General features: G+C 39.8%; 5 protein-coding genes across 6 annotated transcripts in view; 1 reads left to right on the top strand and 4 right to left on the bottom strand.

Moving 5' to 3' along the window:
• The window catches only part of LOC135478178 (PMS1 protein homolog 1-like), a 21,927-nt gene extending 2,552 nt beyond the window's left edge, over nt 1–19,375 (bottom strand). The window contains exons 1-13 of the mRNA XM_064758449.1: nt 19,132–19,375; nt 17,310–17,469; nt 16,315–16,440; nt 13,097–13,377; nt 12,372–12,494; nt 10,689–10,838; nt 9,328–10,017; nt 8,538–8,687; nt 7,496–7,589; nt 4,646–4,769; nt 2,555–2,618; nt 1,425–1,603; nt 301–495 (exon numbers count right to left, since the gene is read on the bottom strand). Of these exons, the coding sequence (XP_064614519.1) occupies nt 301–495; nt 1,425–1,603; nt 2,555–2,618; nt 4,646–4,769; nt 7,496–7,589; nt 8,538–8,687; nt 9,328–10,017; nt 10,689–10,838; nt 12,372–12,494; nt 13,097–13,377; nt 16,315–16,440; nt 17,310–17,469; nt 19,132–19,338 (2,543 nt within the window). The 5' untranslated portion in view covers nt 19,339–19,375. The remainder of the gene's footprint in view (nt 1–300; nt 496–1,424; nt 1,604–2,554; nt 2,619–4,645; nt 4,770–7,495; nt 7,590–8,537; nt 8,688–9,327; nt 10,018–10,688; nt 10,839–12,371; nt 12,495–13,096; nt 13,378–16,314; nt 16,441–17,309; nt 17,470–19,131) is intronic.
• Nucleotides 19,376–19,454: 79 nt separating this feature from the next.
• Nucleotides 19,455–30,644, top strand: LOC135477425 (ORM1-like protein 3). Of its 2 annotated transcripts, none has more exons than XM_064757521.1 (4): nt 19,455–19,494; nt 25,882–26,090; nt 26,781–26,932; nt 29,009–30,644. In XM_064757521.1, exons 2-4 carry the CDS (start codon nt 25,917–25,919, stop codon nt 29,142–29,144), a joined length of 462 nt encoding a protein of 153 aa, XP_064613591.1. In that variant the 5' UTR covers nt 19,455–19,494; nt 25,882–25,916; the 3' UTR covers nt 29,145–30,644. The 2 variants fall into 2 exon arrangements, with proteins under 2 accessions (XP_064613591.1, XP_064613592.1); XM_064757522.1 differs by lacking the exon at nt 19,455–19,494 and adding an exon at nt 19,513–19,539.
• Nucleotides 30,645–35,202: 4,558 nt separating this feature from the next.
• Nucleotides 35,203–43,205, bottom strand: LOC135477664 (neurotrypsin-like). Its single transcript, XM_064757846.1, has 3 exons — nt 42,553–43,205; nt 37,919–38,218; nt 35,203–37,374 (listed from the first exon to the last, which is right to left on the bottom strand). Exons 2-3 carry the CDS (start codon nt 38,169–38,171, stop codon nt 37,049–37,051), a joined length of 579 nt encoding a protein of 192 aa, XP_064613916.1. The 5' UTR covers nt 38,172–38,218; nt 42,553–43,205; the 3' UTR covers nt 35,203–37,048.
• A 5,531-nt stretch (nt 43,206–48,736) lies between these two features.
• On the bottom strand, nt 48,737–62,902 carry LOC135477919 (wolframin-like). Its single transcript, XM_064758139.1, has 5 exons — nt 62,820–62,902; nt 54,387–54,593; nt 53,622–53,822; nt 52,262–52,401; nt 48,737–51,056 (listed from the first exon to the last, which is right to left on the bottom strand). Exons 1-5 carry the CDS (start codon nt 62,893–62,895, stop codon nt 49,290–49,292), a joined length of 2,391 nt encoding a protein of 796 aa, XP_064614209.1. The 5' UTR covers nt 62,896–62,902; the 3' UTR covers nt 48,737–49,289.
• Nucleotides 62,903–63,853: 951 nt separating this feature from the next.
• Nucleotides 63,854–66,269, bottom strand: LOC135477491 (tubulin alpha-1A chain). Its single transcript, XM_064757611.1, has 3 exons — nt 66,132–66,269; nt 65,314–65,536; nt 63,854–65,140 (listed from the first exon to the last, which is right to left on the bottom strand). The coding sequence occupies exons 1-3, from the start codon at nt 66,132–66,134 to the stop codon at nt 64,011–64,013; spliced, it is 1,356 nt and encodes a 451-aa protein (XP_064613681.1). The 5' UTR covers nt 66,135–66,269; the 3' UTR covers nt 63,854–64,010.
• Between the last annotated feature and the right edge of the window lie 5,820 nt (nt 66,270–72,089).

Raw genomic sequence — 72,089 nt, 5'->3', positions numbered from 1 at the left:
TAACACGAGCCAATCAGAAACGATTATATTACAAACATTAAATAAATTAGAATATGTTCAACAGAACTTTAATCTTGTCTTACAGCGAAGTCAACTGGCAGCCAGAATCTCTGAAGGAACTGGTTAAAGACACAATTATTATAAATCATAATTTATCAAAATGCAGCCATTAAAATCTAATAAACACAAATCTTAAAATCTTGTATATTTGTTGTAATAAGATTCATTCTATTGGTGAATGTACGTAGTATGTTTACTGTGAGTGACCTAAGAAAATTAATAATCAGGGATGACACATACCTTTTTGTTAACAGAGTAGGTGTATCCAATTTCTCAGTCCTTAAGACGTAACTCTTCATCAGTCTATGATACACCACTGACTCTTCAATGCGGGAGGTGTTTATGGTCTGAATCTTGTTTCCATGGCAACAGACCCATGAACCGTTGGACTTCAAACATCCAACCAGCTTAAAGTTTGGATCAGTCTGATTTTGGCTAAAAACCAAGGAGGTAGTATGTTGATGAAAAATGAAAGCAAATATTAGGCACTTATGCACACAGTTACTGTTGGCTGATTCTTTATGTGACTGGCAATGCAGCATTTTGAGTCATTCTAGACCAGTGACATCTAATAAATTGCATCTAACCTTGGATTAAGAGACGTCTCTTAATCCCAGCAACTTTTTTACTGAGGTAAATACAGATTTCACCGGTAATAGGTGTGACAGTCTGCTATCACCTGGGACTAATACAACAGTCTTTTTTATAATACCAATACCAAGTTAATACCAATGTTACAAATGCTCAAATCTTAAACACTGGATCAGGCTTTGGGTGAGTGGTTAAGGCACCAGCCGTTCAATTGCCAGAGTGACACACAAAGTGACAGTCCAACCCGATTTAACCTGCTGGTGGTCGTGGATTTCCCCAGGCTCTGCCAGGTCTCCTCCCACCATGGCTGTCGACTTAAAAGTGAAATATTCTTGAGAATGGCATAAACCACCAATCAAATAAATAAATAAATAAATTATTATTATTATTAACATATATTGTAGGAGCAGATGGAAAGGCATGACATTCACACGCTAACCATATTGTGTGGCCGTTTGTGCGTTGTAGCATTCATTGAAGACCACTTGTCTCCGCAAACATGGCGATTATATCTGTACATACCATGTGGGAAAGTTCTTCAGTAACCTGTGATAGTTTACCAAAGGCACTCTATGTCCTCAATCAAATTCTTAGCATGGCATTCAGCAAAAATCGCATAAATAAATATTTATCATATGACCCAGGTTTTGAATTTCATTCATTTAAATGTATGGATGCGCAGATGAAGAAATCAGCCATATGGTACACATTAATTGGAATTTTAAAATTTCTGACCCAAGTCAATATATAATCTCATGAGATCAACACCTGACCTTTGTCTCAATCCTGAGGAGTAGCTGTCCTCCAAGTCGGCCATTTTGAAGGGCACGGTGACAGAATTCACCGACGACCTACGAGGGGTCAATGTCCTCCTTCGTCCTGGCTTTGTCGCTTTTGGTGACATCATATTCATCAAACAGTCCTTGATGGACAGACTGGCACGTTTTGATGGCTGTAATGTGAAAAAAAAACAAACAATATTCTGTATTTCACTTGAAATACGATTAGTTTCTCTTTGTCTTAAGGTACTCAGTTGATAAGATCGCAGACCAAGCTGAGATTCTCATTTGGCTAATATGGATTCTCAATTTGCTTACAATTCTGGATTCTCACTTGGCTCATATGGATTCTCATTTGGCTTACATGAATTCTCAACTGGCTTACATGGATTCTCATTTGGCTTACATGGATTCCCATTTGGCTTACATGAATTCTCTACTGGCTTACATGAATTCTCAACTGGCTTACATGGATTCTCACTTGGCTCATATGGATTCTCATTTGGCTTACATGAATTCTGATTTGGCTTAAATTAATTCTCAACTGGCTTACATGGATTCTCATTTGGCTTATATGGATTCTCATTTGGCTTAAGTGGATTTTCCACTGGCTTACATGAATTCTCACTTGGCTTATATGGATTCTCATTTGGCTTACATGGATTCTCATTTGGCTTATATGGATTCTCATTTGGCTTACAAGGATAATGAAATCATTTTAGCTTCTCTTCACCAGGTGTCGTTAATGGCACTATTCTGCACGCAGGCAACGTGAATGCTCTCAAAAGTTGTACATCACAATTAATGTAATGGTTCTACTTTTTGGGACATCTTATCTGCTGCTTTTAGTCAATATACATGTAATTGTAACAGCAACACACAGTTTTTCTTTTCTCACATGGTTACCACATCTCACCAACAACATATACATATTTGTACTTTCCGTAAAAACTGAGAGAGAAGTGTAATTTTTTACTTTTAGCAACACTGGTATCTGTCCTAAGAATGAGGAAAATTACTTCAGTAGTAACACACAACTATGATGTTGACTAATGATATGAATACTTAGACACTTCATTTTTTGCCTGCTTCAAAAATAAAGACGGATATTAAAATGTCTTCACCTTTTCTGCTTTCTTCTTCCCGTTGTTCAGAAACTCTTTGGATGCTGACATTTGTTGTCGATATCTGCCAACAAGTTTTCACAAAATCAAAAAATTTTCAAAAGAATTTTTGCAAATAGTAAATATGGGTAAGACACTCATAAGTTGTTAAACTCTGTTGTCAAAAATGTAACTTTGTCTCATCTTAATTGTAAAACATTTATCAGTATTCTCTATAAAGCTCCGATTTCTATTGAAAACGTAGAGAAAATTATTTTTGTGGGGACAAAAATCATCTTACTCCACAAAGAGCATCTTAAAGGTTTAGTGTCCAGATTAGCTAATTATTCATAATTAGCTAATTATTCATAATTCATTCATAATTATTCATTATTAGTTACCCTTGTATATTTTGTAGCTCGACTGAGGTTGAAATACTGGTTGTTCATTAATATTACTCATCAAAGGTGTGAAAACAAGTGACATCTCTTTGAATACTGCTAAGGGTAGTGCGGAAGCAATGTTACATTGTGATAATCCATCGTTCATCGTTTTAATCTCTGATTCAGATTATGAGGATTAGTGACACCACAGGAAACAAAAGAGGATTAAAGCCACCCTTCATAAATACCTATTTGACATGTTTAAGTAATTCTGGTCATAATTTAACCAGCAAAATTAAACAGTTGTAAGAATGCTTTTTTCAGTACTGCCTTGATTAAATGCATGTATATTGATTCCCGTAAACCCATTTTTGAAATAAATCCACTCAGGGAATAGAATGATATTTATTGTGAAGTGGACAGAAGGAAAGAATAATAAATATTAAATCTGACAGACACACAAAATGTAGATCTAAAGTGTAACACTGCATAAAGCTATAGTTTACCAGTCTGTATTGCCAGAGCAGTTGGAAATGCCTGGACACAGATCAAATTCAATGTCTGAAAACTCGGAATCTGAAGTCGGACCAGAGATGTGTCATAAATCGGAACTTCAACGTCGTCCACAATGGGTTCAAGTTGATACGGCAATATATTTGCTTCTGTGTAGTTAGAATTCATCTCGAAAATGACATCATTTTGATAAGAATTACCAGATTATACAGGCCAGTTAGACTAAGGTATGCCATCTTTGATGTCACCTGCTGAGCTTTACCCGGTGGCTGGCTGGAGATCGGCTAGGGTAGTAAATCTATTGTTTTTGGTGGATTTAAAGTGATAATTATGCTTCTCAGAGGCCTTCCTGGTAACACCCTGTTAAACAGGCTATAATCTTTATGCTTAGGACAAGTAGGAAAATCTGGACACTAATCCTTTAAAAATTTCCTCTTTTGTGTGAGCTGAACAGGTTAGGAAAGCAATGTATTCAACCTGAAATTTCTAACATGACTATTATTTAAAGTTATGCATCTGGCCAGATTTTCTGCAAGATCTAGTGATCTTAGAAAGGTGATATCTTACTGGAAAAACATAAAATCCAGTGATCTTAAAAAGGTGATATCCTACTGGAAAACCATATAATCCAGTGATCTTAAAAAGGTGATATCCTACTAGAAAAACATAAGATCTAGTGATCTTAAAAAGGTGATATCCTACTAGAAAAACATAAGATCTAGTGATCTTAAAAAGGTGATGTCCTACTGGAAAAACATAAGATCTAGTGATCTTAAAAAGGTGATGTCCTACTGGAAAAACATAAGATCTAGTGATCTTAAAAAGGTGATGTCCTACTGGAAAAACATAAGATCTAGCGATCTTAAAAAGGTGATATCCTACTGGAAAAACGTAAGATCTAGTGATCTTAAAAAGGTCTTACCTCCTGGAAAAACATAAGTTTCAGCACCCACAGCAATATCTTATGACCCTTATTTGCCACTAAATACCCCGTTATAAGGCAAATACATTAGTGCTATACAGATGGTTGCAGTTTAAGCTGGTGCTTTCTCAAGTCTATTTTTAGTAGCTATACTTTTGTCTATGATAACGTCTACTGTTATAAGAAAAAAGATTGACTTAGGTGCCACGGGAAACTGAATATACAAATATTAAAGACACTTGAAGAAAATCAACAATCAGGTGAATGAAACAACAGAATGACATGGCCAAATACCTTTCCACATCCTTTGAAGTCATTTCTTCATATTTCTGTTTGTCCGTCTCTGTCAGGTTCTTCCACTTCTGACCAATCAGACGAGCGATGTCCTCAAACGAAGCACCTGGGTTCTCCTGTACCACTGAAACATGTGACCAATCAGATTAAATCTACTTTTATATTATAACGTAATTAAATTACGAAAAAATTCAGCATTATAAACATAAAATGCTTCTTAAGCATGTTAACAGAGGTCTTTTGAGTTCTTTTCATATAGGTGAAGAACTCTCAAGTATGGCATTCAGCAAAAATGAAATAATTAAATATTTAACATACGAGCCAGGTTTTGAAATTCATTTGTATATATTTGTGGATGGACTGGTAAAGAAATTGGCCATATTGTATGCATTATTTTGAATTTTGAAGTTTTTCAGCATTAAAAACATAAAATGCTTCTTAAAGGATTAGTGTCCAGATTTGTTATTTATTCATAATTAGCTACCATTGTAGACTTTGTTAAATTGAGTGTAAAAAAATATTGGAAAAATGTACAGTAATCTGAGTAATATGGCATTAAAATCACAAGATAATGAGGCTGGGTTTATGGTTTCTTCTGCCAACACTCGGTAGTCTCTGCCGAATGACGTCTTACAAGTCCAACCTTTATGAGCTGTCACCGTTTAGTTCAGCGATAAAAAGCCACGCAAATGACAACACGCATATCAAATTTCTTCACGCATACCGTCGTAAAAATAGGTTGTCACAGAATTCGCGAGTCAGCGTTTTCAGAGATGGTACAAGATGGAAGGGTTTTATACCCACCACAGCCAAATATTTGCCCGGCTAGCGGCAAAATTTTAACAGCAGGAAGGAAATGTTAGGCTTTAAATATATGTATATAAACTCTGTTGATGGGGCTTGGTGGGTGTGAAACAAAGCGGGCGTTCATTCGTCATTAGTTTGATCAATCTGGAGTATGCCGATCAAGTGAAAGAAAAGTAGATACAATCACGTGATGGCTTCCAATGAATGTCACTTTGAAACACGCTATCCCATTGGCTGTGTCTCTCGTGTGGACAAACGAATGAGCTTCTAACAAACTGCGAACTACAACACCACGATGGATGTTTGACAGCTACGACAATTCTAGCAGTTTCCGACTGGCTACAGTGAACGACTAAAACCGAAAAACAAACCAAAACTAATTGTGATGCTTGACATTGTTAATCAAGAAATAAATGACTGAGGTTGAAATACATTAAAATTAAGTTCAAGTACGTGCTCAAGTAATTCCGGCCATAATACAACGAGGAAAATTAAACAGTTGTAAGAATGTTTTTTCGGTATTTGCCTTGATTAAATGCATGAAAATTAATTCCTGCGAACCTATTTTTGAAATAAATCCACTCAGGGAATAGAATGATATTTATCGTGAAGTGGACAGAAGGAAAGAATAATAAATATTAAATCTGACAGACACACAAAATGTAGATCTAAAGTGTAACACTGCATAGAGCTATAGTTTACCAGTTTGTATTGCCAGAGCAGTTGGAAATGCCCGGACACAGATCAAATTCAATGTCTGAAAACTCTGAATCTGAAGTCGGACCAGAGACATCTGTGTCATAAACTGGAACTTCAACGTCGTCCACTAAGGGTTCAAATTGATATGGCAGTATATTTGCTCCTGTGTAGCTAGAGTCCATCCTGAAAATGACATCATTCTGATATGAATTCTCAGGTTATACAGGCCAGCTATAGACTTGGGTTGGCCATGTATGACGTTACCCGCTGAGATTTACCAGGTGGTTGGTTGGACATCAGCTAGGGTGGTAATTGTTTTTGATTGTTTTTGGTGGATTTAAAGTTTGTCAGAGGTCCTCTTGGTAACACGCTGTTAAACAGGTTATTATCTTGATACTTAGGACAAGTAGCTAAATCTGGACACTAATCCTGTAACCACGTTGACTGAGGTGTTTTGAGTTCCTGTGTGACTTTCATCATTTTTTTGTTTACTGTACACTTTTATCCTATTCAGTTACATCTATACAGAATGAACAAATGAATACTTGGGGTTGAACTTAATAATTATATGATGATGAGGAGTCACAAAGTGTGAGTATGTATATTGTGTCTTCTTGGGGCACCATGAGCAGATGAGTCCATGGACAGGTGAGCCCATGGACAAATGAACCTATAGACATATGAACCCATGGACAGATGAGTTTATGGACAAATGAACCCACAGACATATGAACCCATGGACAGGTGAAACCCATGGACAGATGAGCCCATGGACAATTGAACCCATAGACATATGAACCCATGGACAGGTGAAACCCATGGACAGATGAGCCCATGGACAAATGAACCCATAGACATATGAACCCATGGACAGGTGAACATATAGGCAAATGAACCCACAGGCAGATGAAGCCCCCATGGAGAGATGAGCCCTCGAACAAATGAACCCATGGGCAGAAAAACCCATGGACAGATGAACCTGTGGACCTCTGAACTATGGGGAATTTGGAAACAAAAAGCCATCCACGAAGCTCGAGTGGCTGTCTGTGGTGTCTAACATTCCCTGAAGATCACTTGTCTTCCACTAATATTATGTTGTGCATGTCTGGTTATCATGCGTCGAAAAAATGTTCACAAACCTGCCAAAGGTTGGAGGTTTACCCTGGGGCACTGTTTCCGCCACCCAAAAAAAACAGACTGCCATCGTATAAGTGAATAATTTTCCAGGGTGGCTTTAAATAGGACTCAAATAAATCAAAATATTGAAGTGACCATAAAGTAATGTTTACACGTATGCGTCGCTCAGTTGTCAAAGTTATGACAAGAAGTAAGGCATACATGTACCTGTGGGGCGAATTTCCTTGGAAAAATGGATGAAGGCAGTTTGGGGACGTTTGATTGGTTGACTGCTGATGAGATCAAACATAGTGGTCTGTGCCTAAGGAACAGAGAAACATGTTCAAGTTAGTTATTATTTGTTCAAGTACAGAAGTGTTCAACTTAGTTAATACTTGTTCAAGTTCAGTTATGCTGGTGTAACACTTTTGTAACCTTGTAGCCTGCAGATGACCAGTAACACATTAAACTGACTCCTGTAGCAAATAACATTCTCTGACACCATTTTATAAACTAACAGCAAAGAAAAAACACTTCCTCTAAATGACTCCAAATTTCACCCACCAAAATGCATTTTGCGAGGATAATAAATGTCATAAAATATCATTTTGGTGCTAAAAAAAAACATTTTTTCATACATACAATTTTTCCAGCATGATACTGTAATACATATAACTTCCAAACCAGCTTTGAAGCACTTTTCTAGAATCATTACCATTGTCAGAAAACGGTAAACTCAGCAAGTTAGTCATGGGCGAAAAAAAAAAAAAAAGACCAAGTAAAAATAAACTTACAAAATCAGACCTTTACTCTTTCAAAGGTTAAATGGAATCAAAATCTCAACGTCTTCTATCACTGGTGAGAGGTTATATTGGAGTCAAAATCTGGCCTTGCTGTTTTGTAGGTCAGAAGTCACAATGGAGTCAAAATCTGGCTGTTTTGTATCATAAGTCAGTTACAACAGAGTCAAAATGTGAACTTTCTGAATCAATGGTAAGTGGTTACATTGGAGTCAAAATCTGGATTTTGTGGTATCTTTAGCAACAGGTTGCATATAAGTTAAAATCAGGCCAAAGTCAAATATGAAAGAATTTAATGCTCCAACATCCTATCACCTTCAAGACCTGAAAATACTTCAATTTGTTAATCAGGTCTACAGGTCTATGTACATTTTCCCTTGGGCGAAGTGAACAAACCATTATTTAGCAGTTTCCATCTTAACATTTAAGTTCTTAAATGAAGTACTGGTATGCATTAATACTGTTCTCACTGGTTTGATGACGGAGGGTTTCTTAGCAGTCGGACTCTCTGTGACATCTTCAGATGGGGAGAATGGTCTCTTTCCATTGCTGTTCACAGCTGTTGTTGTTGTTGATGTTTTGACACCACGGCTAGAGGGTGGAAATAATAACGCAGGGCCCTTATAGACAAAAAAAAACAAAAAACCGACAAATAAGTAAATAGATTTCTTTATTTATTTGACTGGTGTTTTACGCCGTACTCAAGAATATTTCACTTATACGATGGTGGCCAGCATTATGGTGTGAGGAAACTGGGCAGAGCCCGGGGGAAACCCACGACCATCCACAGGTTGCAGACAGACCTTCCCAGGTACGGCCGGAGAGGAAGCCAGCAATAAGTAAAGAGATCAAAATATCATAATACCGGTGTTGGTAAGTGTATGTTATATAAATTAATTGTTGATTGTAACTACCATGGTATGCATACGTCTCTCTTTCCTGAATATCTAAATAATCAAGAATTAAATTTTCACTTAACAGCAGTCTGAAATGAAAAGGATACTTAGAAAAGATGAACGAGTCATGTAAATACAGAAAGACACACTAACAGTACCTCAAGCATTGTATTTACAGTACATCTACATCTTTAAAACTACTCACACCTGTGACATGTACAATGTAAAAGTTTAAAGCATGGCTGCTTCCCGTTTGTACAACGTCTGCGCCAAGAGTTATCTACCTTGAATGCAACACCAAGAGTTATCTACCTTCAATTCTTCACTCAGAGTTATCTGCCTTAAATGCTGTCCTACCACTCACCTGTATGGGTTTGCCCGAGCTGTCCATCAGTGCTCCTTTGGACCACCTATCAGCATTCACAGAATCCACGCTGGAACTCTGCCCCTCCTCAGATATTACATCACCACTCTTATTCCGCAAACTTTGATCATTCAGGAATTCTCCTGGGGAAGATTTTCCAGAATCTCCATCAAATGTGCAGAGTATGTCATCCTCATCTAAATCAATTAAAAGCTCTTGAAATGCTTCCTCTTTTTGTGACGTTTTCCTGTCCTTGTCACAGACGGAGTAAGAGTTACTTCCCTTGGCAGAGTTCTCTTCCCTTACCACCTCTGGGTCATTTGAAGCTGAGTTCTTTGTTGTGTCCATTTCTTCTTCAGCAGTTTTCTCTGGTGTAACAATTTCAATTTCAAATGAACCGAAAGAGTCTTCTTGTGATGCATCCAAGCCCCTGGCATCAACAGACTCTGACAATCCATGTCGACTTTCTCTCTCCACTACACTGCTTGATTTACTACTTGTTCCGTCATCATCCTGAACAGTTTTATATTCAGTCTGTGATAAATCATCACCAGGTTGAGCCGCTAACTTGCCTGTGGTACTGTTTTGTGGGTTGGAGATGCCACCGTTTGAATTTGCTGTTACTGCCGTTTTTGACAAGGGCCCATAATGCGCTTCCAGCATCTCACTTAAAAGTTGTAAAAGAACATCCTGTTTGCAAGAGGCCATAAGAAAGTTGTTAAATTGTGTCACAACCACAAAACTCAAACAAAATTGAATATCAGATTTCTTGTCTTACAGCCGTATGAAAAAAATGAAATGATTCCATAAAATAAAGAAATAAATATCAATTTAGAATTTTACAATATATCTTTATAGTATCATAATAGCCATTGAATGGCTGATTCATTACAGCCCCGTACATGGGAAGGTCTGCCAGCAACCTGCGGATGGTCGTGGGTTTCCCTCGGGCTCTGCCGGTTTCTACCCACCATAATGCTGGCCGCTGTCGTATAAGTGAAATATTCTTGAGTACAACGTAAAACACCTATCAAATAAATAAATAAATCATTACAGCCACGAAATGACTTTTAGCAACATTTATTCTGACTGACTGATTGTTTTAATGGATTACTTGAGAATATTTCATCTTACATAATGGTACTCAGTTTTATGGGTAGAGGAACCAGGGTGCATGCGGTAAATCAACAACCCTTCGTAATTTTAATAACAGCAATCTTTGTCAAATGAGATGTAGAGATCTGCACACTATATTGGTGGACAACACGTGGTCTCCAAGGAATGTATTAAGATCGCACAAATGGTCACGCGTTGATCTATTGTCACAAAAGTCCCAAAGTAACAGTTATTCACCGTAATACCTTATTCTCCATCATAACCCTGGTTTTGTTCGGCTCTACATTCACATCTAGTTCGCTAGAGGGCAGCACCACTGACAAGAAGTATATCGGGTATCTTGAACCAGCTGTCGCGTCACCGCTGTGGTGACTGCTGTAAAATTGGCGGACAAGCTAGAAAAAAAAAAAGATGATATATTCTGAAAATTTCATAAATTTAATTTCTTAGAAGTTTTTTGGAAATGACGTTGTGACCAAATAACATATGACCAATCTGATATCAGGAAGCGATATACATACGATACACACACTGCCTATCCCTGGTGCGTTCAAAAGGAGTATCTCTTTCAGCCAATCACAGATGCGCTGCTCGAAACAAGGCAGAAGTCACGGATATAGCTGAAGCTGGGGGCAACTTAAGAAATATCACATGAAACCACAGATAAGCCACAGCATGGTGGTGTGGTAAAGTCAATATCTGGCCGCAAAGCAAATCGTACCGTTTTGTTGTTGTACTCCCATTGGCCAAATGTTTCACTGTGACAAACTTAAATCTGCATAACAAAAACTCGTTTGAAGGAAAGTTTCTCCACTGTTTCTGGAGAAAATAAGCTCCTTAGAATGCCTCACATTGATTTGTCACTTCTGACGTCAATGATCTCTGGTTGTTCATGTCATCTCAGTTCACCACAGGTAGCTGAACACACTGGGGATAAGAAGTGTGTCAAATCGTTGTTAGTGATCGGGTTTTAATGAGATTGAACATGTGCCAATTGCAGTTAACCACCGACCTTGACCAGGTAGCTGACAAACCTCATGACTTAATGGTAATGAGCCAGGAGCCTTTCACCAAATGAGGTTGCTGTGAGTTCAAGTCCAGCTCATACTGGCTTCCTCTCCAGCCTTACATGGGAAGGTGTGACAGCAACCTGCAGATGGTCGTGGGTTTCTCCCGGGCTCTGCTCGGTTTCCTCCTACCATAATGCTGGCCGCCATCGTATAAGTGAAATACTCTTGGGTACGGCGTAAAACACCAATCAAATAAATAAATAAATCATGACTTGATGCCACAGTCAAATATGCAAAAGAAGTGAAAGCTGGATTAAAACATGTGACCTCATAGATAAAGATAGCGAATCGAGAATGAGCGCTTTAATAATAATCTTAACAAAAGTCGCTGCGGCGCTCCTCCAACGTATTTTGTGATGACAAATCAGAATGGCGCAAACCACATTGCTACGACCTGTGAGTCACAGCCTATAAGAATAGGGAAGTTTTTACTCCGAACTCTTTTGTAGCTTAAAGTAAACATAGTTCAACTGTATCATGTGACTTGTCAAAAATGTTAGGCAAACCTTGCTGACATAAATTGACAGAGGCCTGTCTCATCATGTTCTGACAAGAACTTCACAAGTTCACATACAAGCAGCACCTAAATTTTCCCCCGTTTGTCTTAAGTTTGAGAAATGTTATCTACTTTGTTGTAATCTTAAGTTTCTGACAGGTCAAATGGAAGAGAGAAAACTCGAAACTACCTCCCTGGCAACCATAGCTTTAACCCCTCAGCGAACACCATATTCGAACAAAATTAACATCAGAAAGATAAGGAAAATAAGATTTAATATGAGAAAATTTGAGAATGATACACCCAATTTTGAATTTTGGCTAAATTTATGCAATACCAGGAGGCATCCATTACTTACAAACCTTATTGACTTCCTTTAGGACAACTGGTCTCTTGTTAACAAATGTCAGGTGTCTATCTCCAGTAGCTCGACTTGTCAACGCCACTTTACATTTTACCTTGGGTATAAAAGCTTCCATCTCCATCTCATGAAAAAAAAAAAAGAAGAAAACATGATGTTCATGAAAATAATATAACCATACAAATATGTTACATTTTTCAGTTTTCATTCAACCACAATCTAGCACCTGTATGTGTCCGTCTTAACATACCCATATACAGTTTGGGAAACATGAAGTTTGTCTACTTTTTCATACACTGTGATACAATGTATTTCCAAATCCACGCATTTGTGTAAATAATTTTAAATATCAAATGTTTCCTCTCCCCATAGCAAACAGCAGTTCTTGAGTACAGTATTACACAACGATCAAATAAATAAATGCCGGTATCTCGCATCAGACATAATATAATCCTGTATCCTGCAGCTGACATCATGTGTGTCTGCTGGCTAGGTTATCTCCCTTTGTTTGCTTGGGCAATCAATCGGCACATAAGTCAGTTTTTGGCACTGAATCCGTGGGTGTCTTGAGGGATAAATTTGTTAGATGCATTTACTCAGTGATAGGATACGGAAATATGAGGTGTCCGTAGCCCTCTTATTGAGAATTACAGATACCAAATGTTACCTTATCCTATCACTGAAAAACCCTCGTAAAAAAAAAAAAAAAAATTGGGATATTTTTACCTTAGGATTATCATGCTTGATTGTTTTGTTTTCTAGAGCACTGAATGTGGCCGTTCCAAGAATGTTCAACAGAACTGTGCGATGGTCCATCACAGCAAACTTCTGCCAGACAAGGTCCTTGTTGTGGCGTAGTGATATCCTCACATCAGGCCTTATCACGCCATATGACATCACAAGATCTTCAACCCTTTTCAGTTCATCTTTTTTCTTCTTGACAGTGCTATAGAACTGTTTCCTGACTGGCAGGTTCTTGAAGAGGTTGGCTGCCATCACAGATGTTCCTACCAAAGGAAATCAATTATAGGATTAGGTTAGGTCAGACAGAGAGGGGAAAAAACAAAAATAAAGGCCATTTTAAATACTGTATGGAAAAATTTTCAACCAAGAAAAATAGTTTTAAAACATTGGATTCTACGATGGTGTATGAGTGATGTCACTTTCACATTTTTGGCACGAAATAGTTTCAAGGACTATTCAGCGTATACATTCGTAGTTCTATATACATTTGCATTTTCATTTATTTATTTATTTGATTGATGTTTTATGCCATACTCAAGAATATGATTTGCATTTTGACTAATGAAGCCTAACTGTGCTGTCCCTATCTTGACTGTTTTAGAACTCTTCTGTTTTTGAGGTAATTCAGTGTAGTCGATGAGTGCAGCTCTTGCATCCACGTGCTCCTTATTTCGCTATCACTACCAGCTGTCTTACTTTCTGTTTATGTGCCACTAACTGATCGCTGAAACCATATGAACAGTTCCCAAAACTTATGCTAGTCATGATTTTCTTTCTTGTATTCACATTGACATGTTTCATTTAATGAGTATAACACAGAAGCGAGATGCTTACGTATGATTTTGAACGTTTATTCCCCATACCGAAGTATATAGTGTTTGTAAGTTTGCTGACATTATAAATTCTGACTGTGTGAGCCTAGTTTTAATTATAAGAGTAAACTCTGCCATAATTTTCTGCCATTGTTTTTGGTGTAGTAATTTCCTTGGCGTCACAAAGCTCACCACCTGTTTCGTAACTTTTTCTGAAAGTAGTTCGGTTATTGTTGCAGAGATTGTGACACACTGTTTTGAGGTTATTGCTCATGTCACTTCTTTGTTTTCTTTGTAGCTTTTTACCCTATAACACCATGCATGGAATAAACAACACTGAAATCTCTATATAAAAGTGTTGGATTATCTGACTGGTACCTGCAGAGGAGAGACAGTACACTAACAGTCTGTGTGCGTTAAGTTGCAAAAACATGATGTGACGTCACTGGTTGCAATATGGCCAGAACAGGTCATCGTTGAATCAAAAGTTTCAAATGCATTTTACTAGGTTAAATAGATTCTTAAAATGTAAATTGAACCATTTTGATGACAGCATTTAAAGGCCTTTCATCTGGCATACACTTAATTCATGTTAATTCATTCTTTGTCTTTAAGTAAGCCTTGAAAGAGCAGACCACCTTTCGATAAAATCTGCATCCAATGAAATGCCATCCCATCTTGTTTCCAAAAGTTTTCATAATTTTTTAAACATTTTTTTACTGTCAACATTGAACAAAAAATTTTAAAATTATTTTTAATAAAGAGAGTTGAGTGAATTTTACAGTAGACTGGATTGTACTGAACAAGCTGAAGCACAATGACATACATCCAGAATTTCAAATCAAGGATGTCTCATTTCCTATTTTCTCCTATTTTCCCTATCTCTCCCAATCCACGTGTGTACCATAGATTTACCCAGAATTTCAAATCAAGGGTGTCTCATTTCCAATTTTCTCCCATTTTCCCTATCTCTCCCAATCCACGTGTGTACCATAGATTTACTCAGAATTTCAAATCAAGGGTGTCTCATTTCCAATTTTCTCCCATTTTCCCTATCTCTCCCAATCCACGTGTGTACCATAGATTTACCCAGAATTTCAAATCAAGGATGTCTCATTTCCAATTTTCTCCTATTTTCCCCATCTCTCCCAATCCACGTGTGTACCATAGATTTACCCAGAATTTCAAATCAAGGATGTCTCATTTCCAATTTTCTCCTATTTTCCCTATCTCTCCCAATCCACGTGTGTACCATAGATTTACCCAGAATTTCAAATCAAGGATGTCTCATTTCCAATTTTCTCCCATTTTCCCTATCTCTCCCAATCCACGTGTGTACCATAGATTTACCCAGAATTTCAAATCAAGGGTGTCTCATTTCCAATTTTCTCCTATTTTCCCCATCTTTCCCAATCCACGTGTGTACCATAGATTTACCCAGAATTTCAAATCAAGGATGTCTCATTTCCAATTTTCTCCCATTTTCCCTATCTCTCCCAATCCACGTGTGTACCATAGACTTACCCAGAATTTGAAATCAGGGACGTCTCATTTCCCATTTTCTCCTATTTTCCCTATCTCTCCCAATCCACATCATATTTTGTCAAAACAGGGTGTCTCTATTTGCAGATGTATGATGCACATGTGTGTGTACCACAGATTTACCCAGAATTTGAAATCACGGACGTCTCATTTCCAACTTTTCTCCTATTTTCCCCTCTGACCAAATCTGGTGACATCGAAAATACTTCTTAAAATAGTCATGATCAAATCCTGAGAAATTATGGGAACTAGCATTGCATGATTGATTCATTTGATTGGTGCTTTATGCCAAAACTAAAGAATATTTCAGTTATACAATGATGATCAGGAAATGAGACAGAGCTCAGGGGAATCCACGAAAATCCGCAGGTTGCAAACAGACCTTCCCACATACAGCCGCAGAGGAAGCCAGCATCAGCTGGACTTGAACTTACAGCACCCGCATCAGTGAGAGGCTCCTGTGTCACTGTGCCATGCTGGCGTGCTAACCCCTCTCGGCCATGGAAGCCCCCGGCATTATGTGAGAGTGTTATCAACAATGTGCTGTTAATCCCTAAAGGGCTTGGCCAACATACTCAAAGGATAGAGTCGTCTTTTGTTCAGAAAATGGGGCCATGACAACATCTAATACAACTTAAACTTGTCCGTCCATATACGGCTCTACTACATATGTATAATCAAGACTTCATTTATTACTGGCTGAACAAAAGCTCAATTTTCAAATGAAAAAAAGGGAAGGAAATGTTATTTATAAATACTACACAAGTCAAATGCTTTACTACTTGTCTTTTCATTTAAATCCAATCAATCAGAGACTTGGTACGATTTCTAACTGTTCCCACTTACCCCTGCCAAAATGTGATGGTTTTGAAGAGGTTATCTCCCCTTGACGGTTGACAGTGATGCAGGTACCCACATCCTCAGACTCGGTCTTAGACGTGATTGTCAAGTTAGACACAGAACACAATGACCCTGGTTTGAGGTCAAAAAATAAAAATAAAACAAATATATATATATATATATATACACTGTTGAAACTATCGGACACTAAAACCAGAAGGTCATCCTGATAGATGTTCGGGTGATATGATTCGTAAAGTCTAAAGCACATATATGACAGTGGAGATTTGAACATGGCCTAGTTCTGGCTGAAGTGCAACTTTTAAGACTTGCTGGTATGTTTTCAGGAAATTACAGAATCACCTGTTCTGTCTTATCATGATTGATCTATCCACACGAAAAAAAGTGTTTTCCTTTTCAAAGGAAGTCAGTCCTGGTAGGCCTCATACAATCAACCATTGCCAGGATATACCAGACCAAAGCCAAAGTCCCAAAACCAAGTTCCTACACTAGCAAGTGGATTTTAATTTCTATTATTTATTCATTATTTAGATTTACTCACCAAATAGCTCCTAAAAAAAAACCAAAAAAATAACATTCAAGCACTGCTGGAGCTCACCCAATATCTGCAGTTTCACTCTCAGTCTATTGTAGTTCGTCAACCTTTTCATATCTTTGCAAGGTGTTTATTCAAGAATTATTCTGGGTAGACTGATAAAAATATACTTTTTGCAAAGCACTGAAATTGACACATCCAACCAATGTCCTGTTTGTCTCCAAAATCTAATTATAAACGTGTATAAATTGCACTGAAAGCTGCTCTTTCATATGCGAAAAGTTTGATGAAATCAACATGTAAAATAGAAAGATTCAGCAGTTCTGAATCAAGCACCTTTATCCTCAGCTCTATCCTATTTGAAGTCGATTGAGTAAAACGACTTCCCTCAAAATGTACTTTACTATGCAAAATGAGCACATATTGCAAAAGTTATTGAGCTCACCCAGTGCCTCCCCTCGGAACCCATAGGTACTCAACAGCTCCAAGTCATCAAAGCTGTGAATTTTGGATGTATGATAATGTTTGGCCACATATTTCATGTTCCTCTGATGGATGCCACATCCGTTGTCGCGGACTTCAATCTTCTCCAGCCCATAGTCCTCCTGAAGTACAGATAATCATAAGCATAATCTAGTGAGGTATAGACAACCATAAGCATGGCCTCCTGATGTATAGACAACCATAATCATGGTCTCCTGAGGTACAGACAACCATAAGCATGGTCTGCTGATGTATAGACAACCATTAGCATGATCTCCTGAAGAACAGACAACCATAAACATGGTCTCCTGAGGTACAGACAACCATAAGCATGGTCTCCTGAGGTACAGACAACCTTAAGCATGGTCTCCTGAGGTATAGACAACCATTAGCATGGTCTTCTAAAGAACAGACAAAAATAAACATGGTCTCCTGAGGTACAAACAACCATAAGCATGGTCTCCTGAGGCACAGACAACCATAAGCATGGTCTCCTGAGGTACAGACAATCATAAGCATGGTCTCCTGAAGAACAGACAACCATAATCATGGTCTCCTGAGGTACAGACAACCTTAAGCATGGTCTCCTGAGGAACAAACAACCATAAGCATGGTCTACCTGAGGTACAGACAACCATAAGCACGGTCTCCTGAGGTACAGACAACCATAAGCATGGTCTCCTGAAGAACAGACAACCATAATCATGGTCTCCTGAGGTACAGACAACCTTAAGCATGGTCTCCTGAGGAACAAACAACCATAAGCATGGTCTACCTGAGGTACAGACAACCATAAGCACGGTCTCCTGAGGTACAGACAATCATAAGCATGGTCTCCTGAGGTACAGACAACCATAAGCATGGCCTCCTGAGATACAGACAACCATAAGCATGATCTCCTGAGGTATAGCCAACCATACGCAAATCTCCTCAGGTGCAGACGACCATAACCAAGTCTCCTGAGGTACAAACAATCATGGGCTCCTGAGGCACAAATAATAAGCACCACTTCCTTATGTACAGATAATAATAATTAAGCATGCCATTCTGAGGTACTGATGGTAATAAGAATGCACTACCGCCTTAGATATTGACAATAATGAGCACGGCCACCTGAGGTGTGGACAATAACTAGCAGATGAGATGCTCTCAGATGAGATATTTATCATAATAATAAGCATACATGCCATTCTCAGGCTGACAAGTGTTAATGCAGTGAGGAAAAGTCACTTTTGGCCACTTTCCTAGCGCCCCGTAAAGCCCAGTTGTACAAAAAACGTCATGAAAACTTTGCAGAAATACTCAGGCAATCTGGAACTGAAAATTATTCAAATCCAACGGATATAAGATCGCTGACCGTAATTCAAAAATAGGCATTTTCCTGTGCAATAACGTTTTCAGTGTTTTCTTCACCCACACCGTTTGTTACTAAGGGGATCATGTGGTCACTTAACTTCCGATTGGTCTGATGGAAGATGAGAAATATTAAATGGTATGCATGTTTAAGTCCCTGTCTTTCAACTGAATCAGATAGTCTTAATTACTGGTGGTTCCATGTATGTTGTAGATATTCACTACTATACAACCATTATTTTCAGAACTGAGACTTCTTTCAATTCAACAATTCTGAAAGTCTCAGACCATGATACCGTATGAATGGTCGAAAGCATATTTGTTGATATCTGACACGTCTAACGAGACCGTTGGATCAGATATTGAATAAGTATTTTGTGATAACAGTTGTTTTTGTTTTAAAATTATATATGTCGTATAGGCAAATTTACCAGTTTAACTTCCACACTAGTAGCACCTGCATCCAGGGCATTTTCGATCAGTTCTTTGACAGCGCTCGAAACAGATGTTATCACTTGACTACTGCCTAATAAACGAACTGTGGTAGTTGGCAGAGCCTGAAGACAGCCTTTCTCACACGTGTTATGATCGCCGAAGCAATCGGTTTTCTTTTCTCCGTTTGACATAAAATTAGACATTGTTTTCCGTTTTTAAACATGTTTCTCAGGCACACACGTTTACCGCCACCAGCGGTCACCTGTACCGGAAGACACATGCAGTGTAAGAGCGCATGCTTGTCTCAACAAGCCCTGTCACTTCCTGCTTACGAAGACATTTCGTCGTATATTTGTGAGGTAATGATTCTCGTGTTCTTGCTTTCGTTCTGTATTCCTCTGAAGGTAAAGTTGTTTGTTCTGTATGCGCGACTTGTCTCTGTACAAGAAGCACTGATATCAGGGAGATTATGTGTGTTGTTCTTACCAAATTTTGAATCAATCAATCTGACAACGCCAGTGTCACACGCACAGGTTACCTGGGATTGACGCAACCTGCATGTTCTGGCTGGTTTACAGGCACAAGTATGTACGAGCTTTCGGTTGTGCAAGTGTGAAAGCTTTGTTACTTCTGTAACAGTGAAGATATTTTAGTTTTCGCCCTTTGGCCAGAATGACATCGCTGTTCATTGATGAACCTAGGCTCCACCAGTGAGGCTGACAGCAGATTTAACAATGTACTACCGTACCGAGGTGCTAGGTCAGCTTCACACACTCCTGCAATGATCCGAGATGCACTCGCTGTTCTACCTTTCTACCTTAACAGCGGCCTTAAATCTTAAGTATTAAACCCTGAGCTTGTAGATTTATGCATCGATGAACAGATAAATCATGTCTGCATACAACCATAGTTTCAGTTTGCTATTCCGATCAACAGATCGGTAGAGTAAATTCTTTTTGTTTTGACGAAACGTTCTCACTTCGGTGGGCTTTAGTGGGCTTCTCTGGCCTCTGTGAGAAACATCAGAAGAGCCAGCTATATAGTGGGAACTGTATTGATTGTGGCTGTCATTTTGCCACAGCATGGGAACATCTCCAAAGAGTTTCTTTGCAACGACTTGTCAACAAATCTAAAGAAGTGAGCGTGATAAGTGTCTGGGGTCACTGGCGTTGAATTCAAACTTATAAATAAGCCCAACTCTCATTTCAGGAGTCTCAGGAGTTCACGCAGGTATCGGCGAGACAGGTGAGAGTTCTCACAAACTACCACAGCAAAAAGTCGCGATTTTACATTAGGTGCCTACAGCGCTCAATCTAGCAACTACAGTAAAATAACATCTTTTATCTACATTTGTTTGCTAGAACCCCCACCTGTCTCGCAGATATCTTCATGAACTCACGAGACCCCTGAAGGGCCAATCAACTTTATTTAGCCTGTACATGTAGTCACTAAGAGAGTTTGAAGCCAAGTTGGCATTTCAGGAGCCCCGCGAGGTTTTGCCGATGAGCTACATGTAAAAAGTGAGGTTTTACGATACTTGATGGACTAAATACACATGTGTTAGCAGCTGTCGTAAAATCATGTCTTTTAGCCGTGTTGGTTTGTGAGAGCCCCCACCCTATCTCGTCTTAACCGGCATGAATTGGCAAGATTTCTGAAATGCCAACTCGGCTTTTAGACACTTTCCCCACTAGAGGTAGGCATTTCCCCCACTGACAATCCCCAACATGAATTGTCAAACAGGACACTTTCCTCACCTTGCATACTATAAGTAAGTAAGTCAATAAACGAGGCGACATCAGGGAAAGATTTTTATTTGCAACAGCATACATCTGGGCACTTTTACTTGCAACATTGAATTGGTTTAAACAATATTTATTCTCATGAACGAAAGTGGATTGGCGAACGGGTGCAGTGGCTATATAAACACCACCACATTGAATTGATCAATGTTGGATGATATTTTGAGAACTACAGTTGATAATTACTGTATGTTACTCAGACAACAGAGCGATCTACACAGCTTCTGCAAACCTGGTTTTGAACTTTTGAGGCATTGTTCATGTAGCAAAGTTTTACGTAAACCTGCATGTTGTTAAGACAATATTTTCACTGCCTTAATTGCCTGCATGAATAAAGCGTGTTGGCACGAGTAAAACGGCAAGTTCCCAGATGTCTGCAGTTTCAAATTCTATGCAGTGAAATTGTTAGAGAAAGTCTATTTTAATAATATGCCCCTAGTCCTGTGCAATATGAATTGTTGTTTATAGTTCTGGCATGAGAAAAAAAATCATATCTCCTGTACTGTTGTAGCTGGACGAAACTTCCAGTAGTTGTAAAGACTAAGTTGATGTCTATGTTAGTCACTGACCCCACCTCAGATGTTCATTTTGAAAAGCAACTTCTTAAATAAATTGATGTCATTCCGCCACATGACCGCAACCTCATCTTAAAAAAATCTGAACTTCCCACCTCTCAACAACAACTGCATACACTCAGGATACCACTCCAAATTGTCAAAACTTCAATAATTGAAGATCTGAGAGGTATTTTTCAGAGTTTTGAGATGAAATTTCAGACTATTTCACATGCAATGGCCTGTTCCCATGCCCCTAGTCCTGTTGACTGACTTCCTCTGCTTAAATATTTACTGATTATTAATACGCTTTCAGCTCTCCTCTCCTCAGCTCACACTGGTAGAGGAACTACAGCAGTGCCAGTGTTCAGCCATGACTTTAGAGTCTTAAAGTCCAAATTGAACTATGTATAATTAATGAAGCTCTGCTATATGAGATCTTTCCAGCCTACCCACGACAGTAATAATCCCCTCACTAGCAAATTTTATTTCTGTTCCTGGAATTGTCTTTAGCCTTTATATCTCATCGAGCTTCTCTTGGTATGAGAGTGCTCATTTCTCCAGAAAAGTATTTTGGAGTGCTAATCTTGAATTATTGGTTAAGAAAAACAAGGAATTGATAAGGTGGAATTGATAATACTTACTCTAATTCTTCAACCTTTCAACTGTCTTTGCAACCAATATTTTGAAACATTCTGAGAGAACTATGAGAACGTGTGTGTGGATTGTGAACTGAAACATGATGATGGACGGCATGTATCAAGGCCATACCTAGAAAAAAATGTGAAGACCCCCAGCGTTAAAGGTGACATTGTGATAGCGTGCGTACAGAAATTTTATGAAACGCAACAAAATGACATGTTCTGAGAGCTCCAGGGTCTCTCCAGTGAATGAAAGAAATTTGTATAAAACTTAACTTTTTAAATATAAACCATCATATTTACATGTACGTATTAGTTTTAATACAGCTTGATTACATGTAAAATTTGGGTGCCCAATAGTTTGGGGGTCCACACATTTTCCAGAACTAAAGACTCTAGATAAGGCCCTGACTATGATCTGTGGGAACTCCATGTTTGCACAACCTAAATGTTACATGTGTTAAATTAGGACATCAGCACTGCATTCACCATGCATTAAAGATAAACAGAACCACATGTTTACAGGCAATTTAAAACCCTTGAAATCAGAATTAATTTGACACCCAACAATAGGAAAAATACAAATGAGTTTTATACCCAAAAGAAAAGAAAACAAAAAAACTCTGGTTTAATGTTCGTGGTTATAAGCATTGGTCCAAGCATTGGTCCAAGCATTGGTCCAAGCATTGGTTCAAGCATTGGACCACAGAAGGTTGTTACTCAGGGGGGTACTAAGTACTGTTGTACTGTTAAGTCTCAGGATAATATATAACACATGGAGACCTTTAGTTAATCCTGACTATTAAGTGTACATTATGTACTTATTGTGCACTGTTGAACGGATTGCCTAAGAAGGCATGGTTACCAACACAAAATATGCAGATGCTGTATTTACTGTAATTCTTTAAACCTTTTCACATGTTTGCAAGATGTTTATTTTAATAATTATAATATAGTCCAAGGACATTATTCTGTGTAGATTAATAATATTATATTTTTTTGGATGCCCTGAAATTTGCCGGTGTCTCCAAAATCAAATTAAGAATGTGCATGAATGGGGCTGAAAGTTGCTCTTTTATGTGTGGAAGAGTTGAGGGAATAGGGTACCATAAAAATCCCCTCCCTCTCCCACTTTCTCCAAAAGGTACATTTTTGCATTTGATGCTGAAACATTTTTTGCCTGTACGATATGACCCTACATGTACCTTTAATACAAACAAATGTTTAACCTGAGTACCCCATTGTATTATAAAAGATCCGTAGAACTATCAAAATAAGGGGTATGGAGCAACTACATGTAGGTCATGGACGCAGTTTTAGAACGTTCAAATACATTAGGTCTGAGGTCATAAACATGTTAGATGTTCCACCCTTCCTTGACAATTCAACACTCTACCAGCCTACTGTTCACCTACACAGCATTTTACATATGTTGGCCACATGTGATTGTTGGATCATGCTGTTATGTGTACTACATAATTATATGCCAGACGCACACCATTTTTGTTTCACCTAAGTAATTAGAGTCGGCGTCAGTGCTTTGTTTTATAGTGTCTCAGAGGTGTTGTACACGTGTATATCTGTATTCTTTAATGTTTAGATTTAAAACCTGATAAGTTGAGAGGATTTTTGACTTTGCACCATTTTTTAACATCTCTGCTGTGTATCTTGTGAGTAAAGCGTCAGTATTTATGCTTAGGTGGGGATGCATAACTAAAATTTAATGACGTTTTTGTCTTACAAATTGGTAAGATGATTACTGGTACTTCAGCTATGAGGAAATTCATGGATTATGCTGATATGGGGAGGTCTTCTGTGTGTTCAGGTTTGTGTTTTGTGTTGACAGGATAGTCTTCTCTGTCTTCATGTTTGTGTTGTATGTTAACAGAATAGATCTTCCCCGTTTTGAGGTTTGTGTTGTATGTTAAAGGGATGTATACTGAAAACACTTTCATTTCTGTAATATTTCACAAGATAATGCTGTGATTTTTGTCAAAATGCAAGAGCAAAACCCTACACCAGTGTACATTCCAGCCTCCAAAACCAAAGTGTTGTTGCGTTAAAGCTTATTCACCATTTTGACCTGTCAGACAGGTGTGTCCCTATCTGTAGCGTTCAGTGATCTGTAAGGTATTCCCTACCCCTCCTTACATGTACCTTCAGGTGTACAAAAGACTATCCGTACAGTACAAGTTCTGTCTAAAGGCACGATATCACAGATGCCACAACGACAGTGCGTCATCTGCCATCTTGACGCTGACATGACCCTTAGAGCCCTTAACGGCAATATTTCAATGCTTAGTCTTCGAAGAAGACATCATGAAAATTGCAGCAGGACAGCTAATCGCCCACATGCCCGTCGACCACATGTAATAACCCCCAACTAAGACCACCACATTCGCTTCATCCACCTCCGCGACTCTTTCAGGCCAGCCACTGCCACAGGTAATGAAACAGTCTGGCTCCATAATAGCCGCACTTCTGCTCAAAGAGGTTGGAATCACCTCAGAGAGGCCACTCCGTGGAATAGACCTTACCGCTGCACAACCCCAGAGTTGGCTTGACTGGGTTAACATTCATGTTCTTTGGCCTTTGGCACGATGGTGGCATGTTACGTTTTCAGATGAATCCTGTTTTCAGGTACTCGGAGCTCATGGAAGGCAGAGAGTTTGGCGGCAGGTCATTGAGCGCTATGCTGATGCCATCATCAAGACAGTGGTGGTGGGATACTTGTGTGGGAAGGAATTAACTTTATTTCATGGATGGTAACTTGAATGCAGTACGATACCATGATGAAATTCTGCACCCAATATTCGTCCCTTTTGTCTGGCGCCATGGGGTAACATTTCAGCATGACAACGCCTGTCCCCGTGTTGCTGCTGTATGCACAGCATTTCTGCAGGCCGAAAACGTTTAAGTGCTCAACTTGCCTGCATATTCACCTGATCGGTCCCCAATTGAACACCTGTGGGATGTCCTCGACCGGCGTCTTTGTCGGCGACTTCCAGTTCCCGGAAACATCGGGGAGTTGCGTTTGGCCCTCACACAGGAGTGGGGAAAACATTCCGCATGTCACAACAGACCATCTAATCAGGTCTGTGTGTCGACAATGTGTAGCAATGCAACAGGCAAACAGCGAACACACTTGGTACTGAAGTGTAGAATTTCCCAAACTGACCCCCACCTCTGTATCCTAACCTCTCTCAGCATTGCCTCCTTGGTTGTCCGTTACATTAGTTATGGAAATATATTGCTATGAGTTCATTTTATGCCCTGTGAAAAACGGTATTGAAAGGAATTTGATAACACAGTTAATATTGTCAAAGTATTGGATGTTGCATTTATATTTTTGTTCAGATTAGAATCGAATCTGATTGGCTGGTGTGAGAGATAGGCATATCCAGGTTATGCCTAACCTAAGCTGAATTTTAGGTATGACTTTTAGGTATGATTTATTCAAGTGTGACCAAGGCTGTATGGTTTAACCCAGAAAAGCCTGTCTCCACTGTCAGCCAATCAGCGTCAATCCTGCATCCCTTGTATGTTAACAGAATAGATCTTTTCCATCTTCTCCATACAGTATTCTTGTACATGTATATTAATATAATAGATCTTCTCGGTTTTCAGGTTTTGTTTGTGATGTTTGTTGACAGGAAAGATGGCTCTGTTAAAGTGTTGTGTTGTGTTAAGATTTGTCACAAGGTTTATGTTAACTTGAGTGTTAATGGATTTGAGTTGTGTATTTTTAGGTTTGTGTTACCCCAGCCAGGGCAGATCTCCGACAATGAATGTGGGGGTGGCCCACAGTGAACTTAACCCCACACACTCGTACCTGAACAGTAAGGGCATCTGGCTTACCTATGTCCTCTTCATCTACTTTGTTCATCTGCTCCTGCTCAGTGTCCCGTTCATCACCGTCGCTGTGGCCTGGACGCTTACCAATGTCATACACGATGTTGTAAGTATGCTCAGTCACTCTAACGTGTACCAATCCAATACACAGTGTCGTTCGTATGCTCAGTCACACTAACGTGTACCAATCCAATACACAGTGTCGTTCGTATGCTCAGTCACACTAACATGTACCAATCCAATACACAGTGTCGTAAGTATGCTCAGTGATGCTTACCTGTGTCGTGCACGATGTCGTAAGTATGATACGTGATGCATTCCCGGATTGTGCATGATGTCGTAAGTATGCTCAGTGATGCTTACCTGTGTTGTGCACGATGTCGTAAGTATGCTCAGTGATGCTTACCTGTGTTGTGCACAATGTCGTAAGTATGCTCAGTGATGCTTACCAACGTCATCATGTGTTATGAATAAATTATGAATAAATTATGTAACATGTTCCGAATTTCTTCCAAATCATGAAGTTGCTTTGGTGCTGATACTTGTGAACATGGTCAGTAATAAAATAAAATATTCGTTTCATGTACATGTATTTTAATGCTCCCAACACCCTAAAGATTCGTATTTCCTAGAATAACTTTGATGTTAACTACTGATTTGTAATTAAAAATCTTGGGAAAACAAGATGTAAGTATTGGATTTTCTCTGATGATAAGTAATCACTAAGTTAATAGTGTTTTGCGACTAGGTTTTTGCGTATATTTAAGTATTGCCTTGTGTTGTTTCCCTTCGACAGTCCATGTTCTTCATGCTGCACATAACCAAAGGTACCCCGTGGGAGACGGGAGACCAGGGTCAGTCACGGACAGAAACACAGTGGGAACAGATTGACTACGGACAGCAGTTCACCGCTACGAAAAAATTCCTCACCATGGTTCCAATTGTCTTGTAAGTCCTTGTGTGATGGATTATTAATCTGCTTCGGTTCTTAGCTAAACGGCCATATTTTGTTGTTGAAGGAGTACATGATGGTGTAAATTTCACTCAAAAAGTGCATTTATAGAGGCAAAATAAATGTTTAAAAAAAAAGAAAATTATGAAATAATGTTCCTGTGATTATTAAAGGGTGTCTAGCGGCAGTTTTATATCAGTAATGTGGACGAGGTTGTTATTTTGAGTCGAGGGCAAATCAAAAATTTGTAAACTTCGTCCACCTTATTGACTATCAAACAGCCGCTAGGCACCTATAGCAGGAACATTATTTCTATTCTATAACCCTCCTCACAACGTCTAACATAATTAAATAAAGAAAAACTCAAGTCATGTAAACACTTTCACACCCATATGAAGTAGATTCGGAAGATCCCAGCAGAATTATTCTAAATAGCGCAAGCCCTGCAACATCATACAGCCCAGGTGAAACCATTTATTCTAAACAAAATGGGTACCAGTCTATATGGTCACTGATTTCAGCCTGAGCTGTGTCAAATACTGCTGTTGAAAATAATCTGTGAAGTCTTTTGAACAGTGAAACATTCGAAGATACCGGCCTCCTGGTAATCTTCAGGAGTTGTTCACTTAAAACCTGTCACACGTGTTTGATCTTTCTGTGAAGTAATTGCCTTCACCAGGAATGGCATACAAAGTTTGCAAATTGTCCATATACTGGTTACATATATTTAACCTTTCTGTGATGTCAGTAGGTTTCGCCAAGGATAGAATGAAATTGACCATGTCAAGAGACGTTCTGTTAAACCAGGCGTGTAATATCTGTCCATTCATTTTTGCCAGTGAAAACAACATCGTGTTTTATAATAGACCAGTCCGATCTATTTACATCATTTGACGAGTGCACACCCCAAAGGGGGTAAGGCATGAGATTTAAAATGGTTGAGGGTTATAGAATTTTACCTATTGTGGTGAGACTTACATTTTACCAGTAGGCTATCATCCTACATGTGTCTGCCAGTAACCTGCAGATGGTGGTGGGTTTCCCCCCACCTTCCACCATAATGCTGATCGCCGTCAGACCTTCAGTACAGAATAAAACATCAGTCAAGTAAATAAATCCTACATGTATGTTCCAATGACACATCAGAACACTTTTCTAAGGTCAGTAGAACTCTAAGAATGATGTAAAATATAGCAGACATACAGCACTTGTATCTGTACCTGCTGGTATGGTGCAGTGATTAACCTTATGGTATTGTACAGTAGCCAGATGTTACTTTGTGATAACACCACAGTAATATGGTGTGTAAAAGTACCAGCCTACATATAGCTGCATACAAAAAGCTGGAGAACAAAGATGAGGACCTCTGTGCTGAGGTGATTAGCATGCAAGTGCAGCGCAGTGACCCAGGAGCCTCTCACCAATGTGGTCGCTATGAGTTCAAGTCTAGCTCATATTGGCGTCTTCTCTGGCCATACGTGGGAATGTCTCCCAGCAACCGGCAAATAGTCATGGGTGTGCGCGGGGTCCTGCTCGGTTTCCACCCACCATAATGCTGACCACCGTCGTATGATTGAAAAATTCTTGACGACGGTGTAAAACACCAATCAGATAAATAAATAGAGCATTGAGGTTTAGGTGTGAGGAGCTGGCTTTAGATAAATATCACAAAGCTCATCAGATAAAGAGTCTGGTCCCACCTGCATGAAGTGGTACATGCACGTAGCTGAAAATGTTACCACTGGCTATGGTCACCACTGGCTATGGTCAAGTAAACTCAGGTGAAGCTTGGGGGATTCCTCCAAGCATTGTCTTTGACAGATTCAGGGAGGACTCTGCCTGATTCTCTGTCAAAGCTGCACATGCAGCCACGTAGAAAAATATTTATTTATTTGATTGGTGTTTTACACCGTACTCAAGAATGTTTCACTTTTACAACGGCAGTCAGCATTATGGTAGGTGGAAACAGGGCAGAGCCCGGGGGAAACCCACGACCACACAGAAAAGTAATGTCTCCTCAGGTTTCAAGATATACGAATATTTATTGTTGCCTCTCTTCCTTTCTTTTTCAGATTTTTCCTCGCCAGTTTTTATACAAAATATGACGTGTTACATTTTGTAATCAATGCCTCGTGCTGCTTGCTAAGTGTTATTCCCAAGCTCCCCCAGCTACACGGAGTACGATTATTCGGCATCAACAAGTACTGACCCAGGGCTGACCACCGAGTCTCTGTTTCTCCAACCATAAGTTTCTGTGAGGTTCGATTTTCTACCTTGTTTTTTGATTAAACAAAACACTTGGTCACAAATTTTTGTACAGTTCCCTCCCTTCTCTATTGATTATCTCCCCTTCTCACACAGTGATGTGTCTGGGGGTAACCTAAGATGGTGATGCTTTCTGAATTTCTTGTGTCCAATGAGTTACATGTGAAAACCTTAGGTGTTAATGTATTTCTGAGATAAGGTTGCACCTAGCTTAAGGAATTATTTTTAGATTTTGAGTGAAAACTCCTGGCCACCTTGAGGAAGTTTGGTCCAAGTTATGTATTTTTTTATTCTTTTCTGTAACACAACTTTGTTTCTGTATCACAGTTGTGCTTTTAAAGCAAAGGTGTACTGTAAATCTTCGATCTTTTCAACCACTAAAACCTTATTTTCTGTGGAATTTATGCATATAATTCTTAAAATGATGCTAAAATCGTTAATTTGTTTGTGCAATTAATGGTGCAAGCTTCATAAACTGTGTAAGTTATTTCTCTACACTCTGTCAGCATATTGAACAGCTCTTTCGGTTTATAAAGCCTGTACTGATCTCAAGGTTAGAGGCCTAACGGTGTGGATGCACACCTGCTGGTTGAAAAGTGAAGTAGTGCCATATTGCACTCAGTTACCTGTCAGAAAGTAGTCCCTTCTGAGGATTCTTTATGTTGGACTACTGACAGACTGCTGGACAGTAAAAGGCTCCAGCCTTGACCATTACCCAATGGGAACTGATGTTAGATGCATATCTATCGCTGCTTCCTCTATAGTGTAGAGCCTTAATGAAGTTGAACCATGCATTTTCTTCTAACAGTGCTTTCTGTGTAACTCTGAGAAGTGACTGTACTTTGGGAATTAACCACTTAGAAGGTGGTTTTTAATTAACAGTATTATCATTGTGTGGGAAGTGGAATTCTGGGGTTAAAATGTTGATAAAAATATTAAACGTGTGTGTGGGAGAAGGGGAGATAACTCCTAGGGACAAAAACTTGCCTTGACTTGAAAAACTAATGTTAAGCAGTGGTTTAACATGCAATCTGGGTTAAGGTTTCTGGTATTATCTTTGTATGTGTGTAATTGGTGAATGCTGTTAATTTTACGTAGATACAAAGACATGGATACTTTGGTGTATTTAAGTAGTCTTCAGTTAAGTCATCTCTGTTTTTAGTCTGTTTTGGGTGGAAGATGCAGCGTATATAAGCCAAAACACCTAGTCCTTTAACCAGTAATGAGTGAAGGCCATGTCTATGCTACCATAAGTTCTCAGCCTATTTGTGTGTGAAAAGGCTTGATTGGATTCAAATTATGGAGTCCTGTAAATATATGTTGATGAGATACTAGGAACAAAAAACAGGAAATATGTGTTAACAAAATGCTGATTTTAAATTCTTCTCTTAAAAACAACATACAGCTGTACTTTTTTTGAAATACATAATTGTATATGTGTATATATATATATATATATATATATATATGCACGAACACAGTATATATTTTGTTATTTCGCTTTCTTAGTACTATATGTATGCTATCTGGGTTATTATCTGTATAATGTAACTGCAAGTGTACTCTCTGTACAGGAATACCTGCATAGGTATTGTTGTTATCCACATTTTGTTTCATCTCTTCTGACTCAGTCAAAGCATTTTGAGGTTATGAGGCTATATGTTAGAATGAAACTCTAAGTCTCACTTTACCATGCATAAATGCCACAGTTGCTTTTACACATTTTTCTTCGTGTAGATTGGACAGAGTAGGTATAATACTTATATGCCCATTGGTTTATAGGGTAATGAAGTTCAAGAAAGAAGAAAAAGAAGGAGAAAAAAAGTATAAAAATGTATAAATTCGATACAGCAGTTTCAATGCACTCTAAGCAATAGTTGCCACATTGTACAGTCGTTGATTTTACCAGCTGACCACATGTGGTGACATCTGGGGTTTTATAAAAAGCACTCTTTTTACACAAAGACTTTCCATGTAAATATTTACTATTGATATGAAGTGCATTGGACATCTCATGGGTGTTGGTATTTTCTGTATGTACATGTACCTGAGGAATTTCACTTTGAAGATGTCCAGGTGCAGGTTTCATGAAGCTTACTTAGTGTTAAGTCGTCCTTAGCTAAGTGCACTTTATATCTCTACAACATAGGTTGTCATGGTAGTTAAGGGCTTGCTTAGCCAAGTGAGCTTCATGAAACCGGCCCCTGTTATACTAAGAGTGTATACATATTGTACATAATAAATCCTGATGTGTGTGACTTAAAATCTGTATCTTGTTTCCCTACCCACCTCCACCTGACACGCCCCCCCCCCCCCCCAAACCTGTATTTTTGGCCAGGATTTTGTTTACTTTGCTTATTTTGTTGCACTTAATTCATTATGTATTACATTCTTTATACGTATCTATATGCATGTATACGTTTTATTTTTGTGAGACAACTAAGTTGAAGCAAATGCTTCATGAATATGAATGAAAGTTTCGCAAAGATGTCGTAGATGTACGATGATCGCAGATGTAGGACAATGGTACGGTAATAATAATGTACAAAATATCATACTCTGCTTTGTGAAACTGGACCCTGGCTCTGATAACATCTAACAAACAATTAACATGTTGGCAAACTCGAATGGAGCAGGCACTCACGTTCTCATGACGGTCAAGAGCAAGTTCGCTGAGAGCTTAACTTCATATTACAGCATAATAAAAAGAAAGGGCAAAATCTTATGCAAGGTAAAACGCTTGTACTGTATGTTGCAGGCTAAACAGTTTTAAAGGAGACAAGCTTCAGAAATCTCTGCAGATTACCTTCTCAAAGCAGTTTTGTCTTCAATGGACAGGTGTTCCTCTCTCAAGTGGTGCCTCCTTAATGATTTCTTCCTGTGATGAACGTCCTGAAACTATGCCCTAGTAGCCAAACATCAAAACTGATTCATGTTTTAATTCTGACAGCTAAGACTGGTTTGCAATCTCTAAACCAAAAATTGGAAGATGCTTTCACTCACCATGATTCCCATACCTCAAGATTCCTGCAACTGGTTGGGATAAGTATCCACACATGAGTTTTGGTCAGTTTCATGAAATGTACTTAACCTATTTCTTCTAATTTTTGGGGGCCCCTGGTCTGCTGAATTTAGCCAATATACATGTAATTGTAGCAGGAATGTTGAGTTTCTTTTCCTCACATAGCTAGCCCATCTAATGAACTACATATACTCGTATCTTGACTTTTCCAAAATGCTGGTGAAAAATGTAATAATCTACTTTCAACACTACTAATATCTGTCCCAAAAATTAGAAGAATTAAGGTTCAAACGTTAAGTAGCCCAATGTACACTTCATATCCCACAAGTGAATAGGTGTTGTCGTTGTGGTTAACGGCCTACTGAATTGCCAAGTATCCCTCGTCGCAGACTTGGTCAGCTAGCAGTTCGTCAGTTACACTAATCCTAACATGAATGCCCCAAATATTTTTTTAGTGTTACGAGTTGAGCAGAATTTAGAGTGACTCTATCGGCATTATTGGTGTGGTTCGGTGTTTAAAGTAACGAACAGTTCTCACAGGTTTGCGTTTGCCTTTTATTATGAGGAAGAGTGACACGTCTGTCCAGAGATAAATCAGTCTGGCTCATGAAGAACTCTAGTCTACTTCAACTTGTTTGCTGGAACGCACACGTTTTTTACTGCAGTTGTAAAGATTACCATGAAACCAAGGCATGCAAAAGTATTGCAAGTTATTTGGATAACAGTAAAGCTTGGCGACAATACTCTACTTGCTCTGTCTTACTCTTTCTGAAGTATCCAAAGTGTTTCAATTATTGTAATTTATTTTTAATTATTTTGAGGAGAGTTTATGTGGAGTATGCATGAAAACTTTTGATTTAAATTTTGATGGGAGTACAGATGGAAATATCCCTATTGTAATTACTGATCTGGGTGATGAAAGCAGACCAAAAGTTTTGTACAACAAATGAAAGATATTGTATAATAAATTTTGAAATGACGGGGATGGTTTATCAGTAAAGTGTACATAAGGAGTTTATCAGGTTCTCTCCGTCTTCATTTTCTCTTTGACCGCTTTGATGGACTAATAGTTAGAGTTGGGAGCCGGGAGACCCGGGTTGTGTCATACCAAGGACTTTAAAAATGGTGCTTGTTGCTGCCTCGCTTGGTGCTCAGCACTGAGAGATAAGCGCAAGTAAACAAGACTGGTTGGCCCGGTGTCAGTACATTGTGATTGGATGGGGTGTCATGTTTGGTGTCTTCGGCATGATACTTCAGTGGCGGCATCATGGACACAGTATATGTACACACACCTAATGACTCCTCGTTGTTATATGATTGAAAAGTTGTGTAGTACGACTACGACCATCAGTCATTCATTTATTCATTCTTTTTCTGTATGTGTATTTGTATCTTATCAGCCTTGGGGTACGCACTGTCCAGAGAGAATGGTTTGTGTTGGGTGGCTGAGTGGTTCGAGAAGCTGGCAAGGCTACTTAATAGCGACTCTGAAACGGAGGTTTTGGTTTTAAGGGAAATGACGAGGGGTTGTATCTGTACTATCGATTTTTTCCCAAATTTCAGGTGAATTTCATTTAACCCCTCTGATTCATTCATATTTTGCGCCGGAAGGTGTGTTAGCAAACTGCGGATGGCCGTGGATTCCCCAGGGCTCTGCACGATTTCCTCCCACCATAAAGTTGGTTGCCGTCTTATACGTGAAATAGTCTTGAGTTTGGCGTAAAACAACAAACAAATAAGTAAATAAATCATATTTTGTGTCTGGGGGCCTGTCTGGTACCTGTTGAGGTGCGATGCTATGTTTTCTCTACTCGCACCAATCTTTCCGCCGTCATATACACGTGAACGGTTCTTTGGTACGTTTCTGTGGTACGTGATACACATATCAAATAAAGTGGTAAACACATCAAATAAATAGATCACCCGTATATATAATATGATTCACATCTGGGATGGGTTTCAAAAAACATTGCCAAGAATTCAGTTGATTTTAAATTCAAAAAGCGCGTAGTTCTAAATCTGTAAGGAGATTAGACAAAAGGCCTATATTCCATTATCCAAATGTCTTGGAAGGAACTTCTGAAAACAAGCGTGCGGGCTGTTGCCCTCTTGGGAACATGTTTATCTTGGTTTCCTCGGACACAGCCTCGATCAGGAAATTTTCAAACCCCCATGTTTCCAGACAGCCTTGGCGGCAGATCAATAGCGCTGGTAGAGCTGTTTACTTGGCTGTTAGGATATTCCGCCAATAATAAAATGTACAAATTAAGCTCAACTGCTCTCCAGGTGAACATTTGTGTGTAACATTTGAAATGTTGGTGAGGACCACTTGCAACTGGAGATTTACTCCGGGCATACCATCCTGGGACTTGTTCTGCGAAGCTGCTGGAAAAGCGTGCCTCACACCTCAATGGCCATGGGTCCGCGATCGAGAGCGAGGGTGACATCATAGCCAGCGGTATATTACTAAATACAAAAAAGAATCAGAATCCGTTTTCCCACAGTTTTTTCCAAAATCTTTCCCGTTCTTGCTTCGTATTATGTCAAATTCCGTTTAACACGGGTACTAGGGGCAATATATTCATCGTGTTGAATAGAATCGCCAAGTTGGGTAAATGAATAGTTGCAATAAAAGCTCAACTGAGTTACGTGTTTGATATAAGGACAACTTGTAAACTAGAACTGAGTACTATTTGGATAATGACCAACAGTATTTCGTGGGTCTTTCCTGCATTCCCGTACAAGGCTGACTTCTTCTCTTTACCCAAATCTGTGCTAATTTCTTACTTTATATACTTTCTTCTCTGATGGTTTGTATTAAACTTTAAATAGAAAATTGGTCTTGCGATTACTGAACTGGGAAGTCCATCATGGTTGTAAGGGAACATGTATCAGAATTAATTCCACAGCCAAACAAAATTTGTTTAAAAACACCAAAACTGTTTAAGGAATAGACGTTTAATAGCTGATAAACCTTCATAATATTAACAATCAGAATATATTCCAGGATAACAGTATATGTATTAATACACTACATGGAGTGCTACTTTCAGAGGCTAAGGATACAGTATATTTGTCTACTTCCTTCAATACTTTCGCGCTGTCATTTACACGAAGATCTCAACCAAATATATACATGTACATTCCTCCAAGGCACCATTGGGAATCTACGCCGCATAACTGAATAAAGAACTCATCTGATCTTGACGATACAAACAACGTTTAAAAAAAGCTATACCGAAATTTTATGGCAAAAAATACAAATTCGCTAATCAAATAAAATTTTCTGCATTTACCAAGATTAGCTCACATTATTGCCCTTCAGTAAACACCAGTTGGTATCTCTACTATTTATTGTGTTAAAATGATTCTAACCCTTGAAGAAATACAAAGAGGCGCGCTTTTTTAAGTTTTAGGAACTTGATGAACGGATTTCAACGATAACACGTGCACTGAAGAGGCTGATATTTTGTGGAAGATAATTCCTTGGGATATCTTAAAGTAATAGCAAAACTTAATCCGATTTGCGCTGATCGATTTTTTTTTTTGGCCAAAACCCTCCGTTCTAACCTTTGGAATGATATACTTATGGCGCATCCAATATCCAGCTTGGAATAACAACATTTCAAGTCCACTTTCACCAGCAATCACAACAATGCCTTGTTCCACATTCCAAGTCGACTTTCACCAGTAATAGGACAATGCTTCGTTCCACATTCCAAGTCGACTTTCATCGTAATCGGAACATTACTTTGTTCCACATTCCAAGTCGACTTTCACCAGTAATCGGAACAATGCATTGTTCCACATTCCAAGTCGACTTTCACCAGTAATCGGAACAATGCATTGTTCCACATTCCAAGTCGACTTTCATCAGTAATCGGAACAATGCATTGTTCCACATTCCAAGTCCACTTTCATCAGTAATCATAACATTACTTTGTTCCACATTCCAAGTTCACTTTCACCAGTAATAGGAACAATGCTTTGTTCCACATTCCAAGTCCACTCTCACCAGCAATCGAAACAATGCATTGTTCCACATTTCACTTACACCAGCAATTAGAACAATGCTTTGTTCCACATTCCACTTACACCAGCAATTAGAACAATGCTTTGTTCCACATTCCACTTCCACCAGCAATTAGAACAATATTTTGTTCCACATTCCAAGTCCATGTCCGTGGGTCTGTCTCACACAGGCGTTATGGGCTGAAGACCAAAACTTCGATCTTCACGCAAAACAAAAAGCTACAAGTTCAAACTTGGCTGAAATTGTACCACCGGACACATAATTAGCTAGTCCGAGATTGCTCTGATGTTAGGTTTGTCGAGACTGTCGGAACAGCCATTCGCTTTGAGGATCACTATGGAATCTCGGGTCCATGCGACCTAGGAAATTAATTTTTGTCTCAAAGGCCTTGACAAACGGCCACGCCAATTGCATCAGGTTTTTAAATGGAGCGCGCTCTGATGTTGGTTTGTGGCCATCCAAGGTCGAACAAAATTTTGCCAAAGCTAACGTCAGGACAATCTCGAACTAAGAATTAGCGGTCAAAATTTTATTGATTTAATGCATATATTTAAGAGTTTAAGAGCTCGAAATCGCTTTGTGAAACTAGTTCCATTTCTTGTGTGGATACCGTCTCGTTCGGGATAACGAAATGATAGAATTTAATTTGTAAATATTCACGAATAATATGAAGTCCATAGGGCATCTTTTGGTTATTGATATTTTTCAAATAAGTGGGCAAAGTTAGGCACCACTGTGTTCCATTCTTGAATCTGTAACGAATTTGCTCTCCATATATACATGTATATGGTATCAACAATCAGAACAATGCGCTGTTCCACATTCCAGGCCGACGTCCATGGCGTGCGTGCATGTCCTCTTGTCCGGGACATTAAAGGGACAGCTAAAGAAGTCGGCCTCATTTCCGGTACAGTTGACCTGTGTCATGTGGATAGGGCCTCCCCCGGGGCTGGTGTCCCGAGCCCTGAACACCCGTATGGCTGAGGCGTATCCCATTTGTCGGCAGATCACCCGGGCTTCCAGAATATCCCAGCGTTCCTCGCACACGGTCCCCCACTTCCCGCCTCGGTACACCTCCAGGCGACCTGAGTACGTGTTCGTCAGCCGAATCGGCAAACCTGCAGTCAATGAGTTTATTTTTAATTCATTGCTAACCTAGTAAATTAACTTGATAAGAAGTGGAGGTTAAATCTCGTGTCTTGAACACGAACTATTTATGTATGGATTTATTGGATTGGGGGTTTTACGCCTTACTTAAGAATATTTCACTAATACGACGACGGGAAACATCAAACATATGTAGGAAACATCCCCATTATGGAAAAAAAACACAGTAGATACACTATTTGCTCATTTCCGTTTTTCTGTGGACTCTCGCCTTGCATGGCCTATTTAAAAGTTTTGGCAAAAAATATCCATATCCACTAATAAGATCATGGGGGCTCAAAATATAGCCTTTCAGTAAATATCAGCCATCCAAATATCATATACTGAGCTTTGAACGGTAACACGTGCAGAGACGTGGTTGTTATTTTGTGAAAGGTATTTATTTGGACGTTTCTAAAATAATAGCACAAAGTCGAGTTGGCATGTGCTGATAGATTTTTTTTTACCAAAATCTCTGGTATACCCTAATTATCACCTGTAATTATGAGAGTATACCTGTGCAGACGGCACCGGCGTCCTCATTATGGCCACAATCATTGACCTGACTGGACGCTCGACCACAGCTGAACAGGCTGCTTTCCGCGCCGGTACATCTGACGTCATCCAACCACACGGGGCCTTGTCCTCGTCCGAAGTGGCCCTTTTTCGTGGCCCTCCTGGCACCACTGTAACCCAGCTCGCGACACACGACGTTAGCGTGACGCAGGTCCCAGTCGTCGTCACACACGGTACCCCACACCCCATTCATCAACACCTCCACCCGCCCGTATGATCCGTGGCTCAGGCGAACACCGGCTGCAAGGACAACAGGAAATTCGAAAACAGTTAAACCCAGGGATTCTACTCAGCAATAAAGAGTCTCGCCATTGTAGACAGATTTGCGTGTATTTTGTTGATGTTCAAGGTATATGTTGGTGGTTAGCACCCCTGTGCGCCGGAATCACCTAGGAGTCTTTCACCAATGCGGTCGCTGTGAGTTCAAGCCCAGCACATGCTGCCTTCCTTTCCGGCCGAACGTGGGAAGGTCTGCCAGCAGCCTGCGAATGATCGCGAGTTTCCCCCGGACACTGCCCGGTTTCCTCCAACCATAATGCTCGCCGCCGTCGTACTAAGTGAAATATTCTTGAGCACAGCGTACAACCTCATTCAGATGAATAAATCAAATGTATATGTTAGCGGTTTTTAAATATGGACGGAGGAGTTCCCGGGGTAAACCACCGGCCTTCCCCATAAAGCCCCTGATTTAAAACCGCTGCCAAATCATGCTGCATCACTGGGGCACCATGCCATGAACATCAGACTTAGCACACCATCCAGTCACAGGTAATGACACCAGACACTACTATCACTGAAACACAATTTCAAAGACGCTAGACTCCCATGCAGTCATATATACCGACAACGGACACTATTGCGTTGCATTAAAGAGAGCGTACGTCAGTGCCAGTCTTGTCGCCCTATGTGTGAGATGATTGGGAGTTGAACCCGTTAATGAAACACTAGTTTTAGGGCCAATCATGTCAGTGCTTTATTTAAGCATAATTCGTTAGCATCAGTTATTGATTTACAGTGCGATGGGAGGCATAACGTTGACGTGACGGACGTTTCAGCCTTCAAAAGATGGCGAGGCCCTGCAGAAGAACTACTCGACCAAGATGTGTATCAGAGGTACACAATTTGGTACACATTGAATGGGTAGATACATAGCGATGATTTATACATGGTACACATTAACGTTTCTCTTCAAATTTGTTACAATCAATGTGTGCCTTTGGTACACATCTTGTGTACACAGTTACTCTTAGAGAGTATGCCAACGACATGTACGTGTTACATGTATATCTTTAAACAGTTACCGTTCATTTATACTGATGTTACGTATTTATCAATCTTATAAACCTTTGGGACATTTGGTCTGCGTAAGGTCTGCGTAAGGTCTGCGTATAACTTTCGACTAAAAGGTATAATTATTACTCATTTACTTATTTGATTGGTGTTTTACTCCCTATTCAAGAATATTACAAGGAGTAGTTAAAACCAACCTTATTCCGCAGGCCCATGCAGGTATATAAAAAACGATGGCACGCAAAAATGAAATGCATGCTGGGGCTTGTTAAAAAGAATCGACCTTAATGTAAACTGACATCGAAATGTGTACAAGGTCTACAAACGTTTGTAACCATGGTAATAGTGTGGGCAGTTGGGGTGCATGGTAAGGTAGTTTCCCCTCCCATCGCAACGTTTTACCATCAAACATCCTGTCGAAGAACATGTGACGAGATCAGAAGAAATACGAGGCTGACTTGAGAAAAACTTGTCTTGGTGCGTGCAAACACTCGATGGGGATGTAATTAAAACACGTCATCTATCAATCGATGCTTGGTTTCTCATTTCGCCACAGCTGTTTGATAACGTGTGATTGTTTATATGACTCATTCCTGACTAACTAAGATAACACACGAGCTTTCTCGGATATATTGATCAGTTACCTTGGTTACAGCTACCTGTAAATCTCTTCTCAACTGTGTTATTAGGTTAAGCCTGTAAAGGACTGGGGTTGCGCAACACTGTAACGGTGCTATTTGATGACTGCGCTGGTTACCTGACGATCCGTGCGTTTACCATACTAGTGTATGGCGCGATTAGCTGGGATGAGTTGTCCAAAAGTGTATTAGAACTTAAGCCCAGTAGTCGCTTTAATCAAGACTGAAGTGCTAATGATAACTTTGTATTAGGATGTGACTGGTATTAAGATTAACTTTAATACACTTTGGAACAACTGGCCCTTGAACTAAGCTAGGACATAAAAGCAAGAAATTGAGACGAAGGTCATTTTTACATCCAGTTTAACCAAAACTCATTGTTGTGATCATATAAAGTGTTACCCTGTATCCTCGTGTGTATCTACACGCTATTTAGTGCTGCGACATTAGATGCTTTAGATGCTTAATATGACAATTAATGACTCACAGTTTTGGTAAAATTTTGCACGTGGAGGTCGTATAACATACACGATGCCGTATATTCAACCGCCACAAAAGGTACTTATATACGAATCAACGCCCATAAGACATACATTCATATTCCAAGCTACATCCATAAAACAGATATTCACATACATATATACCTGACATTCACATACCAATCATTAGCCATAGAACAGACTTATTAAAAACAACAAAACAAGTTAAAAAAAAGTGTTATATTTATACAAAAATCATCGACCACAAAATACACATTCATATTCCAATCAGCATTCTCAAACTGGACATTCATACTCCAATCAGCATTCTAAAACTAGACATTCGTATACCAATAAACGGCCACAAAACAGACATTTATATTCCAACTTTTGGCCACAAAATAGACATTCATATTCCAATCAGCACTCTCAAACTGGACATTCATATTCTAATCAGCATTCTGAAACTAGACATTCGTATACCAATAAACGGCCACAAAACAAACATTCATATTCCAACTTCTGGCCACAAAATAGACATTCATATTCCAATCTTCGGCCAAAAGCCAGACATTCCTATACCAATCTTCGAGCACAAATCAGGCATTTATATACCAATTACCGGCCACAAACAAGATATTCAGACACTATGCAACGGTCACAAATCCGACATTCATATACCAATCAACGGCCACAAAATAGACATTTATATACCAATCTTTTCACCAACCACTGATATACCAATAAACGGCCACAAATCAGACATTCATAATCCAATCAGCATTCTCAAACTACACGTTCACATGCCAATCTGCATTTTCAAACTAGACATTTATATACCAATCAACGACCACAAAACATACATTCATATGAATCTTTGACCACAAAACAGACACACATATTCCAGTCTGCAGCCACAAACTAGACATTCATATACCAATCTTCGGCCACAAAAAGGACATTCATACACCTATCTTCGGCCACAAACTAAACATTCATATACCAATCTTGGGCCACAAACAGGGCATTCATTTACCAATCTTCGGCCACAAACAGGACATTCATACACCTATCTTCGGCCACAAACAGGACATTCATATACCAATCAGCGGTCATAAAAAGGGACATTTATATACCAATCTTCGATCATGCACCAGTCACCGATATGCTAATAAACGGCAACAAATCAGACATACATATACTGATTTTCGGCCACAAATCACTGAGACATTCATATACTAAGCAAAGGCCACAAAATAGACATTTATATACCAATCTTCGACCACACACCAGCCACTCATAGACCAATGAACGGCCCCAAATTAGACCAAATCATCTGCCAAAAAACAAATATTCACATACCACAACTGAAACATTAATAGATTTATATATCTATACACAAATCACCGCCAACAAAACTTTCATATACCAGTCATCGTTCACAACATACATTCATATATATACCAACCATTGGCTACAAGACATACCAATGAACACAGACAAACCATTCATGTACCAGTAGGAGTTTTGCTCCGTACTCAAGTTATCTCCTTGCAGCAGGGCGATCTCATGCCGCCAAAGTGCTGCCGCCACTGAAATACCATGCGACCTCTGAATGAATACAAAGCTCCTCCATGGTGTGCACTGATGTACACCAATGCATCCTTTAAAACCTTAACCACCGATTTCATCATACCATAATAATCTGACGTGAATATATATCAGACATGTCTTTCACATGCTGCATCAATAATATAGTCAGCCAATGAAATTTCGTTTTGAGAACAAATGATAAATTGCAAATTTATATTTTAGATAAATAAGGTGACCTATCTCTTGTTAGGGATTCTGCGCTTACTAAACTTAATCCTAACAGGTGTTTTTCGAAAGTCCATTCACTATTGGAAAGACGAATGGAATTTAACGGTTAGGTAAGGTGAAACAAGACGGAAGTATACATTTGCTCGTAAATATTGGACTGCTCCATTTTCTCACTGTAAATTTTGTCAAGTAAAAAAAAAAACAGACAAACAAAAAACTAATGAATTATATGTAATCTATGCTAACTTTTCTGATAAAACAGTTTTATGAGGTCCTCCGTGCAGATCCGTCTTTTCCATATATCACATAAAAAATCTGCATGGCAGCATGCGTTAGTATGTTATACTTGCTCAATTGTATTCCTCTTGGTAGCTTTGCCGACAAAACTTCGAGTTCATCTTCTGTCGCATTGGGAACGTTTGTAAACTCTTTTTCCTCTAAAGCTGCCACTGAATCTAAAGCTCGCTTTTGAAGCTCTCGCAACTCCGTCTCCAATTTCGCCATGCGCTCTTTCAGCGCACTGACTTCGGCAGAGGTATTTCCTGCTACCACGGGTTTTACCGAAGGTGACGATCGTGCCTCCGGTCGGAGATGCTCGAGTTTCACCTCTAATTCTTCAACGCGGTTAATCAACTTCGGGTCCGTGCACAAACGCTCGACATTTTCCGTAGCCACGGTGAAATGAAAATCACAAACTTGTCCCCTGGCTCGCGCTAAGTTTTTCTCCTTTTGGACTTTGTCCGTGTCCATATCGTCATGGTCTCCATTGATGAGAATATCAAGCGTCTGTGGGACACTTCTGGCTCCTTGCAAAGACGGGTTTGCCCAAGTCGGAGAAGATACAATAAGAAACAAACATGAAGCCAGCAGCCTACCGCGGGAAGCAAGCAGCATCATTGTACAGTTGGACTGAGGACAAATTACGTCACACTCTTCTCGTGTCACTTTGCATTTTCGTCTTCTCAATGGAACAGCATTTAGCCGAGGAAATTCACAGCGCCATTTTGAAAACAACGGTGACAGTTTAAAGTTTTTCCTCATGTGGTGACTTTGATATGGAGGGTTGAGATGGTTTTATATAAAATCATATAAACCGGCTTCATCATATACAAACCTCTAGGGTTTATCACTACAAACCCAATCGGTACACGTATTTATATTTTAAATTTAGTTACAGTATTTTAAATAACTAAAAGGCAACAACCTTAAATTATGTTGCCCGTATTTTAAAACAGCATGCGCCTACAAAAGAACGCAACAAATTTCGCCCTAACAAGAAATTATCGATATTTATCAGACAGTTTTCAATTGCTCATTAATAGGTACAAATAACGCTGATTTTAATGAATACTTTGCTACCTAACAATAGTTGTTCATCGTACGATAATTGCAATATTTTGCTGTTCAAAGAGCATCATTAATACGCTTAAACCTACTCGTCCAGAGCCTCAAACGATGGAGACACATTCATGATCCTTGTCACATATGGAAACATTCAAAGATCTCGTGGAGGGAAAGAAAAGTTAAAACATATGTCAACCGTCTTTTCCCTGAGAAGTGTCTGTACTTTCTAAGCGGTAAATACCTCCAACTTTGTATACATAATCATATACAGCTGTTCTCCGCAGTACTCCAACTCGGGAGTTCTCGGTTTTATCCGTGATATTGAAGTCTGCTGTTGATGACATACCATGTCATGTATTATGTATATAGATGTCTATTGTACAACTCGTCAACCTTGTACGACAGGAAGCTCGGAGTCGCCAGAGAGAAGCCTTGCTTGCAATGAATTGTTTATAATTGATTACAGATTTCAAATTCTGGATGAGGCACCAGGGAAACTGCGAAACCGCTGAATTTCGGGAGAAAACACATCGGCAATTTTCGCTATTTTCCGTGACATTCATGTCTCCAAGATGACTCAAATGTTTACGATGGGCCCAATGAAAATAAAAATAGGAAGCCTTCTTAAATTTTACGCTTAAACTAGGGGGCCTATCAGCAGCAATATCTCAAATATCCTGAAGGTTCTGTTCGTGTCTACCTAATTCTGCGAATTTTTGAGGTCATCTGGTTTAGCCAATATGCATGTAACATAAATACACGATTTCTCTTTTCTCATATTGTTAGTCTAATTAACAACACCTATTCATATCGTTAATATTCGAGAGAAAAAAAATGAAACAGAAATGACATTATTAGTTTTCAACGCTGACATGTCCTAGGAAAATTGAAGAATTACAGTATGTCGTATCTGGAACTTTTGTGGCTTTTATCGCTATTTGCAAGTTTTAACGCCATACTCGCCAGCGGTCAACTTAATTGGGTGGAGTAAGTCGGAATCATGACTAAAAGCAGCAGCAAAAGTAGTCGGAGATGGATTCGATCACACGACCTCGAACTCATTAGTGGAAGGGTTGTACATTCACAGCTGGCCAGAGGTTGAACCGTCTGAGTCAGGGCCAATAATGCAATCATGTAAATACACTGTTAGACATTAAAACTAAATGCGCCATCCCATCAGGGTGCTACATGATGTCATCTAGCAAGAAAAATACCAAGATGTCATTTAGCAGACAAAACACCAACTTACTTGCTTTTAATGAATTTTTTTCATGATTTTATTTTCAAACATAATCTTAACAAATCGGTGTTAGTTATGTAAAAATCAATGTCATGTATATTTTAGTAACATTAATTATACAACAACCATAAAATTAGTATAACAAGAGCCAAAACATCATCTAAGCCAACATTATATTTACCATACCGACAATTCAACGTTTGGAGGGAGGTTTTTCAATACGCGAGTTTCAAGTTCGAACTCTATTATTGCTATAAAGGTAAAAAATAGCCCGTCTGTCCTACTGTATCACGTGATTTGTCAAAATTTTTAGACCACTTTTTTAATCGCATTTGCTATAGCATGGGCGTCTGTAAAAAAGTTTCACAAAATGTAATTTAGAGTAGACGAACTTGAGAAAGAGAGCCTCTGGAACAGGGTGAGACAGGTGATCGGTAAATTAATGTCCACAAAGTTTGCCCTACATTTTTCAAACGTCACATGATGTAGTTTAGGCATATTTTTTTTACCTTTAACACCCCAATTCGTGCATTTCGGTGTTCAGTACATGGACAAATTCGCCTCAGGGCAGCCTAAATATATTAGTGAAAGGAAACATTCCTTTAAATCACGAGATCCTTGCTTTGTTGCCAGATAAATTCAATCATTTAACTGACTGATGTTTAACGCCATAAGAGTTTTTCACTGATAGGATGGACCTCAGTTTTATGAGTGGCGGGTTCATCAATAACTCACTTTAGGCAAGTTATTGATGAACTTCCCCACCTGTGACTTATACATGCTGACATTGACAGGTAGGAAATCTATACTCATTCCCTACCCAAGACAGGATTTGAACCCGCGCCTTGTGTGCATTTCGTAGCGAATTGCATGAAAGGCAGCCATCTAAATCACTTATCCCCTGCTAAATAGATATATATATCCTTCGTCACAGGTTTTGTTCACCGTCAGCGGTAAACCCCGAAGGCTTACTACTCCTTGTCGCAGATGAAGACTGTGAGAACAGATAAAGCATGGTAGTGGCAAACGGCACAAGTCAGTTCTCATGTATACCACGTAAGCTCATAAATCTTTCCATATCTCTGCAACATGTCACTTGAAGGGCGGGTTAATATGCATGACGTCACTCAGTAGAGATCAATCTGACATTATGCAAAGAAAGAAGAATGTATGCCAACTCACCACTGAAGACTCGAATTACCGTTTCAATCGACAAATCTGCAACTTTTTGGACTGGGTTGACCAGAAGGAAACCACACAATAATGCTGTTTACGGGTAGACTAAATACAAGGAAGCAATTTACTAAGCGAATTACAAAGTATATTTAATTAAATTAACTTTGTCAAATTACACAGTGAATTAATTTAATTTTGAATAACAAAAAAACTGATTCCCATCATTAATTATATATTGCAAGATTAGAATATAAAATTATAACATATTAAAAAAACAAAATAAGAATCAAGAAACCAGTGCAATCGATATCAACAAAATGAAGCATTAATTCTGCCAAACTAATAAATTTGATAATAATAATCAGGGCATTCATAGGAATGTTTTAGAAACCTGCCACACTTTATAAGGTTCGCGTTAGGCATGGAGAACAAGTTTCCAATCAATGAACAGGTCAAGAAATATAGAATTATTTTCCCACAGCTATAGTAGAAACATTTTGTGATTCAGGCCCTTTGTCCTCCAGAAACTGACTTTGGAAAACAAATGGTGTATACTTATTTACACGATTGGGCAGAAAACATATTTTATGTCCACAAGTACGTGGCATATTTCCATTAGCATTTACTTACTTGACTAATGTTTTACGCCGTACTCAAGATTTCTTACTTATAAGACGACGGCTAGCGTTATGGTTGGGGGAAGCAGGACAGAACTCGGGGGAAACAACGACAATCAGCAGGTTGCCAGAAGCCCATCTCAAATATGACAAGAAAGGATGGCTAGCATAAGCTGGACTTGAACTCACCGTGACAGTCCATTATAGCATTTAGGGTTGAGTTTGAAGGTAAATGTTACAAAACTATCTCCAAAGAAACTCACAGGATTCCATTAGAAAAGTAATCGCAGGTACTAGCTTGTACGAAATTAGTACATATATACGTCAAGCCAGTTTAGATAAAGTGAGCCAACTGCACTCTCTGCAACAACAACAGCGTTCAGATGACGAAAGATGTTGGGTGCGAAAAATGCGGACATTTTGTTTGATACTGGAAGATCTTCGACAGTAACATATTTGGGCGGCTCTCTGTGAACAATACGTTAATTCTGGCGTATATAAAAGGAAAACAAAGAAACATATGGGTAAATTAATAACGAAAACGAAATCTGCACATATACAAGTTCTAAATTAAAGAGGCTAAACTGAAGGAGTTTGGTAAAGAAATCGATCATCAATCCAATCAATTTCTTAAAATTATTTTAAAATAGTTGAAATAATTTTCTTACAACAAAATACCAGCCTCGTTTGCGAATGTGTTAGCGTGCAAAATCTGTAATAATGTTTCTAAAATATATAAACTGTGTCGGATAATAACTTCTTTCAAACAATATCATCATTATAACACTATAAATAGTAGAAGTCCGAGTCGGATATTCACTGAATGGCAAATAACTTGAGCTATTCTTGGTAAACATAGAAAAATTGATTTGATTAGCGAGTATGGGATTTTTGACAAAATTTTTAGGTCAAAACTTTGTCTGAATGACAGTGCGACACACAGTAACTTGTAACAACATCAACATAAACACAGCTCAAGAAAACAAAACTAAATTATACCTTAACCATGTATAGTTACGTACATTTAATTTACAAATTAAATTAATTTACAAATTAAATGTGTTAGTTAAAATCTATCTAATATAACTTTGATTTAGTTTTTGTTATATAACCATATATAGTTACGTAATTTAATTTACAAATTAAATGTGTTACTTAAAATCCATCTTATATAACTTTGATTTAGTTTGTATTATATAAAGCGCATTTAATTTCAGTTTGTTTTAGTAAACTGTAATATAACCCTTACAGATGCGTTAAATCTTGATAACTTTATCAGCAACAGACACAAGTTGGTTTGTAAAACACCATACAATATGACGAATATCCATTCTATAGGCTATAATAATATATGTATTTTAAAGCAAGTTTTAGGGTCAGCTATAAATAAACTACGTCTGTTCACAAGTTCGAACACAATGAATTACTTCTGACAACCACCATTTTCTCACTCAGCATATATGCTTTACCATAAACATATATATAATTAGCATAAATTTAAAATTTCGATAAAAATAAAGAAACGAGAGTAATTATTTTATGCCGCATAAAAAGCATTGAAATATTCCCATATTTTAAACTAAAATAAGGTACTGTACACAAACTCCATTTACGACGTGACAAATGGGGTTTAACCTTTCATCTCCTATCTATGTTGTAAGCTAACGAGTGACAATTGCGTTAGACGGTATAGTGACATTCCCACACCGACGAGTCCAACAGTAGGTAACTCGATGTAAACCTATAACCATCTGTATACATCCACGGAAGGCAAAGCCCTCAGAGAGAAAGTCGGAAGATAAAGTACGTTGGTTTCTCGCTTGAGGTATGTACAGGCGGCGGTCGTTGAACTTCAGACAGTTTTTGATTCTATTTCTCTTGTTGACAGTATCTCAGTTCCTATAGTACAATACTTGATTCAAAATGGTCGAAAAATAGAATTAAAAGCATTATTTATAGGTTGGTGTCAGATCAGTGAGAACGCGATAAATACACGCAGTTATACATGGGTTGATAACGGAACATAAAATCTCCATAAATGATTTCATAGACTGTTTCATAAAAGCTACTGTCGAAACCTTAGAATTAAAAAAAAAAATAAAAAAAAAAAATAAAAACACAACCAAAACTCACAATAAACATTACCTGCCTCCTTACTACACCAGTATAAAAATAAAGCTTCATAAAATAATCTCAGTAAGACTCAATAAGACTGGGCCCAGATTTATCATGCGTCTTACGACTTAAATCAAAAATTCAAATTTATGACTAAAGTCTTAACACAGCTGCAATTAAAATGTTTCGCTCCAGAAAGCTGAACATTTGCATACTGATATTTTACTGCAGAACAATGTACTAACCACAATTTGAGTTCTTTCGTGTTCTGAGTTTGGTTTTTTAAAGACTTGTAATTTATGACTTAAGTCTTTCAATAGGTTGGTTGCATGATAAATACGGGCCCGGGCCCTGGGATCACTGAGCGATCTCAGACTTATGTCCAGACTTAAATCATAAAATTTGGTATGTTCCTATTCGTTATTTCAGCTCAAATTTGTTGTACAATATCTTACCCAGAATTTACACTGTCAAGCAAAATTCTGAGTGCGTAACATAAGAATCAACATGTTAAAGGTCATCTGAAATTTTGACTTATTTCTAGGATCGCTTCGTGATCCTGGGGCCTGGACTACAGATGGTTCCTACGGCTTAAGGTGCGTACTCCAGGAAGGGGTACCACACAAAATGGAAGGCGACTTTGACAACTTCGTTGATTTTTCTCTCGTACAAACTTTCCAATTCGTCCTCGATTATCTGCATGATAGGTAACTCCCGGCTGGTACAGGTGAGCTGCCGCAGGGTAACCTGAGGTGTCGGACCTCCCAACCCGTCCTTCAGGATGGCCGTGAAGGCCACCTGGTCTGACGGTTCTAACGCCTGGACGGTTTCCTTGAACTTGTTATCGGCTTTGATCCAGACAGCATGAGCGTCCGCTCCTTCCCCTACATCAACCGTGAGCTGGAAGGTAAGGACGTTGTGTTCCTTAACATGACAGGTGTGTTTGCTGGCCTTCATCAGCTCACAAGCGTCCAGCTCTTGTTCACTCATCACCTCTGCGTCACAGGGAGGATATCGCTGCCCATATACACACTTCAGGTGCTCCCCGAACACGGTGGGCAAACCATTCAAAAACTTCTCCACGCTGTTGTCTACCTGTGTTACTTTTACACTCCGGACAACCCCGGACCAGTTCACTCTCACTCCCGTCAGGTGAGCGCATTTGATTTGCTCCCCCACCATGTTTGAATCACTCGGTGTCCAGCAATGGCGGATGTAGGTTTCCCAAGGCAACGGCGGGGTGTCAACAACTTTGTGTGTGGGGATTCTGATGAAAGCCAGCGGAAGCACAGACAGAACTGCCAGCGATATCATTAACACCTTCTTCGCCGTGCCGTACTTCGCTTCGAATTTCGCCCCAAAAATCGTTTTACTTTTCGTCAGAAGAATGGGGATGCACAGTAGCAACAGGGTGACCAGAAGTTTTCCCACCACATCGCTCTTCATGACAACCAGGATAGTGTAAAACCCATACCCCACCCCTCCCGCGATCATTGCCGGTAACATGACAGGCATCAGAGCATACCCTACCCCAGCACGGATCAGACCAGTCCAAGTAGTGAAAGGGAAAAGAGAACCCATGAAGTTCCACCAGAAGTAACACACCAAATGAGGAACCAAAATCCGGTATGTTCCTTGCCAGGAATTTTTCATTGCCATTCGCACGAAAAACACGGGTACAATGACGTAAGAGAGGGAAGGGAGGCCAATGTTGATCCTGAACAGTGACCCCACCTGGATGTACGTAACAGGTGAGAATAAAAAGCTAATCAACCAGGTGAAGACAGGTATGTAAGGGAAGCCGGCCATGAATGTGGGTAGAGTGGACATAAAGCTACAGAACACAGATATGATCAAGAGAAAATCGTAACTGTCACTCAAGGCGATGAAACTGAGAAAGGCGAAAGCTCCTGCCAAGAGACACACCTCCGAACAAGGGATGTAACTCTTTTCCGCCAGCGAAAAGCTGGCAACGGTGAAAAAGAGGGAGCTGAAGAAAACCATGTATGGAGTGAGAGAGTTCCACATGAACTGCGACTGCGCGGTCTCCAAGTCGATCCCCACATCATGTTCCTGCATCATCTTCGCCCATGTGGTTACGTTCGAGAGTTTGCGGCGTCCGTAGAACATCTGCAGTGTAGACACGACCATACCAAAGAAGGAGAGGTAGAAACAGAAGAGAGGGATGACCAGGAACAGGAAGTTCGGCGTGAGGAAGCTGTAGGCAAACAACAACAACATGATCTGTATCTGGTTGACGGGGATGAGCGAGACCAGCCAGGAAGTGCCTTCCTTGGAGGCTAACTCCAACCCGTGATTCATCATGGACGCCACTGTCTGCCGAGGGTACTTCGTCAACTGGAACGAAAGACAAAGCAATTCAAGTGTTGGCAAAAATGTGTTTCACATACTCAGAGAGTAAAACCTGAGCTGCGAAGACAGTCCGATACTTGCAAATGGTCAAATGTAAGCGGTGAAACACGGCCACTTGTCAATTAACCTCAGTTAGAGTTTTGCATGTGGCAACTTAGACGCCATCTAACACCATGACTTTATCAGAGTTAGGCAAAACGAAATGCACTGAGTTTACTTGCAATAAATCACAGTGTTTCCCCTTACTAAATGAATTTACCGACTGACTTGATCTGCATGTTTACTGAGATCAATGTTCGGCTTCAGAAGTATATGAAAACCTGGAAACCATCACAACAAGTTTGTTGTGTAGCTTTGTTGACGGTTTAAGATCACTTTAAACAACATTTCCGTTGTGTCACTATACTGTCGCCCAATGGCATACGACAGTCTCACAACAATACATAGCAACGCGAGATTCAGCTTAAACAGTTTGATATTCGAACTTGTGTGACTGATCAGTTTTAGAGGCGGTGCAAAGCGAATCATGCAAGAAAAAAAGTTGTCGTTGACATGTAACTTGTGCACTTTTCTATTTTCACAGAACAGAGAGCATAAATTGTGTGCTAAACTTGGTGAAAGACAAGCCAAGTCCGGCAAACGTCGTGTAATCCCACCTTAATGACCCACAACTATCACTCTATAAGGTCTCAAGAACAGAAAAGGCTTGGCAATCTCAAGAATTCCCTGTCCGTGGCCATGAGACTGACAACCATCTCCAAAGTCCTACGTATTGAGAGAAGAGTATCTTATCTACGCCACTGAGCCACATATGTGAAGCTCAATTGTTTATTTACTGACTTGTTGCCTCCCTCTACACATTATTATTAAACCATTTTGATGATGTCAGTCAAGTTGAACACGCGAAAGCAGGCAGCTCTTTCAAAACGCAGTTGTTGAACCAGAGAGAGGCAACATTGGCTTCTGTATCTGAGCATGAAAACATTCATCAATTTCCTACACAACGTTCGACACAAACAACAGAAGAACTAAGAAAGTGTATGAAGTATGCAAAGAGAAACAGTCACAGTTTCCAATGATACACCTACAATACAGGCCAACGGCTGATATTTAGATAGGAACATCTGAAATTTGAAATGGATATGTAAGCAAGGAATCTCCTTGTCCTTGACCTTGATAGTTTTTCTCACCTTGACGAATGTCCCGGCCGATTCATACTCGGCTTCCTTCAGTGACGCTTCTTCCGTGGTGGGGATGACCTTCCCCTGAATCTGCTTGGATACAGCCTTCACAAATTGTGCCTCAGAGATCTCATTGCCCAGTCGCTTGGCTACAAGACAATGCAATTGGTTTATTCTTTGGTGTGCCTGATGGTGTTTTCACACCATAATGATAATCATAATAAAGTTTTTGTATATGTCACAGAAGTCAGATTTTTGAGCCACAGAAACAAGAGTGTTTGGAGTAAAACACCTTAACCAGGTACTAGTAACCAAGAAACCGCAGACAAATGTGACAGATCATGACCTATGATATGCAGAGTGCAGTTTGGCTTTGACCAATGGCTATCAAACTTTAATTTGTTGACTGGATGCAATAAGTAGGTTACTGAGAGACTGATTGGCTGATTGGACTAATTATTTGAATTTGTTGCTATAGTGACTTCCCACTATGGGCTATGGATACATTTTCATTTCCAGTAAAACTGCTCTGAGAATTTTTCTTCCAAACTGAATAAAAAAATAAATAAATTCAATTCAATGAAATTCAATAAGCTCTATAAACAGGAATAACAAAGACTGGTTGATCCAAGCAGATTATTCTTCCAACTCACAAATGCAGAGAAGTACCTGTTTTCACAAAGCTTGGAGCTGGCTTATGTATGTGACAAATCACCCTTTTGATTCTAACTACTGTATCTGCTTTAAGACTTTGCCAGAAAAATGTTATGTTTAAAAGGAAAGTAAGGTCATAAGTAAAAAATACTACTTATGGTTAATAAACTTGTGAAAAAAATTGTTGAGGGGAAAGAAATTACTACATCTGTCCAAGAATACAGAAAAAATGTTTGAAAAAATGCAATGCAGTTCAGGGGCAAATGAAATTCATAAAACACTTTTGGCGAAGATAGTTTTCTAGTATCATAACATTCTACCTTCCACACAAATCTCAAAAAGCCTTTTTCTCATGAACATATGCAAATCAGGGAAATTGAGTAACTTTGCCTCTTATACAAATATGGGGGCCTCCGTGGCTCAGTTGGTTAGCGCGCTAGTGCAGCGTAATGACCCGTGAGTCTCTCACCAATGCGGTTGCTGTGAGTTCAAGTCCAGCTCATTCTGGCTTCCTCTCCGGCCGTATGTGGGAAGGTCTGTCAGCAACTTGCGGATGGTCGTGGGTTTCCCCCAGGCTGTGCCCGGTTTCTATCCACCATAATGCTGGCCGCCGTTGTAGAAGTGAAATATTCTTGAGTACGGCGTAAAACACCAATCAAATAAATAAACAAATAAATCTTATACAAATACAGAAATCAAATGGACAGGAAATTACCTGCTGAGGTGAGCACCGACTTCTCCAGGCGAGATCTAGCAAAGGTTGTTACAGCATCCAAGTACTCGTCTCGTGTGAGTACACGCTCTTCCGTGAACGGTTGATCTGCTAACAGGCCCCTAGCAGCATGGCGGACTCTCTTCTCCACAGGTGTTGTCTTAATACACCACGTGATCTCAGGTAACACTTCCTCTTTCGTACCTGTAATATTAACATGCAAAAGAGGCAAACAATAAGATAAACAGACAAGGGCACCAAGTATACTTTAACCTTGACCTTCTATAAGATACAAATCACATGTACAACTGTACAATCTTCAGACATGACACCCAAATTAACAATGTTTCCATTAACAGAGGGCACAACTGCCAAACATAGATTTAGCCAGAATTTGAATCTGGCCATCTCGTTTCCAATTTCATCTCTCCCATAATAATTTTGTCAAAATAGGGCGTCTTAAAGACACCCTCTGGGTAAACCTACGCTGCCACTTGTACCACACTTTCAACAGTCAATTACCCAAACTCTACAACCTTTTCAACTGCCTCTGCAACCAATATTTTGAAATATTCTGAGAGAATTAATTTGCACAGTTTAGAGAAATAATTTGTTTTATGAAGATTGCATCTTTATTGATATCAACACATCATTTTTAGTCTCATCATGTTAATAGTTGTATGAATAAATTCCACTGAAAAAAGTGCTTGGGTGGTTGAAAACGTTGGAGATTGACAGTAGTAGCATACAAATCATGAAACTACCCACCTAGCTTGGTTTCCAGACATCTGGACAAAAGTGTTGTTGCCTCAACATTTCCCTGTCTAGAGGCCTTTATCAACCAATGAACAGCTTCGTTTCCATTCTCCTCTGCATCGACACCAGCCTCGGCCAGTGAGAGGAAATGTTTTCCCACGATTAACTGCTGTTCCTCCACGCCATCGTTTGCAGCTTGTAGAGCGGAGTCAGAGAAGTCTTCATAGACAAAAAAACAGAAAGAAAAAGGAACTAAAGATCAAAATAATGGTCTTGTTCTATAAAAATGCTTACTGGTATCATTCTATGGCAGTCCAACAAACCTCACTTTGTGTCACTCATTTCTTTATATTCCACTGTGGTCAGAAGATGGAAATTCAAAACATCTAGGGGTATGTGTCTAAAATCTTCATTAAGTTTTTCATTTATAGAACCCATTTCCATGTATATTTACACAAAACTATAACTGTAAACAGATAAATTGACACAATGGTGGTACACAAAAGTTGTGGTGAATGACACTGGTATCCTACAGTGTAAACTGATGTACATACAGTTGACAGTGAACACAGCTTTACTTTGGACGGGAATTCAGGCATCTGATTCTTATTACGACCGAAACTAAAACTAAATAAATCCAAGCAGATCAAATAAAACTTAAATTTTATAGCAAGGCTATAAGAGCTACAGTGAAGGGGACACACGAAACTTCAGCTCAATACACAAAGTACTGTAGTCGTGAAACTGGTAATTTACGGTAATTAATATGCACACAGCAAATCAAGGATGGAACATCCCCCTCATTTTTAAAGTGCTCTACGCGCATGTAAAACCTGAGCTCAATACATGCAGTACTTTTTAAAATACCACCTCTAACATTTTGTTTAACATCGCTTTCCTTGTATTGGACATAGACGCCAACGCTCTGGTTATGATGTAAGCTATACCTGTGCAGTCCAGCTAAAACTAAAAATTCAAACTTTTTTGAAAATATTATTTTTTTATCATAATATAAAACACTGTTTCCCATTGTTAATGTTAGAGATATAGAACTTCCCCAAAATCTGTTTACATTTGTTTGAATGTATTAAAACCTTGGAGCAATGCTTTCATAGTTTAACACCCAGTTCCTACATGTTACAAATACTGCTTTTATGATGATCAGTTTGTCAAATCATTTCTTCTTAACACACCACCGTACATGTATATACTGTACCAAAGCAGTAATTTGTTTCCCCTAAAGCTTAGTCTGTAAAATGCTTTTTAAGAAGCAAATAAAGGTCCTAAAATGATATTTTTGATAACAACACTTTCAGATTTTCTGACAAGAAATTAATCAAACTTCATAAAACCGTTAATATGGTCATATAAGATGGATAAACCTTTCTCAAACAAAATGTTATCGAGATACCACAATTAACATTAACCTTAACATTGTGAGTTTAGTAATTTAGCATTATGGAACACTTCCGTATCTTATTGTGCCTTATATGCGTGCAAAACATGAGCTCATGAATGAGTGCAGTACCTTTTGAGAAACCACCCTTAACATTAATAGTAACATTGATTCCAATACACAAGAAACTCAGTTGTGAACTTTGAAATTTAGCATCAATTACGCAACATTTCGATGATCTTATTGTGCTTTACATGCGTGCAAAACATGAGCTCATCAAATGCATGAGCTCATTACTATCTAAGATAGCACCCTTAACATTTAGGGAGGGGGCCTCCGTGGCTCAGTCGGTTAGCTCGCTAGCTCATCGTAATGACCCAGGAGCCTCTTTACCAATGTAGTCGGTGTGAGTTCAAGTCCATGCTGGCTTCCTCTCTGGCCGTACATGGGAAGGTTTACGAGCAACCTGCGGATGGTCGCTTTCTCCCACCACACTGCTGGCCACCGTTGTATAAGTGAAATATGCTTGAGTACGGCGTAAAACTCCAATCAAATAAATAAATTAACATTTAGGCCAACTTTATGGAAAATAATTCACAAACGGTTAGGGGGAATTCTGTAAGTCACTGTAATTACTGAGCACAGAGGGCATAAATGATGGAGCATCTCCCTCACATTACTGTGCACACAGGGCATAAATGATGGAGCATCTAACTCACATTACTGTGCACAGAGGACATCAATGATGGAGCATCTACCTCACATTACTGTGCACACAGGGCATCAATGATGGAGCATCTCCCTCACATTACTGTGCACAGAGGGCATCAATGATGGAGCATCTAACTCACATTACTGTGCACAGAGGGCATCAATGATGGAGCATCTCCCTCAAATTACCGTGCACAGAGGGCATCAATGATGGAGCATCTCCCTCACATTACTGCGCACACAGGGCATAAATGATGGAGTATCTAACTCACATTACTGTGCACAGAGGACATCAATGATGGAGCATCTCCCTCACATTACTGTGCACAGAGGGCATCAATGATGGAGCATCTAACTCACATTACTGTGCACAGAGGGCATCAATGATGGAGCATCTCCCTCCTATTACTGTGCACAGAGGGCATAAATGATGGAGCACCTCCCTCACATTACTGTGCACAGAGGGCATCAATGATGGAGCATCTCCCTCACATTACTGTGCACAGAGGGCATCAATGATGGAGCATCTCCCTCACATTACTGTGCACAGAGGGCATAAGTGATGGAGCATCTCCCTCACATTACTGTGCACAGAGGGCATCAATGATGGAGCACCTCCCTCACATTACTGAGCACAGAGGGCATAAATGGAGCATCTCCCTCACATTACTGTGCACAGAGGACATCAATGATGGAGCATCTCCCTCACATTACTGTTGCACAGAGGGCATCAATGATGGAGCATCTCCCTCACATTACTGTGCACACAGGGCATCAATGATGGAGCACCTCCCTCACTTTACTGTGCACAGAGGGCATCAATGATGGAGCATCTCCCTCACATTACTGTGCACAGAGGGCATCAATAATGGAGCATCTCCCTCACATTACTGAGCACAGAGGGCATAAATGGAGCATCTCCCTCACATTACTGTGCACAGAGGACATCAATGATGGAGCATCTCTCTCACATTACTGTGCACAGAGGGCATCAATGATGGAGCATCTCCCTCACATTACTGTGCACAGAGGGCATCAGTGATGGAGCACCTCCCTGACTTTACTGTGCACAGAGGGCATCAATGATGGAGCATCTCCCTCACTTTACTGTGCACAGAGGGCATCAATGACGGAGCATCTCTCTCACATTACTGTGCACAGAGGGCATCAATGATGGAGCATCTCCTCACATTACTGTGCACAGAGGGCATCAATGATGGAGCACCTCCCTCACTTTACTGTGCACAGAGGACATCAATGATGGAGCATCTCCCTCACATTACTGTGCACAGAGGGCATCAATGACGGAGCATCTCCCTCACATTACTGTGCACAGAGGGCATCAATGACAGAGCATCTCCCTCACATTACTGTGCACAGAGGGCATCAATGGTGGAGCATCTCCCTCACATTACTGTGCACAGAGGGCATCAATGGTGGAGCATCTCCCTCACATTACTGTGCACAGAGGGCATTAATGATAAAGCATCTCCCTCACTTTACTGTGCACAGAGGACATCAATGATGGAGCATCTCCCTCACATTACTGTGCACAGAGGACATCAATGATGGAGCATCTCCCTCACATTACTGTGCACAGAGGCCATCAATGATGGAGCATCTCCCTCACATTACTGTGCACAGAGGGCATCAATGATGGAGCATCTCCCTCACTTTACTGTGCACAGAGGGCATCAATGATGGAGCCTCTCCCTCACATTACTGTGCACAGAGGGCATCAATGATGGAGCATCACCCTCACATTACTGTGCACAGAGGGCATAAATGATGGAGCACCTCCCTCACATTACTGTGCACAGAGGAGCATCAATGATGGAGCATCTCCCTCACTTTACTGTGCACAGAGGACATCAATGATGGAGCATCTCTCTCACATTACTGTGCACAGAGGGCATCAATGATGGAGCATCTCCCTCACATTACTGTGCACAGAGGGCATCAATGATGGAGCATCTCCCTCACTTTACTGTGCACAGAGGGCATCAATGACGGAGCATCTCTCTCACATTACTGTGCACAGAGGGCATCAATGATGGAGCATCTCCTCACATTACTGTGCACAGAGGGCATCAATGATGGAGCATCTCCTCACATTACTGTGCACAGAGGGCATCAATGATGGAGCATCTCTCTCACATTACTGTGCACAGAGGGCATCAATAATGGAGCATCTCCCTCACTTTACTGTGCACAGAGGGCATCAATGATGGAGCATCTCCCTCACATTACTGTGCACAGAGGGCATCAATGATGGAGCATCTCTCTCACATTACTGTGCACAGAGGGCATCAATGATGGAGCATCTCCCTCACATTACTGTGCACAGAGGGCATCAATGATGGAGCATCTCCCTCACTTTACTGTGCACAGAGGGCATTAATGATGGAGCATCTCCCTCACATTACTGTGCACAGAGGGCATCAATGATGGAGCAACTCCCTTGCATTACTGTGCACAGAGGGCATCAACGATGGAGCATCTCCTCACATTACTGTGCACAGAGGGCATCAATGATGGAGCATCTAACTCACATTACTGTGCACAGAGGGCATCAATGATGGAGCATCTCCCTCACATTACTGTGCACAGAGGGCATCAATGATGGAGCATCTCCCTCACTTTACTGTGCACAGAGGGCATCAATGATGGATCATCTCCCTCACATTACTGTGCACAGAGGGCATCAATGATGGAACATCTCCCTCACTTTACTGTGCACAGAGGGCATCAATGATGGAGCATCTCCTCACATTACTGTGCACAGAGGGCATCAATGATGGAGCATCTCCCTCACATTACTCTGCACAGAGGGCATAAGTGATGGAGCATCTCCCTCACTTTACTGTGCACAGAGGGCATCAATGATGGAGCATCTCCCTCACATTACTGTGCACAGAGGGCATCAATGATGGAGCATCTCCCTCACTTTACTGTGCACAGAGGGCATCAATGATGGAGCATTTCTCTCACGTTACTGTGCACAGAGGGCATCAATGATGGAGCATCTCCCTCACATTACTGTGCACAGAGGGCATCAATGATGGAGCATCTCTCTCACATTACTGTGCACAGAGGGCATAAATGATGGAGCACCTCCCTCACATTACTGTGCACAGAGGGCATCAATGATGGAGCATCTCCCTCACATTACTGTGCACAGAGGGCATCAATGATGGAGCATCTCTCTCACATTACTGTGCACAGAGGGCATCAATAATGGAGCATCTCCCTCACATTACTGTGCACAGAGGCATAAATGATGGAGCATCTCCCTCACTTGACTGTGCACAGGGGGCATCAATGATGGAGCATCTCCCTCACTTTACTGTGCACAGAGGGCATCAATGATGGAGCACCTCCCTCACATTACTGTGCACAGAGGGCATCAATGATGGAGCACCTCCCTCACATTACTGTGCACAGAGGGCATAAATGATGGAGCATCACCCTCACATTACTGTGCACAGAGGGCATCAATGATGGAGCATCTCCCTCACATTACTGTGCACAGAGGGCATCAATGATGGAGCATCTCCCTCACATTACTGTGCACAGAGGGCATCAATGATGGAGCATCTCCCTCACTCTACTGTGCACAGAGGGCATCAATGATGGAGCATCTCCCTCACATTACTGTGCACAGAGGGCATAAATGATGGAGCATCTCCCTCACATTACTGTGCACAGAGGACATCCATGATGGAGCATCTCCCTCACATTACTGTGCACAGAGGGCATAAATGATGGAGCACCTCCCTTACATTACTGTGCACAGAGGGCATAAATGATGGAGCACCTCCCTCACATTACTGTGCACAGAGGGCATAAATGATGGAGCATCTTCCTCACATTACTGTGCTCTCCATCTATGCAGAACTTTCTGAGATGTCACCATAATAAAACATTTAACTTAACACTGATTAAAGTACACAACAGTCTAAGTCCTGCATTTTGTAACTTATAGCTGTTCATATGCACAAAGGGAATCAACAATGGAATACTCCCTTCGGGTTATTTTGCTTTTACGCAGATGCAAAACCTGAGCCCAATATATTCAGCACTTTCCGAGATACCACCCTAACATTTACATCAACAATTATTCTAATGAACACCTGAATTTTGTACTTAAGAGTAATTAATATGCATGTAGTGCATCAATACTGAAACATTCCCATTGAATTGTTGTGCTTGACAAGCTAGCAAAACCTGAGCTCAGTACATGCAGTACTTATGAAAGCACTTATGAAACATTTTCCTTAACATTGCTGTCGTTCTTACTGGAAACCTATGCCCAGTGTACATGTGTGACAAAAAGCTATACCTCTGACTTTATAGAGGACAGCTTAAAATGTCTTGCACCCATTTTCAGGCTTGTTCTACTTGCCAGACCTACGCACATTACATGTCCAACTGGAACGTTCTACTTTAATTCACAATCACTATATATGTAAACTAAAACAAAGTCCCCTTTGTTGTAAATGACAGCCAGAACCACTGCCACATAACAACCCCTGTTTACACACAAGCTTATCAGATACCAGGTACCTCAAATGACCATAAATAACTTATGAAGTCAATTTTTCCTGATTCTTAAAGCATTATTAATCTTAGAAAGATACTTTGAGGTTTGTTTGGAACATGGGATGAATTTCTCCTGGAAAATTGTAAGTTTCAGTACGAAAAATAATATTTTGTGACATTTATTTGCCTTTAAAAATGCACTTTTGTGGACAAAATTTTAGGTCCACTAAGGTAAATACCAACATGCTAGCACCATGCTGATAAAATGTGATAACGAATACCAGCTACGTTCACCTATGCATTGTCATACACTTAAATCTTTTAATACTAATGTGCTATTGTAATACTTCCACAACCAAAATATGCAGAGGTTAACATGTTAACACACTACTAATACACAAATAACATTCCCCTCGATTTGAAAATTATCAAGCAAGGCAGAAATCACACAAGGGCAAACATCATGTACTGTAATGAGAGATTCCCTTCACAAAAGGTCCAAATGACAGCAAAACGCATCCTTTTCTTTTGTGACGTTGCAGTGTTTTATGAACCCTCATACACCGATAATTATGACATAATAAAGGAAAGAACAAATGAGTTCATAGCTTTTGACCATCTTGTTATAGGCTGGAAGGAGAATTACGAGTTCTCCATTCTCTGATCTTTTGGCATGTTTGCAAGGTGTTTATTCAAAAATATTCTGAAGGCATTATTCTGTGTAGACTGATAAAACTATACTTTCTGTGAAGCCCTGAAATTGGTCAACCCTACCACTATAGATTTGTCTGAAAAATCAAAGTGAAAGAGTGCATAAATTACTCTGAAGTTCCTCTTTCATATGCGAAAAAGTTTATGCTGCTATTTGGTCACCTGGTCAGGTGTGACATGACATTAGCTCACTGAACAATCTGCTTTCCACAAAGAACATCTCCTCTTTCATATGGGAAAAAGTTTATGCTGCTATTTGGTCACCTGGTCAGGTGTGACATGACATTAGCTCACTGAACAATCTGCTTTCCACAAGGAACATCTTAAGTGTCAGTGACAAGTAATTATCAGCAACATAAACTTTACCCTTCCCCAAATTAGGCGCAAAAAGCATGTTTAACTTGCATCCACCGTAACTGTCATGGCAACACAAACTGTACACATATGTTGACATAGTAGTTATGTCACATATAACATTACACTTGCATTACACCCTCTTTGTAAAGAGGACCTAGCATGGAAACCAAAAGGGTATATGTAAGGTGGCCCAGTAGCTTACTTCAACCAGGAAAAGGCATAAACGAGCTGCTATACTAAGTACCAACTATTGGCTTGGCTTGTTCATGGAGGTAGAAATAGATTTCTCTGCCTTGTTCTATTCAAATTGCTTTGCATTTGAGAACGCTAAGAGATGATTCCATTTTTAAACAAGGATGTTTGACAGCTCTAAATGAATCAAACAAGCGAAAATAATAATGCATGTGATCGATAAAATATGAGTTGAGTGAGATAAATTAACGAAGTACTTCATACTTCTTTACTTTTGGAAATGCAAGCCACCATACTGTACATCAGTATGTGGGCACTGAACCAGCATTGTGTTTTGTAGTTAATATTTTCGGAACAAAATCTGACATGTACATATTCTAAACTAACTAAACGCGAATCAAGTAACGAAAACCGGACCCCTTATGACCCCGCAACATGGGTTAAAATTGAAAGTGACTTTTCACCAAATTGTAAACTGAAGTTTGAATAGTGCTTTCATAAACATACAAGTACGAAACGATGGGCGAAGCATTTACCGGTCTCTGAGCTTTTCTGTGTGACTTCAGTCGGCTTACCCTCCAACACCTCACTCCTACCCGTAGGTGTGGCCATCTTGATCTTGTTGACACTGCACTCAAACTCCTCACAGTGCCAGTACCACTAGAGGTATGACTCATATTTCAGTGTCGGTGAGAATAAATACCTAACGTTCATCAGTGCTGACAGATAGCCTTTTTCTGATTCCACTTTTCATCTTCACACACACACACCGGACATCATCATATTTCTTAATGTTTTTAAACTCCCTGCACGTTCTTACTGCTTTTAGTGGGGGATAGAGGTTGGATCCTGCACATTCACATGGACTGAAACCTCATTTTACAGATTAGTGATTGTGCATGAACTTAACAGAAATCCCCACTCATATGTAATGTAACTTGGTGCATAATAATTAAAAAAATATAATTTGGAAGCTAAAGCTGAGAACATGACTAATCTCAGAGCTACCGCCACACTGCATTTCCAGGCGTGGAAGTGTGCATTATATTTTTGACAGTCATTCGCTCAGCCATCAAATAATGAGGGAGCTATGTCATTTGGCTCGCTGAATTATGCGATACTTGGATGGTCGAGGTGTGTGCATTGAGATGTCAGCATGCATACAAGATACAAAGCCCATGCTCTACATGTTACATATGTATGCTTTTTCCGCCACAATTTATTTGATTGGTGTTTTCTTTACGCCAAACTCAGTGATACGAGGAGTCAAAATACACCTCACCCAGTTACATTATACTGACCCTGTGCCAACCAGACAGGTTTCCTTGCTCTAACCTATAGGTGCTGTGCGCCAAGTGAGGTTACAAATGCCATTTGATCTTTGGCATGAATCAATCCTGGTTTAATCCCAGGTCTCGGGACGTCAAGCAGCTTCTCTCCCCATTTGGCCACTAATGCAGAATATGCAGTTAATTTATTCAAAGTACCTGAAAATTTTTAAATGCTATGTAGGGGGTTGAGGAAACAAAGAATTGAGTTAGACTGGTCTAATCACAAAACCAAACAAGAGTTTAAAGCAATGCAATTTTATTGTCTTTTTGCACAGAGGAATGTCTGAAGGAAAATGAAAATTTTGTAAGTTTAATGAACTTGACTAGAAAGTTTTAAAACTGAAAGTCCATTTTAAAGCACAAATTCTGCTGTGGTTTTGGGTGGAGCTTGATAAATTAATACTCGTCACCCTCCTCTTCTCCCTCCTGTTCCACGGAGTCGACGCCGACTTCCTCGTAGTCCTTCTCCAGAGCAGCCAAATCCTCACGGGCCTCGGAGAACTCTCCCTCCTCCATACCCTCTCCTACGTACCAGTGGACAAAGGCACGCTTGGCGTACATTAGATCAAATTTGTGGTCAAGACGAGCCCAGGCCTCAGCAATGGCAGTGGTGTTGCTCAACATGCAGACAGCGCGCTGGACCTTGGCCAAGTCACCTCCAGGGACAACGGTTGGTGGCTGGTAGTTAATGCCGACCTTGAAACCAGTGGGGCACCAGTCGACGAACTGGATGGTTCTCTTGGTCTTGATTGTGGCAATGGCAGCATTTACATCCTTAGGGACGACATCACCTCTGTACAGCATACAGCAGGCCATATATTTGCCGTGGCGTGGATCACATTTTACCAGCTGGTTGGCAGGCTCGAAGCAGGCATTGGTAACTTCGGCCACAGACAACTGCTCATGGTAGGCCTTCTCAGCAGAGATGACGGGAGCATATGTGGCCAGTGGGAAGTGAATACGTGGGTAAGGCACCAAGTTGGTCTGGAACTCGGTCAAGTCGACGTTGAGGGCACCATCAAATCTCAGGGAGGCAGTGATGGAGCTAACAATCTGACCAATCAGGCGATTCAGGTTGGTGTAGGTGGGTCGCTCAATATCCAAGTTTCTGCGGCAGATGTCATAGATGGCCTCATTGTCCACCATAAAGGCGCAGTCGGAGTGCTCCAGTGTTGTATGGGTGGTCAGAATGGAGTTGTAGGGTTCCACAACAGCAGTAGACACTTGCGGAGCTGGGTAGATAGAGAATTCCAGCTTGGACTTCTTGCCATAATCCACACTCAGTCGCTCCATGAGAAGCGAGGTAAATCCAGATCCAGTGCCACCACCGAAACTGTGGAAGATCAGGAATCCCTGCAGACCAGTGCACTGGTCAGCCAGCTTGCGAATACGGTCCAGGACTAGGTCAACAATCTCCTTACCAATGGTGTAATGACCACGAGCGTAATTGTTTGCAGCATCTTCTTTGCCAGTGATCAGCTGCTCAGGGTGGAAGAGTTGTCTGTAGGTTCCAGTGCGGACCTCATCTGTAATTCAGAATGGGCACAAATTGATATGTGAATGCCTGTACACTCTAAGATATCGGACATCACACCTTTGTTTCAACATAATTTTGAACTTGTACTGTGCATCTTTTTGGGAAACTATAAAGAATACAATACTACTACAATACACATAAACTATAGTAGTAAATTCTCACCAACAACAGTGGGCTCCAAGTCAACAAAAACAGCTCTTGGAACGTGTTTTCCAGCCCCCGTCTCACTGAAGAATGTATTGAAGGAGTCATCTCCACCACCAATAGTCTTGTCAGAGGGCATCTGACCATCAGGCTGGATTCCATGCTCCAAACAGTACAACTCCCAGCAGGCATTGCCCATCTGGACACCAGCTTGGCCAACATGGACACTGATACACTCTCGCTGAAAAAGAAAAAAGAAAACAAAAAAAATTTCCGATTAAAATTTTTTTTTCTTTCTTGGACAAATTTAAATAGCCTACTGGTGCATCCAAGGTGTGCAGTCAACCATGTTAGACAGCCGAGATTACATGCTGACTGACTTAGGCCTATCTGCTCTCAGCAACAAACTTTCACACCCTCAGGCTAGAGACTAGGCCTGGGTTTAATTGAATAAAATGCCGAAACAATGTGTAAGCCATTAACATGGTAAAAATAGGTCTGCGGTAAACGTAACCCATATCCAGGTTTAGGCCTACATTTTGAAGTTTTAAACTAATTTAAAAACGAAATTGAATAAAATAACAATTAGGTAAATTTAAACCCAACCATTGTTTCTAAAACAGGTTTCTTTTTCCCTCAATTTCCCTCCGATTAGCGATAACAAACCTAGGAATATTGGCAGAAGAAAATCAACGATCAGTTTCATCACTTAAGGGGAGCCGAAGGGAGGGTGGGGGGGGGGGGGGTAATGAGAAAAAAAAAACCTTAACAAAAAACAAATCCATCAAATTTAAAAAATAAAAAGCATTACTCAAACTCATGAACACTATACTCACCATTTTCAAAGTTTCTTACAGATCTGCGACCTTATATGGACTTAAAAATGGGTCGGTTTGAGCACTTCCTCACACAGACGTCTATGTGTCTTCGAAGAAAGGTTAAACTGATGACGGTTACAGGAACGCAGCGCTTTTCAAAGGGCACGGCTCTCGCGCGACCGCCTGGGTTTTCTGTTATCCCCATTTCTATTGGGCAATTCCGGCCATTACATTTAAAAGGGCATTTTTTATTGGCCAGAACCTTATCTCGTGACAGGATCAGTCCACATTTCCAATGGGTCAAGTCAAATAAAATCATGAGATCCACCACAGGTTTGTTTGATCTGTGTAAAGTCTGTGCGAGTAAAATGTGCTTTCAGCAGTTTGCGTTTCTTTTTTTAAACAAGCACGCCAATCTCCACTTGCTTTTAATCCAACGCCTTTTAACTTTCGACACAAATGATCCAGCCGTTCACACCGTTCGATTTTAAACGCTACAGTGTAAGTCAATAAAAAGGAAGAACCCATTCAATGATTGGGGGTGGAGGCCTAATGGCTCGGTTTCCTCAATCAGGAATGAGCAAGTTCGACCTATCAGTGGGTGGCCAGAATTAACTTGCTAAATTGGTTTGGTGACACGTATGGGATGCTTGCCCTGTATTTAATGGCATCTAATAACTCTTCTGACTTCGAACACGTTCTTCTACTTAAATTTATTTTCTGTAGCAGCCGAATTAAACCTACATTTTGGAGATCAATGTATTTCTGTACTTTTCATTTGCAATTTCCATTATTTATACATGCCATTGTCTACATTTACACGTGTTTGTTAATTTATTGTGACTAAATAGTTCTATACACTCCTATAGGCCTCATAGAAAAATGAAACTCCGACATGCTCTTCTCGCGCGATAATATGTGTTGGTAAGCATATACAGATAAAGATTTTGTCTTGTCCTTATGTGGGCAGTTTTTACATTATTAAAGCCTCTTAGACAATATTTAAACGTTTTCATCCTGGCCGGAACCAGTTGTTCCAAAGTTTGTTTTTTTTTTGAGCTAATACTGGTATTAAGTCATATTTTGTATTTAAATTCTTTAGCCAAACTCAACAGCCAATCGGTTCTCCATGTCAAAGTAAACCCATAACACCAGCAGTGTTAGTTCATATTTAATATCATGTTACACACTTTTTCTTAGGCTAAGTACAAAATTGGAGACTTGGCTTAAAGTTAAATCTGGAATAAAGTCTTGAACCAGTTTTGAGCAACCGTGCCAAGGGAGTTAATTATCGACATATGATTTGCTGGACATATGCACGGATACACACACATATATATAGGAAATTTCAAGCCGTTTCGATGTTTATTATCTAATAAATTATGCACATTTGTGCAAGTGAATGGCACATATATTTCCAATACTTTTGTTATTTTTTTTGTGTAAAATAAACTTTTATTGTATATACATATATGTAAAATAATTTTATGCATATGCCTCAGATGTGAGTGTGTGAGTGAGTGCTTGGGGTTTGACGTCGTACTTAACAATTTTTCAGTCATATGACTGAAAACATTTGCTGTTCTTGTAATAATAAATTTGTGTTAGCCTACTGTATATTTGAGGAATCTACTACAATGGAGAACACGGCAAACCCCAGCACTTCAGTCATGAAGGTCAAGTACCGTCTTAAATTTGACAGTTTCCCGCAGCTCGACTCGGGGAGCAACAAGGGGAGCAACTCTTTCAGGCAAACAGCATTTAGTCTGACCATGCAGGAGAGGCCCAGTGTTCAGCGTCTCATAATTTAGGCTACAATTGAGAAAGTGTTGGCATATACGCAATAAAAAAATCTTATGCATACAACTCTGTATCAATGAATTGACATAAGTTAATGTCAAATCAAACAATTTTAAAATTTGATTTGAATCAAATTAGGGCCTATTCACAGCACGCTGGTAGAATGGATGGAGGCACAACTATGAGGCTTCAAAGTGTTTAATGTACCTTGCTGACACCACAGGGGCTGCTCTCTGTTGTCACAGGAGATTACAGCTCTTTGACACGGACTGTCCTAGGCGCAAACGCTCTCGCGAGGCTTTCACAGACGAACAGCCACGACACGTGATTTGATAAAGACCTAAGTCAAGCTGGCGGACATCTGCCGACAACGCTTGTAAATTTGTGTACCGGTACTTCTGTTTGTGGTTTTAACATTGAAGCCTTTGTACACTGTCGATTAAATAGGCCGACAAGACAAAGAAAGGACTTGGACGGCGTCTTGATCTTGATATGACACAAACAAAGCAGAAAATACATGCACGTCCATGTGTAATATTAAAGTTTTTATAAAAGTTGATGGGTCGTTAATTAGCGTCCTTTATGCCCACTATGCAAAAAGAAACAAAATCTCCAGGAATTATAGGGTCTATATGGTTACAAATGTTGATCTACAGTTACTGAATTTAATGGATTTATCAGTTTATTGTATAAGATTCGGTAAATCTTGTAATTTACAAGTTTGTTTGTGATCGATGCATTCCTATCGGCTTATTTAATTCGGTTTGGAACAAACTCGAGGTACTGGTCATTATTTTATTTAGTGATATCCAATACGAAGTTTTGTATTCCACGCTGAGATAAATGGACGTCGATCACAGATGGAAGTTGGATGGGCCCCGATAACATCATTGCCAACGTCAAGTTGTAAGAAATGCAGTAAGTCACGCTGATATTTTGCCTTGTTGGCTGGGTTTTTCCGCATAGGATCCCTATCACCATAACTACGACAGTATTCGGACAGCTTTTCTGCGTGAATATCCATTCTCGAGGATCTCGATCAGCCATGCTCTCCCTAAAAAAAAAAATAAGACTATATGGTGTCATTTAGGAGGTCATATAGTGTGATTTGTCCACAGGGAAATGAAAGCAAATAATTCCCTCTTGTGTATAAATCTATGAAAAATTAGATTCCTGTAGAGGGGTTAAACTGTTGGAGTATATATATAAATGCGTATATGTAAGGGTTAATTAATCCTTAATGTTTTTATTAGGTATATGGGAGATCAGTTCTTGTCAGTTCACCTCAGTTAGGGTTTTATCGGAATTATTCATGTGAGTGCTTCACTAGTAGCTATTTACACCCCCACTCTTTTCATGGCATAATGCTCTCAATGGCTTAAGCAGAATTACACGTTAAAGAAAATAATAAGGACGATATGTGTTTCAAATTGTGTACCTGTGATACACATCTTGTTTACGCCGAGGGCTACAGAAACACGTGTACAAAAAGGTACACATTTGATTTTGGAGAAGTACGTCAGTTTCAGAGACTTGCCATAGGCCTATATAGGTCCTATAGTTACCGAGTCAAAAAAACAGCAACTACCGATTAAAACTGGCAAAAGATTGACGTTAACCAAGTAAATATTCACATTTAAACATCTACGTTTAGACCTACCTAGAGATGATTTATAAACTATACTTTTTTGCTAACCTTTGTCTCTATGTGTAAACTATGCAGAGAATTGAAGACAGGTGTTTTATTTTATTTATTTGATTGGTGTTTTACGCTGTACTCAAGAATATTTCATTTATACGACGGCGGCCAGCATTATGGTGGGAGGAAACCGGGTGCAGCCCGGGAGAAACCCACGACCATCCGCAGGTTACTGCAGACCTTTCAACTTACGACCAGAGAGGAAGCCAGCATGAGCTGAACTTGAACTCAGAGCGACCGCATTGGCGAGAGGCTCCTGGATCATTACACTGCGCTAAAGACCGGTGTTAGTGTGGTGTTTAACTATTTATCGAAACTATTTAGTCGCAGTAGAATAATGTACATTACAATACGCTCCTTAGGGACAATTGAATTTTTCAAGAGTCGTAATTTCCTTCTGCTTTCTTGTTTAAACCATAATTCAATTAAGAAAAAAATATTGCTCCTTGCTTTTCTTTTTTGGCCAATAGCTTGATAAAAAAAGCCTCTTTTTAAGTTGTTGTTACCAGAAGAATAAGCACATAGCCGCCTTCAAAGTTTTTCGATCTGTACCAAAGACTTTAAGACTGAGTGGCACTCAGCCCTGAGAGGTTAGAGTAAGGAAACAGGATTCGTTGGCGCGGTGTCAGTATAATGTGAATGGGTTTGGTGTCATGTCTGGGTAGCACGATATTTCAGGGTGGGGGCAGCACTTTGACGGCATGGACACACCCTGCCATAAGTAGATACAATACGTGTACATACACCTAATGACTCCTCGTCGTCATATGAAAAATTGTTAAGTAGGACTATTAGCCCCAAGCATTCATTCATTCATTCATTCATTCATTCATTCATTCATTCATTCATTCATTCATTCATTCAAAGTTGTTCCTATTGGGCTGCCATTGGTCTTGATCAGGGGAAACAACTCGCTAATAGTTACTGCTGCTTGATTACCTCCCTTTGACCATTTTTCAGTCGACAGCACATCCCTTCGCGTCCACCTTGCAACCACTAGCAAATGATTTTTACAGAAATCTTGAGCAATGCCAAGGGCAATAGGGTCATTGTGATAAGATAGGAAGTGATGCTAGTCAGCTAGTCCTTGTCAACGAACTGCTATTTTAAAACGATGGACAAGGTTTTTGTCACGTACGATGCCACGTCACAACATCCACTTCAATCATCCACTTTAATCCACTCAAGGTAAGGGGTAAAACACCAATCAAGTAAATAAATAAATAATAATTAATTCAAACAAAGTATAGCACAGGAATACTCCACCACACCAGAACATTTAAAATTTCTGAAGTAGCACAAAGTTAGCTGGAATTAAGTAACAGTTGGTCTGTGTAGAAGTTGACTTCCACAGAATCTGTGTAGAAGTTGTGTAGAAGTTGACGCCACATAAGTTGCTTAGAAGTTGTGTAGAAGTTGACGCCACATAAGTTGCGTAGAAGTTTGTGTAGAAGTTGACTTCCACAGAAGCTGTATAGAAGTTGTGTAGAACTTGACCCCACCGAAGATGTGTACAATTTTGTGTAGACGTTGGCGCCACAGAAGCTGGGTAGAAGTTTTATGTAGAAGTTGACTCCACAGAAGTTGTACAGAACTTTGTGTAGAAGTTGACTTCCACAGAAGCTGTGTAGAAGTTGTGTAGAAGTTGGCACCACAGAATTTGTGTGGAAGTTTGTGTAAAAGTTGACTTCTACAGAAGCTGTGTAGAAGTTGACTTCCACAGAAGCTGTGTGGAAGTTTTTGCCGTAGTTGCCTTTCCACAGAAGATGTGTACAAGTTTGTGTAGAAACTGACTCCACAGAAGATGTGTAGAAGAATGTGTAAAATTGACTTCACAGAAGATGCGTAGAGGTGTGTGTAGAAGTTGACTTCCACATAAGTTGTGTAGAGGTTTGTGTAAAAGTTGACTTCTTCAGGAACTGTGTGGCCAAAACGGTTTGTTATATGTAATAGAAACTTGGTAGGTGGGTAGAGTGGGAAAAATTCTCACCGTTTTGTTAATTTTGAAAGTACAATCATGGCCGTTTTGTCTTGTTGTGACCGGTGTTCTGGCCAGTTCATTATTCTGAACCGAAACTTTGACGTACCGCGCATGGCTTCAGCCAGACAGATTACAAATTAAATTTGACTTTCAGTTTATTGACCTGGAATGTCCACATTGGTTGACGGCTGATATACCCATGCGTGTTTCGACGCGTAGACGTTTTCGTTCGTTATCGACACAATTATGGCCCTTTTTTGTTTTTGTTTTTTTAAATCTTTTTTTTTGTGTACAAAATTTTATTCTTTATTCGAAAAGTAATACATTCAGAATGCTTGTTTGATTGGTGTTTAACTCCATACCAGGGGAGCCAGGTACCTAACAAACCCCCTGACTTAAAGTCGCAGTCGAAGAGTAAGATCTGTATTCGAGCATGTGAATGGTTGGGCAATGCGAAGGCCTCATTGTGTCAACTAACCAGTGCTTTAACTAACTG

Source organism: Liolophura sinensis, chromosome 11, assembly GCF_032854445.1.
Source record: "Liolophura sinensis isolate JHLJ2023 chromosome 11, CUHK_Ljap_v2, whole genome shotgun sequence".
NCBI lineage: Eukaryota > Metazoa > Mollusca > Polyplacophora > Chitonida > Chitonidae > Liolophura > Liolophura sinensis.
The sequence above is the reverse complement of the archived record's forward strand: the minus strand, read 5'-3'. Positions and strand labels throughout refer to the sequence as shown.

Excerpts from the sequence above, each read along its gene's own strand:
- LOC135477425 (XM_064757521.1), top strand. The coding sequence starts at position 25,917 with ATGAATGTGGGGGTGGCCCACAGTGAACTTAACCCCACACACTCGTAC. Across the intron at positions 26,091-26,780 it reads CCAATGTCATACACGATGTT|TCCATGTTCTTCATGCTGCA; the intron begins GTAAGTATGCTC and ends TCCCTTCGACAG. Across the intron at positions 26,933-29,008 it reads ACCATGGTTCCAATTGTCTT|ATTTTTCCTCGCCAGTTTTT; the intron begins GTAAGTCCTTGT and ends TTTCTTTTTCAG.
- LOC135477664 (XM_064757846.1), bottom strand. The coding sequence starts at position 38,171 with ATGAATGGGGTGTGGGGTACCGTGTGTGACGACGACTGGGACCTGCGT. Across the intron at positions 37,375-37,918 it reads CGCCGGTGCCGTCTGCACAG|GTTTGCCGATTCGGCTGACG; the intron begins GTATACTCTCAT and ends CATTGACTGCAG.
- LOC135477919 (XM_064758139.1), bottom strand. The coding sequence starts at position 62,895 with ATGGCCACACCTACGGGTAGGAGTGAGGTGTTGGAGGGTAAGCCGACT. Across the intron at positions 54,594-62,819 it reads ACAGAAAAGCTCAGAGACCG|ACTTCTCTGACTCCGCTCTA; the intron begins GTAAATGCTTCG and ends TTGTCTATGAAG. Across the intron at positions 51,057-52,261 it reads CGGCCGGGACATTCGTCAAG|TTGACGAAGTACCCTCGGCA; the intron begins GTGAGAAAAACT and ends CTTTCGTTCCAG.
- LOC135477491 (XM_064757611.1), bottom strand. Across the intron at positions 65,141-65,313 it reads CTTGGAGCCCACTGTTGTTG|ATGAGGTCCGCACTGGAACC; the intron begins GTGAGAATTTAC and ends TCTGAATTACAG.